A 72089-nucleotide genomic window follows, 5' to 3' on the forward strand; every position below is an offset into this window, starting at 1 on the left:
ATTGTTTCTAACATATTTATCTTTGTTGCTTTGTATGTCCCTCCCCCACAGTATAACCCCTGCTTTCACTGTATTTGATGTTAATATAATTTGTGGAGGGGAAGGGAAAAACAAATCGTTTAAATAGGGATACAGGTGGATCCATTGCAACAATGAGATGGACCTGTTGAATTTCTTTTTAAAGTGAATCTTAAATGAAAAGAATGAAGAAATTTAGATGTTTAATAAAATATTATCAAGAATTTCTTTATTTTTTTCTTAAAAGTTAAAACAAACTGAAAGACTAATAGTCCATTAAGATTATTATATAGTAAGTTTCCTGTCATTTATTTTCCTTTTGTCCCTCCTTTTTGGAGGTGATATAAAATTTTTTTTTTCAGAAAGACAATCTGGTCTTAACCACTACACACAAAATTTATGCTGTCCTAGAATCAGAGAGTAATTTTTAAAATTAAATTAAGATAATAATAGGCTCATTTTATGCTAACACAAAATATAAACACCAATGACATTTTTCACTGAACAACCACTCATAAATAATCATGAAATAATAAACTAAAAATCCATGTAAATTTTTTTTGTCAGTTGTGGGGCTTGAACTGTTGGCCTGGGCACTGTCTCTCAGTTCTTCTGCTCAAGACTACTACTGTATCACTCAGCCACAATGCCAATTCTGGTTTTCAGATGGTTTATGGGAGATAAGTCCCATGGCCTTTTCTGCCCAGGCTGGCTTTGAATCATTAGCCTCAGATCTCAGACTCCTGAGTAGCTAGATCCAAGCCCAGAACCAAGTCCATTTTAAAAAAGCAAGCTTATTGAAATTTCAGGCTTTTTTCCAATAAACAATGTTATTTTCAGCATTAGTTTATAGCTATGAGTTATTTTGAGGTGTAACTTTCATTTTTTTAATATAACCAAATATAATTTTTACTATTTCTCATTTTCTCACAAAATACACTGTAATTGACTTTCCAAAAAGTCAATTATTACATATTATTTTACACCCTATCATTATTACACTGTATATTACATATAGTGTGAAGTGAAAATAGTTTGGCCCATTTCATATAAATGTGTAGATTTCATTTTATTTAATTTTAGCATTATAAATTCACATCTGTCTTTTAAAACTGAGGAAAGAATAATTTGAGTTAAAATCAAATATGAATGTGTAGTGTGTCTCAATTGAACCAAAAATTCTGAGTTCACACAGACAAAATTATTTTCTTTCCACTAAAGACTTTGAAGTAATACCATTGGAAACAGTGAGGCAAGAGGAAGAAGAATTCAAATCATGTCAAACATTGGCTCTGTTATTCTGCTACTCCCTCCATTAAGAAGACCTGCTCATTCTCAGTTGTCACAAAACTTCAAATGTCTTAGAATTCTATTTGGAAAAGATCTGAATCACTGATGCTTTTTGTGCTTTATGTTATATGAAAAAAAATAAAGACACAAAACAATTAAAATAAAATGCACATATGTGTTGAAAAACAACCAACAAAGTAGAACTCCAGCAGCAACAAACCTATGTTGTGCCCCCCTTTTTTGTAAATACTAAAACCTCAAATACATGTTAATTTGAGTAGAGCCATAAATATAACTCTGTCTCAGAAATAAGGTTCTGTTAATTTGTAATTAAATTCATCTAGATGAACCTAATATATCAAATCCCTTGAATGGATCGAATTGTTTAAAACAAATGTAACTATGTGAAGTATGATCTGCACATATTTAGAAGAATAAAATGTAACAATATCAAATCACAAAAATCATGACATACTTAAAAATTCAGAAATTCAATGAATAAGTCCAATAGTATCCATATTGAGAACTAAATACTACTGATTTAAGAACAAAATATCCAAATAATAGAATCTGAGCAGTGTATATGACTGTACATAATTTAAACTACTCCAAATTACATGATTGTAGAAGACTGGATGTGGGTTATGTAAAGGAAAACATCAGCACATTATATAAATGAAATTAAAATTTCAGGAAAGGAGAGAAGTAGTTTCTAGAAAATAATATTTGAAAAAATGGTGGTCAAAATCTTTCTAGTACTGACAATATTGCATACCTATTTAGTTAGATACAAAAAAGACCCAAGTTACATGAGCTGATTTGAACCTTTGGCAAAGTAGCAGGATACAACTGAATCATTATTATGGATATTGACTCTGGCATGGAATTCATTTCCTCTTTGATCTGACAAATGAATATATGAAAGAACATACCTTCTCCAAGTAAATATCAAGACCTAACTAAACGTATAACCAGAAAAGTCATCATAAAAGCCATAGTGCAACTGGGGTAAAAGAAAAATCAGTCATACAGATTCTGTATTTATTTTAAATGTTGATTTTTTCATAAATTATTTCCATTAGCTTGCATTTTAAAAACATTGTATTAAATGATGTGTACCTTGGTAAATTTAGATGGCTCCTTAAATTTTGTTCTGAATATAATGTATCACTTTAGTTCCTAACCCATGAAATGATGTTGATTACAAAACAAATGCTAATAACCAATGTTTATAACGCACAAACTCTCATAAGCATGGTACTAGTAAGCATGGGTTAACTTTGTGATATCATGGTCTCATGACTGATGAGGTCTATCTGCATGAGTATTGTACCTAGATTCCTCAGCCTAAATTTAGCCACTGTTAAATATGTTTATATCTATTTATCTATATATACATATATATAGATATATAGATAGATAGATAGAGAGATAGATAGATATAGATATGTCTGTCACCATCAGATATTAAACCTGATTATAAAGCCTAAGGAAAATGATAAGGTAAAAATTTAGCTTTTCTGGATATATACAAAAATGCATTGGTTTAAAGTCAACCTATTTCTCCAAAACATTTTCAGCATTTCCTTACTATATGTTTTATTCTCAAGAAGGGAATGGGGAATGTGAGAAGAGGACTAAAAAAGCATTGTCTTCAAATATACATAATTTGGATTTACCTCTTTATTTTGTTATAGGCATTTTTGATAAAAATTTTGTATAATCGATTTCCTGGTCAGGTATAATATATCCTAATTGCATACACCAAAGTACATTCAGAAAATGGTATATAGAAATTAAGTAAAGAAAATATATTCAATAAGTATCAAAACGTATATGCCTATAGAGATAATATTTTGAAGATTAAAATGGAAATATTCTAATATAATAATTAATTTGTTTGAACAATTAAATATTGACAGTATTTAACTAGAATACTTTAATGCTACTTGGACAAGATTGTCTTTCTAAATTAGCAAAACCAGTTTCTCCTTTTAATTCATCAGGGAAATATTTGAACAAATGAACTTATAACAACTAGAATGAATTTTTGTGTTTTTATTAGCAAATATTAATTTCTCAAAGTATTTTTATTGTATTATACACATATGTCTACATAATATAGCTTGCTAAATTTTATTCTTTTTATTAATTTTATTATCCTGTTTTTATATGTTTTATTATGTCATCATACTAACTTATACAGTATTTGAACATATTTACTCCACACTATTTCTCTTCATGTCCTCACTCATTTTTTCCCAAACTTAAATAGTTCCATCTTTTACACCTGGCTCAGGCATTTTATTTTCTGGGTCTAGAGTCTGCACATGAGAAATCTAGTATTTGTTTTTCCGGGTATGGCTTATTGCTTTAATGTGAAGTTTTCCAGTTCCTTCTCTTTTGTTGAATATGGTATGATTTCATTATTATGTGTGGCTAAATAATACATCATTGTGTGTATATGTATTTATATATATATATATATATATATATATATATATAACAATTTATTCAGTTGATGATTAAGGAACATGTAGGTGAATTCTGTAGTTATTTAAATTTTTATGGGGAGAAAGAAGGATGTAAATAATGATGCTTGGAAAGAGAAACATGCTCTTTAGGAGGGCACATTAGTATTTCTTCTCAGCAGCTCTTTCATTAGTATTTCAATAATACATTATATTTAAAATATAAATTACATTTGCAAATGTTTTCTTTTTCAGTATCTATAATATTTTTATTACAGTGTTACATTTAGTATGTCATGTGAGTATGGAAATGATGTGAGCATGACTATGTATGCATGTTTGTATATGTAGCTGACTCTAAGAAAACTGAGTGTATGTAAGATACAGGATTCCAATAATAGTTTCAGACCTATACATTGCTAAATTTATGTACATGTCCTGTTCGTGGAGTGTGATTTCAAGATCACATCTTGGTAGGTTTCATACCAAGTAAGTAGATTTTCTAATCCAAAATTATAAGGAATAAAACAACTACTCTGTTTCATAATCATTTAGTCTTAGTACTCAAGACAATGTAATAAGTGTAAAAAATTATTGAAATATGATGGGTCAGTGGTAAGTCTTTAGAAACTCTACATTTTTCCCCAAAATCTTCAGATGTACTCTTTGGATATAAATTACAAATATATTTTGAAACATACAGATACAATGTGAACATATTATATATGTAAATATATGTACATAATGTAAATATATTTTATATTTGGTTATATTTTGAAGGTGAATCATATATATCTATTTATATTTAAATGTAATTCCTCTCGTCATACACACACACACACACACACACACACACACATTGTTTTCTTGTTTTGTTATTTTTTTTGTCAGTTTTGGGCCTTAAACTCTGAGCTTGGGTGCTGTCCCTGTGCTCTTTAGATCAAGGTGAGGGCTCTACCGCTTGAGACATAGCCCCACTTCTGGTTTTCTGATGGTGTATTGGACATAAGAATCTCATGGACTTTCCAGCCAGGGCTGGCACTGAACCGTGATCCTCAGATCTCAGCCTTCTGAGTTGCTGGGATTACAGGCGTGAGCCACCAGCACCTGGCTATATTTATATCTAAGATTTGTCAGTGGAACAAAGGGTACAGAAACTATTATTCTTATCACGAAAGGACTTCATATTGGCAGGTATTATTACAAGAAGACATATGATGAATATTCACAGTGGCACAAAAATCCCTTAGGTGCCTAGCAAGACAGCACCTTTTTCAAGACACTGTATGTAGTATGAGAGGTTTGCAAACTAATCAACTGTAGAAGAAAGTGAACCCTAAGCATAACTGAAAATTGCAGGAACCCAGTCTTCTGTGACAGATTTAGCAAGGCCTCTCTTGGAGATTCTTGTAAGGGACATGTATAGTTTAGTTTTGATTACAGGACTCTTTTACATCTATCACTCAGATATTAACTTAGATATAACTTAGATATTAACTCAGATATAAATTTAATATAGTTCCTTTTGCTCTAACTTATCTTTTCATGGCTCAGGAAAGTGTTTTTGTTTGTGAAAACTTGGTTGTTCACAACATAGGCATGGGTTTTTAATCCTTTTGAAATTACTTTTTGCAGAGTATTCTCTGAGATGAGCTTCTCTTTATCATATCATAGGAATAAACTTACTCTGATTCAAGCTAACTTGTTCTCTCCCATCTGAACAGACTTCTTTACATGTCAACAAACCCTCATTTACTTGCAAAAGTCTGTCAGTGAGTCAAACCTAGCTCACCCAAGTGAGGTGAATTCCTCTCCCATGTTTCCTTTACATTGAAAAATGGTAAGAACTGTTTAGCATTGCTCATACTTTATAATGTGAAGTGTGACTCCTATTTTTCATAAGGTGAATCAAGCAGAGGAATGGATTAATATGTAAAAAAAAAGCCTTTGAAATAGTCTTGAACCTTGAAAATTGTCCTGGGTATGAATTTTTGGAGAAATCTCCCTATTCAAAGATGAACGACTCATTTTTTTTATTGGGCTAGTGCTGAGGTTTTAACTCCAGGCCTTGAGGTCTATCTGGGCTTTAATTCTCAATGTTTGCACTATACCACCAGAGCCACACCTTCACTTCTTCCTTTTTACTACAAGTGTAGAAAAGAATCTCTTAGGTTTATCTACTTCAAATAGCTTCGAATTGCAGTTGTCAAATCTGAACCTAACTAGTAGGTAGGTGTAAGTAACTGGTGCTCTTCTAGAACTCACTTCTTAAGAATAATCTCAAAAAAAGAGAAAAAATTGTTCAATTATTTATGTATTGTCTGATAATCCAAATCACTTGCTACTGAAAGATAAAAAGAGAGAAGTTAGAGATAAATATTGAGGAGAGACACAAAATAAAGGGAGGTATGGGAGGACATATGCGGGAAGGGAAAGGGAGGAGAAGAAAGGTGGGGTGAGCTGAGTGGAATTGCCTATTCCTCACTAAGGTATTGTTGGACAGTCAGTGCCTTTGCATTTATGTAGCCAAAGCTTTATATTTTTTGTAGTAGTAAGTTGAGATATAAAATACCAATTTCCAAGTGCTTCCTCCTGCACCCAGGGCACCACAGTTAGGTTACTGTTACAGGGAAGACAAGAATAATCAGTTTAAATGATTCTAAGAAACAACAATTGACATGCCAGGAATGCTCCCTTGTATGATGAAGTCAAGCATCACTCTTGTTCCCTGCTCCAGTCTTCCTCTCAGCAAGAATAGGAGAAACAGAAGAGGAAGGAGATATCTGAGTAATGATCATGTCTCTGTTTACCCTCTTCCCTTGGACTCTAAAACCATAAATCCAAAGGAGACATAACCTGAACTAGTGGGGGAACGAGGGGGAAAATTCAGTCTAGCTAAACATGAAAATTTTAAAATAATTGGGGCAAGATTTCAAATACTGAAATAAAACTTTTTAAATTATTAATAAAAAGTAACTAAATTTATTAAAAATTTAGAAGACTACAAAGCTTACTATATAATGGAATCTGCATAATTAAACTGAATCCTGCTTCTATCATCTGAAATTAAAACCATTCCTAAAATTCCAATACTAGATAAATTACCCTCGATATTCACTTAAACTCTGTGAATATGATGCAGAAAACATGACTTTAAATTCAGACTGCTGAAATAGTAAGTGATGGAAATTCATGAAGGATAGCATCATGTTGAGAGCATGGAAAAGATTTTCCTTCCATCTTCAGTGTGTAGAGAAGAGAAAAGCTGTATTGGATGGTCCTGAAGGTCCAATTCTGAATTTAGGACAGAAGGTGAATAGTAAAAAATACCTATCTCAGCCACTTAGAGATTAAAAATGTGGAAAAATATACTCATTAATGTAGGTCAAACATAGAAGAGAAAATGTGGCAATACCAAAGCCAAGTGCCAAAGGCAGAGATATTGAACAAAATACCATGAAGTTGAAACAAATCTTAAAAGGGAGATCTGGGCTTAAGGGGAGTAGGACAGAAGAATAGAGAGGGAAATGGTGGATTAATACAGTCATAACACTCAAAGTACATATGCCAGAGTATAAATAGGAAACTTGAAAGGATAGGAAGGAAGAAAAATGGAGTGCTGGACAATGATCCAGATGTATAGTAGTTTGAAATCTACATACACTCTATTCAAAACTGACGTGATGAAGTGAAACCCCTTTGCACAACTATCTAAAGACTACATTTTTTGAAGTTTAAATAGTAAGAGACCAGAAGCACAAACCTTTACAGATAAATAAGAGGACAGCATTGACACATTTTTGAGGATTGTGTTCCTTTCAATATACAAAATTTAATGTGTCAAGTCTGCTGCAAGTGTAAATTTCATTTTGCAAATTCTTTTTGCAAATTGCTTAAAATATACAGAACCATATTCCACTATCAATCACATCAATTCCAATAAAAAATATTATAAACCTTTAGGTTTCTCAGTTGTTTCTAAATATCTTAATGTAATTCATTGGAACTAATTTCATTCTAAATTTAAGTTTAAATTTTAAAATCCTTTTAATGGGACACAGGTATGGCTAGATAACTGATGTTAGCAGAATCAGAATTATTCAGAAGGCTGTAAATGGATGTTTACCTAATTTTCTCTCTTCTGGATCATGGAATACAGATTGCCCTTGTTAGGAAAATGGAGGAGAATGGAAAAGGAATAGGCTGGAGTGGATCATCAACAGGTGAGGACTGTTTATTGAGGAACAGCGAAGGGCAGAACCCTTCCAGTGGGTTTGGAGCTTGGAGCTGGGACACTATCTGGGTTTTTTAAGAAGTCTGAACAAGGAGATAGAGGTTAATGAAAAGCCCCTAGGTCAAGGAAGGTGAGGGCCTTTCAGTTGGGCCCCAAATGGGATGTTTACAGCTGGGCTTAGGTGGATTGCCTTTCCTGCACTTCAAAAGAGTTTACACATAACTGGGATTTTGCCTGCAGTCTGTATGGGCCTGGGACAACAGAGTGGGGGTGAACCCTTCATATTCCACCCTTAGATACATAAAATGAGAGGGCCAAGAAGCGAGGGGGAAGTTCTTATAGGATCTTTGGGTACATAAAAATAATTGGGCTGAGACGGAAGTAGCATGGTGTTAAGAGAACAAAGCAGATTCCCATCATTTGGAACCTTGAAGGAGTATAAAGGAGGAGGGGCCTCGTGGTCTTTTCTGGTTACTTCCTGCTGGCATTGGGATGTGGAGAAGTCAATGGGGTTTGGGTTTTCAGTTCCCGGTCTGTGCTGGGTCCAGGGCAGTGTATGCGAACCCTCTGGTTGCCTGTAGGAATCGGATCGCCTTGGCTTGGTCACAGGTCCTGATTGAGGGCTTTTATCCTGTTAGAGAAAAACTTGTAAATGCTGAGATCAGGCAAAAGGCTGCAAGGTGGCAGGAGTTGTTGATATGAGTGACACAGGAAAACGCAACCTGAGCACAATCCAGAAAATTTCGAATTATGCCATGAGCCCATAACTAGTCAAAAGCTAGGGCTAGATTGCAATAGTTAAGGGCCTGGTGAGAGACCTTGATCATTTCCTATAAATAGCAGGTAACAAAGGCAAGAATATAAATACCTGTCCAGTTCGAAGTTAGACAGATATCGATATTAGATGGACAAGCTTCTCAACTTATTTCTATTGACCTCCTGGCTCTGGTTAAATTTGAAAGGGCAGGCAAAGTGTGGCTGATGTGACATCATCTCCTCTTACTCTTTTCCACCTTTTCCTGGGGGTCTAGGTGCTTGTGCATGGCATATGGGCTTTGAACTCAAGGCCTGAGCACTTTCCCGGAGCACTTCTGCTCGAGGCTAGCGCCCTACCACTTTGAATCATGGGGCCACTTTTAGCATTTGGCTGGTTAATTTTTGAGCCAACTTCCAGCGTGGCTCTTCGGTGGTGGTTAGTTGGGAGATAGAGTCTCAGAGCAATTTTTCTTCCCTGCCTGGCTTTGAACTGCAATCTTTGCCACAAAAACCCTTTATTACATCCAATTAAATCAACAAGGAGATCTATGGGATCAAGAGCGCTTACATGCACCCTATCAAGAATTGATCAAAAATACATTCCAGAACTCATGACAAAACTCAATAGATGGGATGAGAGTTTGAGCACAGCTTGGCTGCCTGGAAAACCTGATAACCAAAATTTGCAGGAGCACTCCTGGCCTACACATGTTTCAATAGCATAACAACATAGCTGACTTATTCAGGTCTAGCTGGGTAAGGTTGACAGAGAGTGTCCCTCAAGAGTCTTAGTTTTTGTAAATCTGAAGAAGTCTTTTACCAAGAATCAGCTGTGTGTGATGGAGTCAAACAGGAGTCCAGTGTACCATGGTGGAGGTAGGATGCTCCCAGGCAGGATCAGGGCTAGACTACATTCCTCAGATGAATTGTCAAATCTCCTGCTTAGTTGCTTACAAGTTTATACACAGACTGGTTAAAGACACTTAAATTTATATGGACATATAGAATTACATGCTAGTTTTAATGTAAATCAGAGCAAACTATTACATAATGACTTACTCAAAAGCTGTCTTTTAAGGCATACTCATATCATCTGCTACATATTCGAACTTTCTGAAGACAGAAACAAATATGTGGAACAAATATTTTAAGACAATTCTTACCTCCTTACTGGTGTTTTTCCTCACAGCTGGCTAGGAGCTGAGCTGGGTCTCGTTCCTTTTACTACTACCTTGATAAAAATGTTTTCTTTTAACAAATGGTACATTTGATAGGAAATATCAGTACTAAGAAATAGAAGAAGATAACTTTTTACACAGTTTTTATGTACTATGAGATTATATTGAACATGCTCACACACACACACACACACACACACACACACACACACACACACTTAAACCAATGTTTTCGTTTAAAAAAAATAAAAATCGGCCATAAGTTTTATGGAATTCCAGAGGCAAAGTGATATTGTTTTGCCCAATATGAAAAAACCACGTGGTCAATGTCAGAAAAGTAGACAATACCAAAAAATGCAGGGTAAATTTTAACAAATAATTTCCACCCTTAAATAAACATTGAAAAAAGCAGAAAATCTTTAAATCAGTTTTGGTGATGAGGCAGATTAGTATATGAATTGAATATATTAACCCTTAAAAGAGTGAAGAGGAGAGAGCAATAAGGCTGATGGAAGAGTGGGGGTTGTAGAAACACCCATCATTTGGCCTTTGTCTCTTCCTAGGTGTCAGCTTCCAGGGCTTGTAGACAGAATTGGGGGAGGGGGTGACTGAACAGGTTTGTAAGGAGAATATGTAGAACTTTTAACCTGAAGACATTTAAAGGAATATGTGGCATCATCATGAAGATATTGAAATGTGTGTTTGAGTAATTGAATAGAGAGAGTTATTGGAAGAAGTGAGAGGGTGGGATTTCTCTTCTGAAGTCTCCTTGAGGAGAAACCAAGAATCTAGATTTTGAACTGAGTTGTCTCAGGAAAGAGAAAAGGATTGGATTATTGTTTAAGTCCCCAAAAGTAAAAGGACTGGTTTGTTCCGATTATGGGATTTCAGAGTGGTAAAGGGAGAGAGGAGTAAAATAGAGAGGCTGTCCTCAGTGTGTTTGCCAGCTAGCCACTGTCAGTGACAATTAGCAAAAGGTCCAGAGTAGAGGACCCATTTAATTAGGGTCTGTAAGGGAAAAATGCGTATTAGCTATAGAAAAGGGTTGAGAAATGTATACGTATGGAGTAGTTTGTTTACAGTGATATTTAACAGGGCTGTTAGCTTGTTTTTTTACCTTTGGAGGCCTAAGCCCACCCCTACCTTGTGTCAGCTACACAGGCATGCAGACAGGCGGGCACAGGGACAGGGATTAACAGAAGGAGCTTGCTTGAAACAGATAGTTTTAGCCTAGAAAATCTGGACCAACTGCAAATAGCAAGAGTGTAGTTAGAAGAGCAAGGAAGGAGATAAAGATCTTTGTTGCTCGAGGTTATCAAAGAAAAGAGATAGAAAAGGAGGGTGTGAGAGAAGTGGGTGAGAGACAGACTGAGCTGCGATAAGATAAGGAGTTACATTTTTAGAGGAGATTATTGGGAGGCTCATGGCAGAGAAGTGCTAGATTAGTAAGGCAGGAGAGCAGGGAGGGGGACCTCTGGAGTAGAGGTCAGAGAAGGACTTGGTGGACAGAACAGAACAAGCAGAGGGCAAGTTTTCTGGAGCAGAGGTAGAGGAGGGCTTATGTTTAGGGTACCTTGGATTCCTCATCATTTCGTTGGAGAATTGTTTAAATCATTAAAATTAAAACCTAAAGTTACAAATTTAGGCCAGTGTTGGCCATGGTAAGAAGACCAGATTTTGGTAGAAAAACAAGTCATTTTTTTAAGCAAAATAATTTTTATTGTGAAATTAACGTACAGAGGCGTTAAAATTAAATGAGAAAGGTAATGAGTATATTTCTTACCTAGCATTGTTGCCTCTTCCTTTTGTTCCCCCTACAATCCCTGACCTCCCAAATCCATGTTTCTCCCCCCTCCTCAAAGTTGTAAAATTCATTTTTTGACATAGCATTTTGTACCTGTCATTGTGCAATGGGTACACATGTATTCTTATTTAAATTTTTTTCCCTTCCCTCCCCAAATTATACCAACATCAAATGCAGTGAAAACAGTGGTTATACCATGGGGGAGGGATATATGAAGCATTTTTTTTACTGTAAATTAGTCAGCCCAGAGTCTTAAACTGCAGGCATGCTAATGAGGTGTCTCTGGGAGACAATTTGGAAAATTTGGTAGGATTTTGGAGCCTATCCCACTTCTCCAGGCATCCTTGGTGTTTTGAGAAGGCAGACGGACAGAACCCAATAATTAATAGAGTGCATGCCCAAAGGTCCTAATTAATGGTGGTCAGTCAGGGGGTCAGGAAAGTGGAGACTCCTGGAGTTACTGAGATCCCCACAGACAGGAAGGAAGGGAGGGACTCCTGGAGTCCTGGAGTCCTTGTCGGGGCCCCTCTTCCACAGACTAGGCTGGTTACCTTGTCCTGAAGGCTTTCAGGTGGTGGGTGAAGTCGGTCAAGTGGCAAAAAGCCTCCTGCCTAGAGATCAGAGTCCAGTGACAGGGTAATGGAGAGAGAATAGGGGGTTTATGCCAGGGTCAATAATACTGCAAGCCACAGCAGAATGGCCCTCCCCTGCTTGCACCACTTCCAAAGGCCATGGCCAAGAGGTCTTTCATGAGGCTGTTTAGCAAAAAGTAAGCTCATAGGGCTGTGAACTCCCAATTCAGAAAGGCCTTGGAAGGAGGAGGAAAATAGCAGAGAATCTCCATTAGAGGTGGCAAAGAGTTGGGTTGCCCCTCTGTAGAGGGCATCCAGTTTATTCCTCGCACTTTTCCATTCCTGGATGTAGGAACCATATGTTAGGAAAATGGAGTAGAATGGAAAAGGAATAGGCCAGACTCGATCATCAACAGGCGAGAACGGTTCATTGACAGACAGCGAGGGGCACAGCCCTTCCTGCAGGATTGAGGTTGTGTGAGGAGCTGGGACAGGATCTGGTTTTTTATAGGAGGTCTGAACAAGAAGGTAGAGTTTAATGAAAAGCTCCTAGGTCAAGGAAGGTGGGGGACTTTCACATGGGCCCTCAATGGGATATTTACAGCTGGGCTTAGGTGGATTGTCCTGCCTGTACTTCAATGGAGTTCACACATACCGGGGATTTTGCCTGGAGTCTGTATGGGCCTGGGAAAATAGGATGGGGGTCAATCTTTCAGTCTTAATTGGAAAAAGATAGTCTTCCCAGCTTTTCTGCATATAAACACTCCATCATCATTTTCTTATTAGAGGATTATTCCAGATTAGCTATATGTTGATTTATAATGACTGAGCCTGACATAAAGGTGAGGGAAACTGCCTACACTTCAGTGAGGTTCTGACTTGTGTTTCACAAAGTGTTATGAAAGCTCTCCATGAGAAATCTAGCAGCATTTCTAAAAAGTCCTTGCGTGCTTATACTTTCTGATAATATCTCAATTCAAGTATTTCTCCTCAGAGTTCCATACCTTTCAATAATGCTGTATTAGATCCCTGTTGTATTTTGCAGACAAATCTTGGTGATGAAATTTGTGCTTTTCAAAATTGCTCTCCCAATTCCATCCACAAAATGCAGACAAAAATTATCTGAAAAAATTTGTATCTGTTGATAGTGCATATAATTTTTAAAAGTATTATTTTATTTTGTTAAATTTTTAATTGTGAAAATACCATACAGAGGGGTTACAATTATATGGGCAAGGTACTGAGTATATTTCTTATCAAGTATTGTTGTCTCCTCCTTTGTTTGACCTTCCCATCCCTATCCATCTCTCCCCCACGCCCTCTCCTACCCCCACCAAATTTGTAAAGTTCATTTTTCATCATAATGACTTGTACATTTCATTACTGCAATGGGTTCACCTCTATCCCTATTTAAACTATTTGTTTTTCCCTTCACCTCCACAAATTATACCAACATCAAATACAGTGAAAACGGGTTATACCATGGGGAGGGACATACAAAGCAACAAATAAATCATCTTATAAATATGTTAGAAACGATTGCAAGAAAGAAAAACCATTTGAATCTTTATCTTGTGGTTCATTTTGCCTAACATCAACTTATCTGACCGTTTCTGCTTATCTCAAACACATACAAGTTATTGCAAATAAGGGAAACCATGGGACCTATATTTCTTTGGACCTGGCTTACTTCACTTAATATAATTTTTTCCAAGTTTTTCCATTTCTATGTAGACAGAAGGGAACCCTCCAGAATTGTTGGTGGGAGTGCATATACTTTTATTTTCCATTACAAACATAGAATGTAGTAAAATTTTTCATAGCAATTACACTGCACTAGGTGCTGGGCATATTCTAATGTAAATAATATACTGTGTTTATGCAGAGATTTTGAGCACCCAAAATTTTAATATGCCTGTGGTCCTAATACCAATACTTTATTGATATTGAGTGACAAATACAACTTCTTATAAGTACAGAAGTTTTCCTTGTATCTTTTTAATATGTATGTCTTTACTGTGAAGATACTATACAGAGGGGTTACAGTTAAGTAAGTTAATGAGTACATTTCTTATTGAGCACTGTTACCCCCTCCTTTGTTTTTCCCTTATCAACCCTTCCACTCACACCTCCCCACCTCTTCCCTCTACCCCTCCTCTGATAGAGTGTTTTGTACATCTCATTGTTACTCATTGTAACAATGAAGAAATGCTGGCTTCTTTCATGCTGATTCTACTTGTGTAGACACACCTAAAGTCACCCACCAAGCCCAAAAGCACATAAATGAAATGCATATCATCTTTTGTCAGTTGGTATAATTGTGTTCTACACATTTATTGACAGGTTGCAAATTATTTCAAACTTTAATGCATTAAAATGTTTTCTGCCGTGGAACGGCTCTGTCGGGACGACGGAGGACACCTAATGGAGGTAACTGGAATAGGTGGGGAGATGGCAAACAGACAACTCACACACAAGAGGAGTGAATGCTGAGTGTGATTTATTGCAGAGGACAACAAGCTTTTATAGAAAAACTCTCCATGAGAAAGGGCAAAAGGTTACACAATCTTGCTGCAAGGCTTTGTTCTGGGGTGGTCACCAGCTGGTTGCCTGATCTTGTTTTTTGGATGATGAGCTATGAAGATAGGCACTTGTTTTCGGCTTTACCTCTATTTTTAAGAAATACAATTGGTTTCGATGTTTATCACCTATTAACCATTAACCAGAGCATATGGGTAAGGTGCTGAACAGAAAGGCATAAACTCTAGTACTTCATAGTTACTTTTGCTTAGTTTTGTACTTTATGCATTTCAAATCTTTTCTAAACAATTTTGCTTCTTTGCCATTCTTTAGAGGGTCCCCAATTTGTGGCCAAAAATCATGATAGTCAGTATATTTAGTTAAATCTGGCCATATATCAAATTCAAGCTCATAGTGTCTTTTCTGTAACCCTTTCACATAATCGTTTACTCTTCTCCATAGAGGCCTTAACTGTCTCATAAGAGCTTTCTTGTTCCTTCTTTGATAGTAAGCACCAAGGAGGCCTAGATCTAGCAAGTCTCTCAGTAAATAAAAGAGTAATAGGAAGTTCTTTCTCCTAAGTAGTTTTCCCAACGTTTGCCATCCTTATCATACACACCTGTAAAAGGCTATGGATCTGGGGGAAGTCTTTGGGGTCCTCTAGATAATGGAGGATCCCACTATTTTCCTCTGATAAGTCATTGCCACCTTCCATCTACCAACATTTTAGGAATCTTATTTAGCTTTTGATCTATATATCCCTCTACATCTTTTTTATCTACAGGATATCTATATGAGTCTATTGTATATGCTTTAGGATTAAAGGGAAGTCTCCAATAGCCATACACTCTTTCTGCTCTAGCCGTGCCTACAGCTTCTTGTAAATCTCTTACAAACAATTCCTTCTGCTGAACTGACGTCATGAAACCCCCAATACGTTTATATTTACATATGACTTGTCTAATAGCCTCCATAAGAGGGGCTTTTAGGGTAGTACTTAACTCTGGTGAGTTAGTCATGTTCTCAGGACACTCATCAGATGTTGGAGTCATCAACACTTCTAAGAAAGAGCCTTGAATAAGGGAACGTTGAGCATGAGTAAGTAGAACAAGCAGCAGGAACAGTAAAAGATTAGTAGGCACTCCTATACAGCAAAGAAAAGAAAAACAGGAACACATCTTTCCCAGGGGCTTGCCAGCCTTTCCAGGAGGTAGGCCTCTTTGAAGCCCCATTCTCAGATCTGAAAGCAGGTTTCCCATGCTAAGCAGACTCCACCGGAGTACGTGTGGCAGTTTTCTTTCTTATTTTCTTGGCCAATAAATCCACAAGACCTCAGTCAGCATTTCTCACATAGGACTTTTCAAATGGGTTGGTTAAATTCTGACCTGAGCCCCAGTCTTCTGAGGACTCACTCATCTGCTTAGGAATTGATGCTGGCTCTTGGAAAAGAGCTCAAGGAAGGATGCCATTTAAAGCCTTATAACGTTATTCTTTACCAGAGTATTCTCCAGCTACTTTGGTTGTTGAGAATGTCTACAAAAGCAAGCATTCTGTTGGAAACAGGGAGACACCCTATGACCATTACTTAATGAGATTTCCGAGTGGCTTGCTATCACTTGTACAGCATTTTGCAAGTTGAATCTGTCAAAACCTATCAGTTTTAAGAGATAAGAGGAGTGGTAAAAGTACTTCTAGAGAAAATTGCATCTTCAACATATTTGGTTCCAAGCATTCCGTCTAAGGCATATTCAACAAGTAGTGAAACTTGTGTTGGCTGTAACTATGTGTCTTTCTCCATGTATACATGTGTGTATGTATGTGTGTATTCATGTGTATAGGAGCATACATGTGTACATATATAAGGGCATATACACATATATATGCAAATATAAAATTATACATACATAATATATGTGTGTATATATCAGCTGTTCAGTGATTTAAGCTATAGTTCCCGCACATTGTCATTCACACAAAGTGTACATGATAAACTGCTCTGAGGATCTTTGCTCTATGATGGTTATCCTTTGTACTCACTTCTGCCACTACTTTGTTTTTCATCCCTGCTACAGGGATGAAAATCTATCCATAGGATAGCTTTATTTTCATTACATGTATTTACTTACTGATAATAAAAGAAACAGGTTATTTATAAAAGAAAAAGATCTTTTAGGTAACAGGATAAAGTATCTTATCCATCCCAATGATTCCTATGAGATAAAATTTATAATAATAGTAAAAGTGAAAAGGAATTTTTAGATCTGTTGTTTTGCCATTTAGCATTGCAAAGAATAATATCACATGACTGCTATAACTCTTAAAGAATGCCATTGTAACTGATGGTCCCTATCATGTTCTCACAAAACCAGTGGATCCTGAAAGATAATAGTACACCAGCAGAAATGCTAAGTAGCAGTCATGGAGCATAAACGAGAAAGCAAGTGAAAGAGATAGAGTGAAAGATAGAGAGAAATATCATAATACTGAAAGTGCATAACAGATAAATAAGAGCTATATGAGAATATTCATACAGCTATTTTTATATTCTACATGTACATTTGAAGGTATTTAATGTACAATAACCCACCAACATAAAATATAAAGTGCTTTTGATAAAAAACTAAAAATGACTCAAGAAATTAGAATTGCAAAAACAATTTTCACAGAAGCAATCTCTCAGAGATATTTCATGACTTTGAGAATAATAAAGTAGCTGAAGTTAATATAAATTAAGTAGTATGATAATTCACAAAAATATAAAAAGATATTCATATATTTCAATATATAACCCAAAGCTAAAACAAATGTTCTTTAGATGATTTTTTTAAAACACAGTTTCTCAAGAACTGGGAAAGTGGCTCAATGGTATATAGTGCTTGCCTTGCATGCATGAGGCCCTGAGTTTGATTCCTCTGCACCACATAAGCAGAAAAAGATGGAAGTGGTGCTGTGACAAAAGTGGTAACGCTAGCCTTGAGATGAATAGCTGAGGGACAGCACACATGCTCCAGATTTCAAGCCTCATGACCAACAAAAACAGAAAGAGAACAAAACACAGTCTCTCATTTTTGTGGCCTCAACTCTGTAATATGTCAGCTTCACCCTAGGGCTAAGATTTTAGGTGTGGAAATTTATCAACACTCCTGATTCAGATTCTACTTGATAAAATTTTTAAGCAATATTTTGTTCTTAAATTTGCTATTTGTAAACTGACATGCACCTATAAAAATGGTTGACCATCCCAGTAACCTTCTCAAAGTACCTCCAAAAGACAACTTACAAAACTGTACTATATTACTACAAGGAAAACAATGCTACAAATAAATAAAACCAACAATTAAATATTCATAATTAATAAAATGAAAAATAAATCAGTTACGTGTTTCCAGTATTTGAAGTATACTACATATTAGATTTTACTATATTCTCATATTCCTGTACATTTAAAACTGGCTAAGATTATGATGTTCAACAAGAGTTTTATAGGCTATGAGTAGTCTTTAAAGTTACCCAGTAAGATTACTATTTATGGCTCATCTCGTCATTTGTATATGGCTTATATCATCACTTGTTCCTCGCTAACATATAAAGTAAGGAAGCTCTAAATTGTAGTTAACAAATTCTTAACTCTTTACTCTGCTTCTTTACACAAAGGCTTTGCAACTTCTCATTAGTAAAGTTTCTATAAACTCTGAAATGTAAATACTTAATAATATATGTCTGCTACCATAAATCTTAACTACTTCATGGAAAATTTTTATGACCTGTGAAACAGTCCTTATTTTGGCATATTTAAGCAAATTCCCAGAATTAAACACATTTAAAGCATTAAAACTTTAACAAACCTTAACCCTTGCTGCAATGTTCATTATGACAGGTGCCTTGTAGAGAATAATTGAACTCCTCCTTCCACACATCTCTGGAACCACAAATATTTGGAATTACTTTGTTTTTGACATATCAATTTTTAGTTTCTTCTTAAATCTGTGCTTATGTAAGAAATACATATTTCATGACCATTCTTTTGTATTTACTTTTTGTTGATTTGTCTAGTTTAAGAAAATCAATTACACTTTATATATAAAAAAATGATCTGTGCTCAATTTGGCAGCACATACCCTAAAACTGGAATGATACAGAGAAGATGAGCATAGCTCCTTCGAAGGATGACACACAAATTCCTGAAGCGTTCAATATTTTTACAAGGACAGATGCTGGAGTGAATGTGGCCAGAAGTAAACACTACTGAATTCTTGGTGAGAGTGTAAACTTGTTCAACCCCTTTGAAAAGCAGAATGGAGGTTCTTCAAAAGATTCCACATAGAGCTCCTCTATGACGCAGCAATCCTTTTTTTGGGCATTCACCCAAATGATCAGAAACAAGACCATACTAAAACTACAAGCACAACTATGTTTATTGCAGCATTATTTACCATAGGTAAGATATGGAACCAACCCAATGCCCCTCAGTACATGAATGGATCAAGAAAATGTGTGTGTGTGTGTGTGTGTGTGTGTGTGTGTGTAACTGTGACCCCTCTGTACAGTACTTTTACAATTAAAAACCTATAAAAATGTTCTGAGATGGAAGAGTTTATTCCCCCAATTTTATCCATATAATATCGTTAACAAAGCAGATTTTTAAATACTAAGTAGAATGTGATATGTATTACAGAAACCATTACATGTAATGAGCAACCAGAAATAATGTTATCAATTGACTATGCACTGCTTCCAAGGAAGCCAGATGGATAATTTCTCATGTTGTAAATCAAACTGTTGATCTTATGTCTTGATAGTGTAAAAATATCAGGGACAGAATAATGAAGGAATGTTGTAGACTGAGGTGAAATCATATGAAAATATACAAACCTGATAAAACATATAAGTATCTGAGCAGTATATTGTGTTTAAATCATTTGTGTTACATTGCAAAGATAATGAAGACCTATTAGAATGAATTATCTTTTTGATATCCTATCGTAGGTCCTTAGAAGGATGGATGAACTCTTTCCTCATTCTTGTAGAGGCTTCATCAGATGAGAGGAACTGTATTTTTTGTTTGCTTCCTTCCATTTATTCTTCACTCTGAAATATGAGCTACATGATACTGAAATACACCAAGGAAAATTAAACACACAGGCTTTGGAAAGATCAATCATTGTAAAATAAATAAAATACGTATAACCTTGTAAAAGGTCTAAATAAATTAATTTATATAATCTCAAGTGTAAAAAGAAAATGATTTAAGCAATGTCATGTAATTGAAAAACGAAAATTTTTAGGCGATACTTAATTTTTTCCTTTCTACTACATTGAATTAATTATTGATTTTGTATAGAGAGATTAAAGATGAGATTAACAAGAAGCTTGGTTAAAACTGGGCATAAATTCTGAATAGACATGTATTCCAAAATCCATGAAAATCGCCAGTGGGTTTACAAAGTTGTGTTTAATGCTACTTCTATGCTGGCTTAAGCTTTGGGAACAAAAGTCATTAGAGAAATGCAATTCAAAATTAATATGATACTCTTTCATAACTATTACAATTCTTATTAAAAAAAAATCAAAGGAACCAGTTGTGGTGGCAGTCAATTTGGTCTAGAAACCCCTCTAAGGAGAGAGCAAGATGAGGCATTGGCTTAAGTGAGCCGCTCAATATCTGCCATCCAAAAAGGAAAAACAGTGGAGTGAGGCTCAAAGCCATATGCCTTTGGGCTTGGGTCCTTCCCTTGATTATAGCATCTGCAAGTTGGTCTGCCTGAGATTATACCTGAGGTGTGCCCTCAGGGGAGTGTGAACCCACTCTAATGGCTCCCCCCTTTGAATTAAAACTGCAGAAATCAATGTAACACCTCCAAACCACCAAAGGGAAATGGGCTCAAAAATAGAATACCTCTTCAGGAAAACTTCATCCAGGGCTTTTTGGAACTGCAAAAATATTGCCCAATGGCTGTCTGTAATTGTAATAACTTCTTGGGGCGTCCTGCCTTTTAGTAGGGCAAATAAAGCACACACTATCTTTAGGGACAGGAACCCATGGAAACAGCCAATTGGTTTCCCCTAAAAGGCTCTGAAGTTGGGATAAGGTCAGAGAGGTTGGAATATCCAGCAAAGGCTTAAGGAGACTGGCCTGAGTCAAGGTAAGGTGGAACCAGAACACCTTAAAAGAAGGTACTTTTGAATTATATTGAGTGCTATGGTGAAGCCCCCCTTTCTTAATATGATGCGAACCTGGGCCAGAAGGCCCTCCAGGTGTCCTAGGTCTTGGTGCCCCACAATTATATCATCCGGGTAGGCAAACACAAGAGAGGTATCTGAACCCAGCACAGGCCCTAAAAGTGTGGCCAAGTATTGTTGGCAAAAGGCCAGGTTATTTGCCATTCCCTGTGGCAGCACCGTCCATTCAAACCTCCAATCAGGCAGGGAAAAATTAAGAGAAGGGATGGAGAAAGCAAACTTTTTACAGTCATCTGGATGCAGGAGGATAGAAAAAAACAATCTTTAATATCAATCACACCAAGGTATATTCTGAAAGTATAGCAGGAGTCCAGGGCATACCTCTTAGGGATGTTCCTACTAGCTCCATCCTTTCATTTACCTTTCATAGATCTTGGAGCTTACACCTAGCCCCAGAGGCCTTTTGAATAACAAATATGGGTGTGTTCCAACGACTCATAGAAGGGCATATGTACCCAAGGTTTATCTCCACCAGAAGGTGGAGGAATACAAGTTCAGGTTTTATCAATGGCCACCACTCCACCCAGGTAGGGCTTCCTATCTAAATCAAACTTGGATCCACAATTCTTTTTCCAATGGTATCCCTTTCTGCCCCTGGGTCAGGGTGTAGGGGGAGGTTAGGCCCCCTAGGGCCAGTTGGCAGGGGATTTTTGTGAACAATCCCTCTTAAAGTGCCCCTCCTGCCCACATTTAAAACAAGTCCCTTTCCCCGATGGTCTTGGGGTTCCTTGGCCCTGGGCTGTCAGTGCTTGAGTAATAGCCACAGTCATTGCAGATGTCTGAACATGTAAAGCTAAAGCTAATGATTGGGACTGGTGCTGTTGCATTCCCACATCCTGTGAGGCCATCACCCATCTTCTCAGAAAAAACTCTCTCAATCCCATGCAGGCCATGTGGTGGTCTGCATTCATCTCTTCCCAGAGCAGCAGCTTTACAAACTGATCTTGGAGGTTCTCTGCTGGCAGCTTGTGGTTAATACTCTGTTGGACTCCATCTACAAACTCAACTAGAGGCTCACCAGGTTTTTGTGTAACTCCTGCTATGAGGGACTCAGTGGGCTCATCATCCAGTTTGTACCACGTGGCAAGTCCTGCCTGAATCACCTGGTCATGGTATGAGCCAGGTATTGCGGCATGTTGGACCCTAGTGGAGTACCATTCCCCATCCCTTTTAACATGGCATAAGTAATAGGTATCACAGATTGAGCCTGCCAGTTATTCTCCGCTCGCACTCTGCATTCCTCCTTAAAGAAAGGCACCATTTAATAAACTGAGAACAAGTGAGGAAGGCTTTGGCCACATCCAGACAGTCCTTAGGGACACATGGGTGATAAGCAATGTCCTGTAATAAGGTCTGGGCCCAAGGAGAGTTTGGGCCATCCTCCTCCACTGCCTTGTGGAGCTCTTTAAGATCTTTAGCTTCCCATGGATACCATTCCAAGGGCCAGATTTACCAGATACACTTGGGGAAGCAAATCCTGTGGCCCAGGGTCCGGGGTCCTGGGTGGCCCTTCCTTTCCAGGGTAGGCCTCCAATTAGGTTATTTCCCCACCCCTCGGCCCCTCCATGGAAGGTTGGTAGGGGTCCGGGTCTTACAGGTCCCTCTCACAGGTTGCGTAGGGCGCCGTACCTCTCCCTCAATCGGAGAAATAGGGTGGGGACCTAGGATCCATCCGGGGCACCCGAGTCAGAGGGGGTAACTTTCACCCTCATTTTGATTTCCACTGTGCATGTTTCAGTGCATTCTTGGATGAATTTGACCCATTCCTTTTCCTTCTCACTTTTCAAGTCCTCCTTTATTCACTCTAGGCCTAATGCTGCCTCCTCCTCCTACTTCTGTGAAATAGCATTACCCATACTAAGGGTTTCACTTACCCTGTGAGACTGCTTAGCCGCCGCTGGTATCTTTTCCTTTCAAGCCCCACGTTGGGCGCCAGATGTTGGGTCTTCGTCCATCCCACAAAAGATGAATGGGGTCCAAGGGAAGGTAAGTGCGGCTGCTCCCCCGTTCCCAGGCCTCCCTTAGCCAGGGAGATAATCAGACACAGCAGGGAGTCAAGTGAAGCAGGAAATTCATTTATTAACTCAGAGCAAGCTCTTTTTTAAAGCAAAAAAAGACCAGGTGTGCATGGGAGGGGAGGAAGAAGAACCTTATCATGCCCCTAAGCTTCCACGGGATGGTTAGTCACGGAACGTAAAGCAAATTGGGCTCTGCCCACACAACTCCCCCTCAGAGCCATCTTTGCTGCCCATGTGCTCCACAATCAAAGACCTCGGAGTCAAATCTGACACACTAAAAACTTCAAAGGATGAAATAAGTGAAACCCTAGGTCTCCTTGTCACAGGCCAAAATTTTCTTAAAAGAGACCCAGAAACACAACAAATTAAACAAAGGTTGGACAAATGGGATTGCATGGAATTGCAGAGGTTCTGCATGGCAAAGGACATAGCTAGCAAGATCACCAGAAAGCCCACTGATTGGGAGAAGATCTTCACTAAACATACAACCGACAAGGGTCTCATATCTACAATATAACTGGAACTCACAAAATTAAATGCCCCAACAACAAATCCTCAAAGAAACAACTGCCCAATAAATAAGTGGGCTATGGACTTACAGAGGAACTTCGCTGAAGAAGAAAGAAGTATGGCCAATAGACACATGAAGAAATGCTCAACTTCCCTAACCATAAGAGAAATGCCAAACAACATTGTGATACCACCTCACTCCAATTAGAATGGCTATAACGAAGAACTCTAATAACAACAGATGCTAGAGGGGATGTGCACAGAAGGGAACCCTACTGCATTGTTGGTGGGAGTGTAAACTTGTTCAGTCACTTTGGATAGTAGTATGGAGGGTCCTCAAAAGACTCCACAAAGTGCTCCCCTATGACCCACCAATCCCACTTTTGGGCATTTACCCAAATGATCACAAACAAGAGCACACTAATGGTACTAGCAAAGCTATGTTTATTGCAGCATTGTTTACCATAGCCAAGATTTGGAACCAAGCCACATGTCCCACCGTAAATGAATGGATCAAGAAAATGTGGTATATATACACAATGGAATTCTATGTCTCCATCAGAAAGAATGGCATTGCCCCATTTGTTAAGAAATGGAAAGACTTGGAAAAATTATATTAAGTGAAGTAAGCAGTGCCCAAACAAACATAGGTACCATGGTTTCCTTTATTTGCATAAACTAGTATGCCTGACACAAGCAGAAAAGGTCAGATAAGTTGATGGTAGGTGAAATGAACTCCAAGATAAGGATTCAAATGGTTTTTCTTTCTTGCAATTGTTTCTAACATACTTATGATATGATTTCTTTGTTGCTTTGTATGTCCCTCCCCCACGGTATAACCCCTGCTTTCATTGTATTTGAGGTTGATATAATTTGTGGAGGGGTAGGGCAAAAACAAACTGTTTATATAGGGATACAGCTGGACCCATTGCAATAATAAGATGTACAAGATGTTACGTCAAAAAATCAACTTTACAATTTGGCTGGGAGGTGGATTAGGAAGGGGGGGGGTGATTTGAAGGGATTCAAAGGGGAAACAAAGGAGCAGGCAACAATGCTTGATAAGAAATATACTCATGAATGTTGAATGAAGACTGCGGAAATGAAGCTGGAGGCTATCAATTTTTCGCATAGATAGCAGTTTAGTGTTCCAGTGAACAGTCCTAGCCTAGAGAATCACACCAAGTGTGCGATCACTGTACAGAGAGTTTGGCCAGAGAGGAAAAATCCAGGCAGACCTGAGCACTTGCTTGCAGCTGTGGCAAGGCGTTGGTGGTGGCGGCCATAGCCACCCTACCTAAACACAGAGAATCCGGGACAAAGGAGCCAGACCCAGGGGCTAGTGGATTCTATTCAACACCAGCAAGAACTGGCAAGGAGCAAATATCTTCATCCTGCAGATCACAGACTAAAGATGGCCAGGGAACCAACAATCCAGCGTGAGTAGAACCCTGACATCCTCACTCCTTCTCAGGAAGCAGAGGGGGGAAGTCCACCTCTCCCCACCCCCAGCACCAGAGATCTCCATTTTTGATACTGAAAAAGGCCCGGCTGAGGAGCTAGCAACAACTCAGGCCTTGGATGAAAACTGGAGTCATTTAGCAGGTCACAGGAAGCTGACCTGACATTCCAGGCTTAGCTCCACCCAAGGGAAAGTCACCAAGCACAAGCAGAGGATCCGTGGCCCCCACAGGTGTGGCTTTCTTCTGGGTAAACAGAGCCAGAGGCTGCCCCTCCCTACAGCAGCCAAGAAAAACAATTGAAATTCAGTATACATAAACCCTGAGAATGGCTCTAGGCTGGGCTTTGTGAGTATATCAGAAGCTATCCCCTCAGGGAAAAGCTACTGTTTGGTGAAAGGCCTCAACTCTACCCAGAACCTAGCCTCATCACACCATCTCCAAACTAGAGGAAACAGCCATCTCCTTCTTTGCCATCTCCTTCTTTTGTGATAATCAAAGCAGATCTCCCTCCCACTGAACTAGAGAGGAGGAGGATCACAAAATCCTGGGTAAAGCAGAGCATTTTTCTGCCTGCTCAAACAAACTGACTTAAGTAACCAATCAAGACAGACCAGACAGTAACCACAAGCAGACCTGAGACTCCACCAAGAGATTGGTTAGGACACAAGGGAGATAAAAGATCTTCCCATGCACGCACCCCCTTTCCCAATCAAAGAACTCTTTTTTATACCTTTTTTTAATTTTTAAAAAATTTTTAAATTATATTTTAAAAATTGTTTTCTATTAATCTTTTTTGTCCTCGCATAATTTTTATTTTAGGTGTGTGTGTGTGTGTGTGTGTGTGTGTGTGTGTGTGTGTGTGTGTGTGTGTCTGTGTGTGTCTGTGTGTGTTTTAATCTCTACTGAGTTTTTGGTCCTTTTTTTCTTTTTTCTTTTTCTCTTCTTTTTTTTTCTTTTTCATTTTTTCCTTCCCTTTCTTCTTTTTGGGTGACTTAATTGCTGTTTTGCTCATCCTCAGATACATACCTGTCATCGATTATTAGACCTTATCTCCCTTGTGTACATATTTAACCCAGAAATTTATTACTCAATTCAAAACCTCTAAGGCTTAAATTCTTTAACAGTAGTATTATCTCCTCCTACCTATATAATTTTAAGAACTTTTATTTTTTAGCTTTTCTTCTCTCAATATCACTTCTTTACCCTTTCATAATTTTTGTGTTTCACTTTTTATACGTAAAGTTTTGTTTTTTCCATTTTCTCTTGTTTTTTTAAGTCTCTCCAATAATTCTTCCCAAGCTATTTCCCTCTCTGAAATTAGGACTTGGCCAAATGCACTCTCTTTTTACCTACCACATCCCTCTAATCCTACTTTCCCCCACATTTCTCCCTAAACCTAATAACTTCTCGTTTGCCAAATTCTTCTTTTCTGTTCTTAGCCCATTAGTACATAGTTGTTTAATGTTGAATAGATTGTATCTGTTGAAGTATGGAGGTTCCTCAAAAGACTTCACATAGAGCTCCCCTATGACCCAGCAATCCCAATTTTTGGCATTTACCCAAATGGTAACAAACAAGACCATACTAAATCTACCAACACAACTGTTTATTGCAGCATTCTTTAAGAGAGCTATGATATGGAACCAATCCAGATGCCCCTCCGCAGATGAATGGATCAAGAAAATGTGGTATAAATACACAATGGAATTCTATGCCTCCATCAGAAAGGATGACATTGACCCATTTGTTAAGAACTGGAAATACTTGGATAAAAGTATATTAAGTGAAGAAAGCCAGGCCCAAAGAAACATAGGTCCCATGGCTTCCCTTATTTACAATAACTAGTGTATGTCTGACACAAGCAGAAAAGGTCAGATAAGTTGATTTTACGTGAAATGAACCCCAATATAAATATTCATATATTTTTTTCCTTCTTGCATTTGTTTCAAACATATTCATAAGATGATTGCTTTTTTGTGTTCTATGTCCCTCCCCATGGTATAACCCCGGCTTTCATTGTATTTGATATTGATATAGTTTGTGGATGGGAAGGGCAAAAGCAAACCTTTTAAATAGGGATACAGGTGGACCCATTGCAGCAATGAGATGTACAAGTCATTATGCTGAAATTCGAACTTTACAACTTCGGGCAGTTCGGGGAGCGGGTGGGGTGTGGTGGAAGATATGAAGGGAAGGGGAAACCAAGGAGGAAGTAATAATGCTGGATAAAATATATACTCATTACCTTTCCTCTGTAATTGTAACAACTCTGTATGGTATTTTCAAAAAAATTTTTAAAAAGGATATAAAATATTTTGATTTTAAAACATTATATATTTGTATATGTATATATATATGTATGTATATATGTATATATATGAATATACATATATATATGTATATATATTCATTACCTTGCCCATTATCCCCTCTGTACGATATTTTCACAATAAATAAATTATCTGAAAAAAATGGTATCAGTCAATAGTGCATATAATTTTATTTTTCACTACAAACATAGAATGTAGTAAAAATTTTCGTAGCAATTACCGTGCACTAGGATGTGGGCAGATTCTATTGGAAATAATATACTGTGTTTACGTAGAGAATTTGAGCATCCAAAATTTTAATATGCTTGTGGTCCTAAAACCAATACCTTGCTGATATTGAGTGACAAATACAACTTCCTATAAGTACAGAAGTTTTCCTTGTATCTTTTCAATTTATATTTTTATTTTAAAGTTCCTGTGCAGATGGGTTACAGTTACATAAGTAAGGTAATGAGTCCATTTCTTATTGAGCATTGTTACCCCCTCCTTTGTCTTTCCCCTACCATTCCACCCCTTCATACCTCCCCAACATGTCACTCCACGCCCCCCCCCCATAGAGTGTCTTGTACATTTCATTGTTACAATGTGGCAACCTGTATCCTTTCCTTGTATTTTAAATGAAGAAATGCTGGCTTGATTTATGCTGATTCTACTGGTGTAGACGCACCTAAAATCACTCGCCAAGTGCAGGAGCACAAAATGAAATGCGTAGCAGAAACATTGGAACATTTCAGAGAAGATTAGCATGGCTCATGCACAAGGATGACAGGCAAATTCCTGAAGCATTCCATACTTTTACAACAGATGCTGGAGGGGATGTGGCCACCAGGGAACCATACTGCATTCTTGGTGGGAGTATAAAACTTGTTCAACCACTTTGGAAAATAGTATGGAGGTTCCTCAAAAAACTCCACATAGAGCTCCCCTATGACCCAGCAATCCCACTTTGGGACATTTACCCAAATGATCACAAACAAGACCATACTAAAGCTACCAACACAACTGTGGTATATATACACAATGGAATTCTATGCCTCCATCAGAAAGAATAATGTTGCCAAATTTGTTAGTAACTGGAAAGTCTTGGTAAAAATTATATTACGTGAAGTAAGCCACGTCCAAATTAACATTGGTCCCATGGTTTCCCTAATTTTCAATAACTAATATTTGTCTGGGTTAAGAAGAATAGGTCAAAAGCTATCTGCATATGACCAGATAGGATGATGTTAAGGGACATGAACCCCAAGATAGGGACACATGTGGTTTTTTTCTTTCTTGCTATTGTTTCTAACGTACATATAATGTGCGGTGTGATTTTTTTTGTTTCTTTATATGTTCCTCCCTCCTGCTATAACTCCTGTTTTCACTGTATTTGAAGTTGGTACACCTACATCTTGTATATACACTCCTCTAATTCGTGGAGGGGAAAGAAAAAAACAAAATGCTTAAATAGGGGTACAGGTTGACACATTGTAACAATGAGATACACAAGACACTATGTTGAAAAATGAACTTTACAATTTAGGTGGGGGAAGAGAGGAGGGTTGTGTACTTGTGGAGGTGGGAGGGAAAGGATGGTAGGGGAAAAATAAAGGAGGAGGTCACAATGTTTTTTAGGAAATGTACTCATTACCTTGCTCACGCAAATGTGACTCCTCTGTACATTATTTAGCTAATAACTAATATTATGAGGCAGACTGAAATGAGACTCCAGAGAAAGAGTCAGAAAGGCTGATCAGAGAGACTAAAATTGGTCACACAAAGATTGGAAAATAGAATTCCTTGTACAACATATAAATCATTGAAAGCCTGCACATGTAAGGACAAGAGAGCAAAGTCCAGAAATGCACATTTTCTTAGAGATCAGCTATTGAAATATCAATGGAAATATTTGTATTCTTAAATACTTGACCACATGTGGGAGAAGGCTGAAGAGAAATAAAATGCCATCACTCTGTTAGGAAGTCCAATATCACACTAGGAAGTAATCAATCACTGATTTGTAATAAAAAGAGAAAACAATTATTCCAAATGAAGGTTTCATTTCTTTTCCTGTAACAGTTCTTGATTTAGATGCTAGCAATTACCATACAATTGATCCAGTACCACAGCTGAAATGATATTGACCGCAGTATTCCCACATGAAGGAAAAGAGAAAATTAACAGATATCTGAAGAAATGACTTGAGGATGAAATGTTCTAATAGTGATATCTGAGGTTTTGACACAGGTGAAGAGGTGGATTTTCTTTTCTAAAAATTCCCCATTTTTAACCTGGTGCCAGTGGCTCACATCTGTAATCCTAGCTACTCAGGAAGCTGAGATCTGAGGACTGCTATTCAAAGCCAGCCTGGGCAGGAAAGTCTGTGAGACTCTTATGTCCATTTAACCACCAGAAAACCAGAAGTGTCACTGTGGCTCAAGAGGTAGAGCACTCACCTTGAGTTGAAGAGCTCAGGGACTGTGCCCAAGCCCAGACTTCAAACCCATCGACCAACAACAACAAAAAATCTCCCTTTTCTTGGACTGCCTACATCTTTTCATATCATTCAACAAAGAAGCCATTTTATCACCCACTAATATCCTAGCTACTGCTAATAGAATGATTTGGTATCGTTTTTTTTTTGTTGTTTGTTTCTTTTTTTGTCCATCCTGCGACTTGAACTCTGGGCTTGGGCTCTGTCGTTGTCATCTACAAGACAAGGCGAGTATTCTCCCGCTTGAGCCACAGTGCCACGTCCGGTTTTCTAGCAGTTTATTGGAGATTAGAGGCTCACAGACATTCCTGAAAACTCTGGCTTTGAACAGTGATTCTCAGATCTTAGTCCCCTGAGTAGCTATGATTACTGGCCTGAGTCACCAGCACCCGGCATGTTTTGGTATCTTATGGCAAATGGTTCATATTTGGGGGGAAAAAAACAACTGTGGTAACATTTTTTCCAGTCCTTAAACTCTGGGCCTGGGCCCTGAACACGGTTATGCTGGTAGCTTTTATGTGAGCTTGTTGGATTACTGCCCATGAGGGGAATTACTGGGTCTTAAAGGAGATCTATGTTTAGTCTTTTCAGGAAACTCAGTACTGCATTCCACAGCATTCTACACCAACAGTGTAATAGAGTTCCCAATTGGCTACATCCATGCCAGCATTTACTATTGATAGCTTCTTGATAAAGGAGATTCTAACTGGGATGAGGAATAATCTGTCTTGTTTACTTGTAGATTTGTGGGCACCTTCTAGCTACTATGAATGAATCCATGAAACCTATATTGCTCAGAGTCTGCATTCCTTTCTCTTTTCTCTTAGTATCATTTTCCCCAACCTTTCATTTTCCTTAAGACTAGTGAAAAGTCATCCTTTCTGATGGATGAATAGAATTCCATTATGTGTGTGTGTGTGTGTGTGTGTGTGTGTGTGTGTGTGTGTGTAAGATGAATATAGGCCCATGAGTTCATTTCTAATACTTCTGTTTCATCTGTAATTTAGTAGTTTCATACTAAAGTTGAATTGTTTTCTCTACAGAATTGAAGAATATTGTTGGGATATGAGTATTGCATTTTCAATTTTGGGGGGGTCAGTATTGCAGTTTTTGCCATGTTAATTTTTTTCAGGCTTCATGATCATATGTATATTATGTTCAGAAAACACACATTTAGAACAAACAGAAGGAAAAGTGTCTGGCAGTAGTTCCAGAAAATTTACCCTCTTAGGCTGCAGGAAGCCTGTCTCCCCCTAGGCTTTTTTAAACTAGAAATATTCTTTTTTATTTAGTTACAAGAGTTTTCAGATTCAATTCTTTTTAAGAATCCTAACAACTAGGTTATGAATAGCCTTTTATAATTACCAAGTCTATTTTTGTCCTTGGCCTAGGCAAGTTCTACATAAGTCATCCAGCCCCCACCTCATCATTACAGAATGAATGATATTTCCAAATGCCTGAGAAGTTTAGCATGCTTTTATTTTCTTACTTTTTAAAATGGGGCTTGAACAAAGGACCAGGGCATTCTCCCTTTGCTTCTTCACTCAAGACTATAATTCTAACACTGGAGTTACACCTCCACTTATGCTTTCTGGTGGTTAATCAGAAATAAGTTTCCTGAATTTTCCTGCCCCAGCTGGCTTCAAACTATGAGCCTCAGATCTCAGGCTTCTGAGTAGCTAAGATTATAGGCATGAACAACTGATGCTCAGCCTTTCTTTTTTGTTGTTTTTCTTTTTATTGTGATTAAGTGATTACATAATTTCCCAAATTTCACACTATTGTGGGATCGTGATGCTCAGTTAAACTCACAAACACATTCTATCTTTCCTGGAGCAAATTGTCTATCATGGTCTATAACATTTATGATTTCTATGAGCTTTGCGATACAGTTATTTCTTCCACATTGGGTGGTATGTACATTTCTTTTGTTTTGCATAGCATCAGCTGTTCCCTCTTTCTCATTTGTTCCCTCCCTCCCATTGCTGCCATTAAGTTGCTTAGCTCATTTTGGTCAATGTCCTGTGCAGCTAATTGGTCCCGTTGTTGTATGTTTTTCCCTGATTCCCTCTAGTTCTGTGTCGTCTTCCTGGATCCCCTCCAGTGTACACATATATACCATACATATGATCAGCAGCATGGAGTTATTTAGTTGTGATTCAACCAGATGAGTGGAAGCTCTTTGTTTCTTAAGTCCTGTTAATTTTGTCATATCACCTAACATTTTGGATTTAACATCCACTTATCAGGGAGACCATGTACCATTTGTCTCTTTGATCTTGGCTTACCTCGCTCAACATGATTTCTTCTAGCTCCATCCATTTCCATGAAAATACCATTATTATTTTGTCCTTTCTAATGTCTGCATAATATTCCATTGTGTATAGATACCACAATTTTTGGATCCATTCATCTGTGGTGGGGCATCTGGGTTGTTTCCATATCCTGGCTATTGTGAACAATGCTGCAATAAACATGGAGGTGCATGTGTCCTTTTATACTGGTTCCTGTTGTTCAGGATAGATGCCTAGAAGTGGTATGACTGGGTCCTATAGGAGGTCAATAATTAGCTTTTTGAGAACCCTCCAGACTGCTTTCCAAGGAGGTTGTATAAGTGTACATTCCCACCAGCAGTGTAATAGGGTTCCTCTTTCTCCATATCTCCTCCAACATTTGTCGTTGGCTGACTTGTGGGCCATTCTGACTGGGGTAAGGTAGTATCTCAGGGTTGTCTTTATTTGCATTTCCTTCACAACCAGGGATGGTGAACATTTCCTCATGGGTTTCTTTGTCATTTTTATCTCTTCATCTGAGAAGTCTCTCTTTAGTTCCCTTGCCCATCTAGTAATTTGTTTGTTAGTCTTGGGAGAGATCAGTTTCTTGAGTTCCCTGTATATACTGGATATTAACCCCTTGTCTGATATATTGCTGGTAAATATTTTATCCCAATTAGTTGGTTGTCTTTCTAGCACGGTTGTGATAGCTTTAGCTGTTTAGAAGCTTTTTATTTTAAGGTAGTCCCATTTGAAGAGTCTCTCTCCAATTTGCTTTGACCCTGGAACTTTGTGCAGGAAGTTCCTTCCTGTGCCTATAAGTTCAAGTCTCCCTCTTACTCTGTCCTGCAGTAGTTTCACAGATTCAGGTTTGATGGTAAGGTCTTTAATACATTTTGAGTTGATGTTGGTGCATGGTAATAGGCTGGGGCCCAATTTTAGTCTTCTGCATGTGGCCGCCCATTTTTCCCAGCACAAGTGGTTGAAGAGGCTGTGTTTCTTCCATTGTATGTCTTTGGTTCCTTTGTCAAATATCAGCTGACTGTACGCATGTAGATTTATTTCTGGATCTTGTATTCTATTCTACTTGTCTTCAGGTCTGTTTTTGTGCCAGTACCATGCAGTCTTTGTTATTATAGTTCTATAGTAGAGTTTGAAGTTCGTCATGGATATCTCTCCCATGTTGTCTTTATTTCCTAGAACTGTTTTAGCTATTCTAGTTCTTTTGTTATTCCATATGAAATTTTGGACTGTTTTCTGTATTTCAGAGAATACATCTTTGGGATTTTAATAGGAATTGCATTGAATTTGCATATAAATTTTTGCAGTATTGCCATTTTCACTATATAAAGTCTGTCTATCCAAGAGCATAGGAAGTCTTTCCATTTCCTAGTGTCTTCTGTAATTTTTTTTCTTTAACTTTTTATACTTTTCATTAAATAGTTCTTTTACATCTTTGGTTAGGTTAATTCCAAAATATTTAATTTTTCGGGAGGTTATGGTGAATGGGGTTGCTTCCTTTATTTCCTTTTCTGCTTGTACATTGTAAGTGGACAGGAAGGCAACTGATTTTTGTGGGTTGATTTTGTCTCCTGCTACTTTGCCGAAGTGATATATGATTTCTAAGAGTTTGGGAATGGAGTTTTTGGGATATTGAAGGTATAGTATCTTGTCATCTGCAAAAAGGGATAGTTGAACTTCTTCTTTCCCTATGCGGATCCCTTTAATGTCTTTTTCTTGTCTTGTTGTCCTGGATAAAGATTCCAGAACTATGTTGAAGAGGAGTGGAGACAGTGGGAATCCTTGACTTTTTCCGGATTTTAAGAGAATTGGTTGTAGCTTTTCCCCATTAAATATAATATTGGCTATTGGTCTGTCATAAATGGATTTTATTGTTTTAAGAAATGTTCCTTCTATTTCTATTTTCTCTGGAACTTTTACCATGAATGAATGTTGAATTTTATCAAAGGCCTTTTCTGCATCTGTGGAGATAATCATGTGATTCTTGACCTTGGCTCTGGTGATGTGTTGGGTACGTGTTTTGATTTTTCCCATGGCATCCTTAATCCTGTTAATATGGGTTTCTTGTCTTCTTTTTTAAATTAAACTTGCCAATGGTCCATCAATTTTATTTATTTTTTTCAAAGAACCAGCTTTTTTGGTTAATTTTGGCTATGATTCTCTGATTCTCTAATTCATTAATCTCTGCTCTTAGTTTGGTTATCTGGCTCCATCTACTAACTTTAGGTTCCATTTTTTCATGTTTTCTAGCTGTTTTAATTGCAACATGAGATTATTTAAGTGGTCTGTCTCTATTTTCTTGATGTGGGCACTGAGGGCAATAAGTTTGCCCCTCAGGACTGCTTTTGCTGTGTCCCAAAAGTTTCTTTTAGAGGTGTTTTCATTTTCATTGAGTTGTAGGAATTTTTTAATTTCTTCTTTAATCTCTTCCATTACCCAGGCATTGTTTAGAACTGTATTGTTCAATTTCCATGTTTTTGAATAATTTTTGCAATATACTTTCTTATTGAGAACTAGCTTGATTCCACTGTGGTTAGATAGGATACAGTGGATTATGTCAATCCACTTGTATTTGCTTAAATTCCTTGCATGAACTATGATATGGTCTATTTTGGAGAAAGTTCCTTGAGCTGCTGAGAAGAATGTGTACTGTGTTTTTTTAGGGTGAAATACTCAGTAGATGTCAGTTAGTTGCACTTGAAGTATGGCCTCATTTAATTCAGTAGCTTCTTTGCCAATCCTCTCGTTGGCAGACCTGTCCTTTGGAGAGAGTGAGGTGTTAATGTGTCCTAGTATTATCGTATTGGGATCTATTTTATACTGTAAGTTTGAGAGTATTTGCCTAACATGTCTGGGTGCACTAATGAAAGTTGATGGTGGTAATATCCACATCTTTGATTGTTCATTGTATTAATATGTAAAGTCTGTCCTTGTCTTTTTGTATTGATTATAATGAAAAGTTTATTTTGTTAGATATTAGGATTGCTACACCTGCTTTCTTCCTGGGGGAATTTGACTGGTAGATCAGTTTCCAACCGTTCACTCTGAATTTGTTTGTACGTTTGGCTGAGAGGTGGGTCTCCTGAAGGTAACAGTTTGTATGTCTGGCTGAGAGGTGTGTCTCCTGAAGGCAACAGATGGATGGATCATGTTTTCTGAGCCAATCTGCAGTTCTTTTTCTTTTGATTGGTGAATTAAGCCCGTTATTATTAAGAGATAGTATAGAGAGATGCATTGTGGTCCCTGTGATTCCCTATTTTCCTAAGGTTTTCTTCATTCCTTTCCTCCTGTGCTTCCTCAGTTAGACTTCTATTGATGCCTGTGTGGGTCCAGGTCCCTGTTCCTGGTTGCTTTCTTCAGGTTGTGTCCCCCCTCTTAGAATTCTTTGTAATGCTGGCTTAATGTTTATGTATTCATTTAGTTTTTCTTTGCTATTAAAATTTTCAGTTCTCCATCGAATGTGAATGCTAGCTTTGCTGGGTATATCAGTCTGGGTTGGCAGTTATTGGCTGTCAGGGCTCGTATGTTACTTTCCCAGGCCTTTCTTGCATTCAGTGTTTCTGTGGAGAGATCTGCAGTGATTCTAATTTTTTTCCCATTGTAGTATAGCTCCTTTTTCATTTTTGTTGCATGCAAGATTGTTTCCTTATTATTCAGATCTACCATTTTTACTATAATGTGTCTAGAAGTGTTTCCCCTGGGATCTTGCTTGCTAGGTGTTCTATAGGCTTCTGTTATGTAGGTAAGATGTTCTTTTTTGAGATGGGGAAAACATTCACTGATTATTTTGTTGAATAGGTGTAACATTCCCTTGCTTTGATATTCCTCACCTTTGTCCATTCCAATTATACAAAGGTTAAATTTCTTGACACTATCTGCTTGCTCTTGAATTTCCCTTTGGCATAATTTAAGTGATTTTTCCACATCTGTCATTTTTTGGTCCAGTTGGTGTATCCTGTCTTCTGTTTCTGACACTCTACATTCCATTTCATTCATTCTGTTAACTGTGGCTTCCATTGTGGTTTGCATGGAAGAAATGGACTCATTTATGAATTCGATGTTCGCTCTCAAAGTACTGATCTCACCTTTTAATGAAGTGTATACTGCCTCTATTTTTGCACTTATATCACTTCTTAGTGAGGTGTGTGCTGCCTCTATTTTTGCGTGTACCTCCTGTTTTAGATCCTGCATCTCTCTTTTTTTTTTTTAAATTTAATTTAATTTTATTTGTGAACATACTGTACAGAGGAGTTACAGTTACATGGGCAGGATAATGCGTACATTTGTTACCAAGCATTGCAGCCTCCTCCTTTGTTTACCCTTCACATCCCTTCCCAGCCTCCCCCCTCCCCCCCTAATCCCAATCCTTCTCCTTCCCCCCCTTCCCCCCCTTGCCCCCCCATCCCCGGCACCAACGTTGTAAAGCTCGTTTTGGACATGACAACTTGTACTTCTCATTGTTGCAACAGGTCCACCTGTATCCTTAAACAACTGGTTTTTCCCCAACTCCTAAACAAGTTATACTGACATCAAATATAGTGAAAGCAGGGGTTATAATGTGGGGGAGGGACATACAAAGCAACAAAGAGATAATCTTATTAATGTGTTAGAAACACATGCATGAAAGAAAAAAACATTAAAATACACATCTAAGGGCTCACATTCCTGACATCACATTATCTGACCTTTTCCGCTTGACTCATACATATACTAGATATTACAAATAAGGGAAACCATGGGAACTACGTTTCTTTGGGCCTGGCTTACTTCACTTAATATAATTTTTTCCAAGTTTTTCCATTTCCTAACAAATGGGGAAATGTCATTCTTTCTGATGGAGGCATAGAATTCCATTGTGTATATATACCACATTTTCTTGATCCATTCATCTATTGAGGGGCATCTGGGTTGGTTCCATATCTTAGCTATAGTAAAGAATGCTGCAATAAACATAGTTGTGCTGGTAGCTTTAGTGTGGTCTTGTTTGTAAACATTAGGGTAAATGCCCAAAAGTGGGATTGCTGGGCCATAGGGGAGCTCTATGTGAAGTCTTTTGAGGAAACTCCATACTGCTTTCCAAAGTGGTTGAACAAGTTTACATTTCCACCAACAATGAAGTAAGGTTCCCTTCTGTCCACATCCCCTCCAGTATGTTGTTGTTAGAGTTCTTGATTTTTACCTTTCTAACTGGAGTGAGGTGATATCTCAATGTTGTTTTGATTTGCATTTCTTTTATGGCTAGGGATGTTGAACATTTCTTCATGTGTCTATTGGCCATCCTTCTTTCTTCTTCAGAGAAGTTTCTCTTTAAGTCTTTAGCCCACTTTTTTATTGGGCAGTTGTTTCTTTGAGGATTTGTTGTTGGGGGGTTTAATTTTTTGAGTTCCAAGTATATTTTAGATATGAGACCCTTGTCCGTTGTATGGCTAGTAAAGATCTTCTCACAATCCGTGGGTTTTCTATTGATCTTGCTAGCTATGTCATTTGCCATGCGGAAGCTCTGCAACTTTATGCAATCCCATTTGTCCAACCTTTCTTTGATTTTTTGTGTTTCCGGGTCTCTATTCAGAAAATTTCAGCCTGAGCCAAGGAGACCTAGGGTTTCTCCTATTCCATCCTGTAATGTTTTCAGAGTGTCTGCTTTGAGTTCAAGGTCTTTGATCCATTTGGAGTTGATTCTGGTGCAGGGTGATATATAAGGAACTAGCTTAATTTTCTACATGCAGTTAACCAATTTTGCCAGCACCATTTACTGAAGAGGTTGTCTTTCTTCCATTCTATTGTTTTAGCTCCCTTATCGAAGATTAGATGGCTATAGGTCTGTAGGTTCATTTCTGGGTTTTCAATTCTATTCCATTGGTCCTGAGGTCTGTTCTTATGCCAATACCAAGCTGTTTTGATTGCTATGGCTTTATAGTAGAGTTTGAAGTTTGGTATTGATATTCCTCCAGCAGTGTTCTTTCCATTGAGGAGCGTTTTTGCTATTCGGGGTCTTTTATTGTTCCATATGAATTTTTGGATTGTCTCTTCTATTTCCTTGAACAATGAGGGTGGAATTTTGATAGGTATTGCGTTGAATTTGTAGATAGCCTTGGGAAGTATTGCCATTTTCACGATGTTAATCTTTCCAATCCAGGAGCATGGGAGGTTTTGCCATTTTTTAAGTTCTGTGTTGATTTACTTTTTCAAGATTTTAAAGTTTTCATCATAGAGGTCCTTCACTTCTTTAGGTAAGTTAATTCCTAAGTATTTTATTTTTTGTGGGGCTATTACAAATGGAGTTGCTTTCCTAATTTCAGCCACACTTTTCTCATTGTTGGCATACAGAAAAGCCATTGATTTTTTGGGGTTAATTTTATAACCTGCTAGTTTGCCAAAGTTTTGAATCAGCTTGAATAATTTGGGAGTGGAGTCTATGGGATTCTTTAAATACAAGATCATGTCATCTGCAAAGAGGGAGAGTTTTATTCCTTCTTTCCCTATTTGGATCCCCTTTATGTCTGCATCTTGTCTTATTGCTGTAGCTAGGCATTCTAATACTAGATTGAAGAGAAGTGGAGAGAGTGGGCATCCTTGTCTTGTTCCTGAGTTAAGAGGAAATGGCTTTAGTTTTTCACCATTGAGTATAATGCTGGCTGTAGGTTTGTCATATACAGCCTTTATTGTATTGAGGAATGTTCCATGGATTCCTAATTTTTCCAAAACCTTCATCATAAAATGGTGTTGGATCTTGTCGAATGCTTTTTCTGCATCTATTGAGATAACCATGTGGTTCTTATTCTTGCTCCTGTTGATGTGATGAATAATATTAATTGATTTGCGTATATTGAACCAGCTTTGCATCCCTGAAATGAATCCTGTTTGATCGTGGTGTATGATTTTTTGGATGAATTGTTGAAGTCGGTTGGCCAAAATTTTGTTGAGAAGTTTTGCATCAATGTTCATCAAAGAAATGGGTCTATAGTTCTCTTTCTTTGATGAGTCCCTGCCTGGTTTTGGGATGAGGGTTATGATGGCTTCATAGAATGTGTTCGGTAGTGAGCTTTCTCTTTCAATTTCATTGAAGAGTTGGAGGAGTATTGGTGTGAGCTCTGCTTTGAAGGCCTTGTAAAATTCCGCTGTGAAACCATCTGGTCCTGGACTTTTCTCAGCTGGGAGGTCTCTTATTGCTGTTTCTATTTCAATGCTAGATATGGGCCTGTTAAGCGGGTTTAACTCATCTTGGTTTAGTTTTGGCATGTCAATATTTGCTAGGAAAAGGTCCATTTCTGTCAAGTTCTCAAACTTATTAGCATAAAGTTTTGAGAAGTATTCCCTTATAATGTTCTGAATCTTGGTTGTTTCCATGGTGATGTTTCCATTCTCATCTCTGAGTTTATTAATTTGGGTGTGTTCTCTTCTTTTTCTGATAAGATTTGCTAAGGGTCTGTCAATTTTGTTAATTTTATCGAAGAACCAACCCTTTGTTTTGATGATTCTTTCTATAGTTTTTTGGATTCTAATTCATTTAATTCTGATTTAATTTTGATTATTTCTTTCCGTCTACTGGATTGGGGTTTATCTTGCTGCTCTTTTTCAAGGAGGTTTAGATGTGTCATTAAATTGCTAGTTTCAGATCTCTCCAATTTGTTGATGTAGGAGCTCAGAGCTATAAACTTGCCTCTGAGTACTGCCTGTGCAGTGTCCCAGAGGAGCTGGTAATTTGTGTGTTCATTTTTGTTGAATAGCATGAACATTTGAATTTCCCTTCTAATCTCTTCCATGAACCACTCATGATTCAGCAGTATGTTGTTCAGCCTCCATGTGATACCGGACTTTCTTTGGTGGCTTTTGGTGTTGAGTTCTAATTTTATTCCCTTGTGGTCAGAGAGAATGCAAGGTATAACTTCAATGTTTCTGAATTTAGACAAGTTTGCTTTGTGGCCTAAAATGTGGTCTATTTTAGAAAACGTTCCATGTGCTGCTGAGAAAAACGTGTATTCTGATGTTGCTGGGTGAAATATTCGGTAGATGACTGTTAAGTCTAGTTGATCTATGCAGCTGTTTAGATCTGCGGTTTCTCTGTTGAGTTTTTGCCAAGTTGATCTACCTAGTGGGGAGAGTGGTGTGTTAAAATCCCCAACAATTAATGTCTTTGGATCTATATGGGATTTGAGGGAAAGTAGTGTTTCTTTGATAAATTTGGGTGCTCCATTGTTTGGCGAATAGATATTTAGAATTGTAATATCCTCCTGAAGGAGAGATCCTTTAATTAGTATGTAGTGACCTTCTTTATCTCTTCTCACGAATTTTAATTTGAAGTCTATTTTATCTGATATTAGGATTGCAACTCCCGCCTGTTTATGGGGTGCGTTTGCTTGGTAGATTTTGTTCCAGCCTTTAACATTGAAAATGTGTTTCTTTTTACGGGCAAGATGTGACTCCTGCAGGCAGCAGATAGAAGGGTCTAGTTTTTTAATCCAACTAGACAGTCTATGTTACTTAATTGGAGAGTTCAGTCCGTTAACGTTAAGAGGTAGGACTGAGAGGTATTTGAGAGTTCTGGCCATGCTATCCACCTTCTTGGGGGCTGCGAAAACTGGGTTCTTCCTATGGTTCTTGAATTCTCAGTTTGGGTGCAGTTTCTGGGCCTTTGTTGCGGTCTTGTTGGTTTTCTATGTGTAGGACATCTTTAAGAATCTTTTGTAGGGTTGGTTTGGTGGAGATGTATTGTTTCAATTTTTCTTTTCTATGGAAGGTTTTTATTTGGCCTTCAGTTATGAAGGAGAGTTTGGCTGGGTACAGTATTCTTGGTTGATAGTTGTTTGTTTTTAGGGCATGGCATACATCGTTCCAGGTTCTTCTTGCTTTGATTGTCTCTGCTGAGAAATCTGAGGTGATTCTAATTGGTTTCCCTTTGTAGGTGATTAACCTTTTCTCCTTGACAGCTTTAAGGATCTTTTCCTTGGTCTGAGTTGATCCTGTGTGGATTATAATGTGACGGTGGGATGTCCTATTCTGGTCTGGTCTATTTGCAGTTCTAAAGGCTTCTTGTATCTGAATAGGCCTATCTTTTTGCATGTTTGGGAAGTTCTCTGCTAGGATCCTGTTAAACAAATTTCCTAGACCATTAACTTCTGTTTCTAGGTGCTCCTCTATACCCATTATCCTTAGATTAGGCCTTCTGATGGTGTCTTCCAGGTGTTGGATAGATCTATTATACTTCTTGGACTTGTCTTGGATGATTGTATGTTCTTTCTCTATAATATCTAGGCTGTCTTCAATCCCTGAGATTCAATCTTCTGCATGGTCTAACCTGCTGTCAAGACTCTCTACTTTGTTTTTTATCTCTTTTCCTTCTAATTGGTCAGCTTTGATGGCTTCAAGTTCTTTGTTGAAGCTCTGTTTTAGGTCTTGTATGAATTTCTTTACTTCCTTAATTTGGTGTTCAGTGTTTGTTCTCAAATCACTTAGTTGATTGGTTATGGTTTCTTTGGACTCCCATTCCTTCTGTTGGGTTCCATTCAGCATTCCCTTTGTGGTCTCCCTGACTTCCTTCAGCTCTTTGTTAATGGATTCCATGAATGCCTTTAGTGATCTTTGTGTGTTCTCTACCTGGTCTCTCAATTCCTGTATTACTCTTTGATTAGCTTCCTCCCGTTTGTGGGATTCCTGCAGTTCTCTTTCCTCCCGTTCGTGGGATTCCTGCAGTTCTCTTTGAGTGTTCTCAGCCTGCTCACGCCATTCCTCCCTTTCTCTTTGAGTATTCTCAAGTTGTTCACGCAAATCCTGTATCAGTTTTTGAGTAGCTTCCTCACGCTTATGATATTCCTTACAAACTTTTATGATGCCTCCTCTCTCTCCCTGTCACGCTCATACAGAGTCCTTTGTAAGTTGTCAACCTTCTCATTTATCATGTTTGCCACCAGTGTTTGTAGAGCTATTTGGGAACTCTCCTCTGGATTGTTCATTATCTGATCTGACCCCTGATTATCAAGATTGGGAATTGAGATACCCGGATTTGCCATTTTTCTTGTGTTTTTCCGGCTTACTCTGCCCATTTGAGATGAAAATAGCACCAGTTTTGTGCTAGAACACTATCTTAAGGCAACCATCAACCAACGTTTGCATTTATACAGTCAATAGTCTACAGATACAATCTAGTTCAACAGGTACATCTATTCAACATCAAACAACTATATGTTAATGGGCTTCGACCCGCAGAGAAGAATTTGGAAAACCAGAAATTTTTAGGGTTAGGGAGAGATGTGGGTAAAAATTAGGAATAGATTGGTGTGTTGAGGCACAGGGAGAGTTAACTATGTCCTAATCTCAATGCAGGAAATAGGTTGGGTAGGATGCAAGTAGAGAGGGAGAGAAAAAGAAGAAAAGGAAAGAGAAATGAAAAGAGACCATTAAAAAAAATAGAAACGTAAAAATTAATATAGTTATGGAGATTGAAAGACCATTTATTTAGAGAGGAATGTGAATATAATGAGAAAACAGGAGGGAGATAGAGGAGATGTGAAAAACTTAAAACATGCTTAAAATATTATATAGGTATAAAGAGGTAGTACTGCTATTAAGGAATTTAAATCTCAGAGGTTTTGGATTGAGTAATAAATTTGTGGATTAAGTGTGTACACAATGGGGGATAGGGTCTACTATTTAACTATGGGTTTATCTGAGGATGTGCAGGACAAGAGTTAAGTCACATACAGAAGAACAAAAGAAATGAAAAGGTGAAAAGGATAAGAAAGGGAGAAAAAAAAGATCAGAAGTTCAGTAGAGCTAGACAAAAAACAAAGAGATAATTAAGAAAGAAAGAAAAAGAGAGAGAAGACAAGAAAAGAAAGGAAAACCTACATTCACGTATTCCTAAAATAAAAATTATAAGAGGGAAAAAAAAGTTACTGGAAAACAATTATTTTTTCAAAAAAGGCAAAAATTAAAGATTAATAAAAGTTTTAGAAAAGGAAAAAAAAATTTTATATATATAAGGTATCAAAAAAAAAAAAAGAAAGAAAAAAGAAAAGAAGAAAAAAAAGTTCTTTGAATTTTTTTTTTGCTTTTTTTGGGAGGGGTGGGAAGAATCCTGTATTTCCCTTTTGTCTGTAACCAGCCTCTGGTTGGAGTCTCTGGTCAGCTTGAGGTCCTGTGGCTTGATTGGTTTCTTAAGTCAGTTTGTTCGAACAGGCAGAAAAATGCTCTGCTTTACCCAAGATTTTGAGATCCCCCTCCCAGGTTAGTTTAATGGGAGGGTGATCTGCTTTGAGAATCACAAAAGAGGGGTGATGAGGCTAGGTTCTGGTAGAGTTGAGGCCTTTCAACACACAGTAGCTTTTCCCTGGGGCTATTTTGTGAAAAATTCACATAGCCCACCTTGGAGCCATTCTCAGGGTTTCTGTTTTTCAATTGATTGTGGAGGCTGTTAGAGTGAGGGGCAGCCTCTGGCTCTGGTTACCCCGTGAGGAAAGCCACTCCAATGGCTGGTGCCTGAGCTGGGTGACTTTTCCCTGGATGGAGCTGAGTCTGTGAGGTCACTTCGCCGTTAAGTTCTTGTGACCTGTTAAATGACTCGTTTTATTCCAAGGCCTGAATTGGAGCTAGCAGCTCCTCCAAGCTTTGTCGGTATCCAAGATGGAGATCACCGGTGCTGGGGGGGGAGGGGTGGCCTTCCCTCCTCTGCTCCCTGAGAAGGAGTGAGAACATCGGGCTTCTACTCACGCCGAGTCTTGGATCCTGGGTCGTCTCTGGTCTGCAAACTGCAGGATGAAGATGTCCACTCCTTGTCGGTTCTTGCTGGTGTTGAGTAGAATCCTCTCACCCGCTGCTCTGGCTCCTTCGTCCCGGACTCTCTGTGTGAGCGCTCAGCTATGGCCACGGCTGCGGTCGCCGCTGCGACCCTGCCACCGCCGCTGTGGCTGCTGGCAGGCGCTCAGATGTGTCTCCTTGTCTTGGCTTTCCCTCTCTTGTCTAACTCTCTGTCCTGTGATGGCAGACTTGGTGTGATTCTCTGGCTTAGGACTGTTCACTGGAACTCTAAAACTGCTTTCTATGCGAGAGCTTGTTCAAATTCCAGCTTCACCTCCGCCATCTTCCCCCCTGCATCTCTTTTGATAGTTCATCCCTGTGATCTTTATTTTTCTGGTCTATTTCTCACTTTATTTCCTGAGTCATTGCCTCCAGAATATTTTGGATGTAGCTTTTGTCTTCCATTCCTGCTTTGCTCCCACTGGGGCTCTCCCCTGGGTGGCTGCTGGCTTTTGGGGATAGCTTGTTATCCTGGGTGTTGATAATCCTTGTAATTTTTCTCTGATTTTCGCATGGGGATTCAGGGAGTATTGGAGACTAATCTGAAAATTTGTTTTGGTCAATAGGTGTCTGTCTTTGCTTGGTTGCTGTTTCTCTGCTGTTGGAGAGGATCTGTACCTGATCTCGGTTCTGTTGGGGGCCGGCCTCCAGCTGCTGGTCTGACCCATATAGGGTTCTCAGTTCTCTGTTCTAGATCACTGGCAATTCCTGCCTTTGGAAGAGTTGAGCAGCCCAGATTGCTCCCGTTTGCTCCTACAGGTGCTCTTGGCGAGTTTGGATGTGCTGGATGCACTGTCCCAGATGCTGGAGTTTGTATGGGCTCCTGATATTTTGTTTTGGCGGGTTGTGGGCTTGAACTCTGGGCTTGGGCACTGTCTCTCAGCTCTTCAGCTCAAGGCTGATACCCTACCATTTGAGCCAAAGCACTTCTGGCCCTTTCTGCTTATGTGGTGCTGAAGAATCAGATCCAGGGCCTCATGCACCCAAGACAACTACTATACTGCTGAGCCACCTTACCAGCAGAGCTCCTGACTATTATCAGGTGCTGGTGGCTTGTGTTGTCCAATTTCCAGCCTAGAATATATGGGTCGGCTTCTGGTAGGGTTTAGGCTTCTCCTGTCCTGAACCCCCAGGTCTTTGCTGTCACAGATGTGCTTCCCAGGGGATGCAGTTCGCTGTATTTCTCCCCTGTACTTAGGCATATGCACCTTCTTACTTCAGTTGAGAGGAGTTGGTTGTGTTGCCCAGGCACCGGATCCCCAGGCCTGGTGCCAGCCCCCGGCCTGGGACATACCCGTTGGACCTATGCTGCTGTGTATCCTGCCTAGTTTATGCAGCCTGGGGTACTCAAATTTCTTCCACTGTTGGGTTTCTTGACCCAGGGGTGCTGTTCCTGGCTTGGGCATTTAAGCTACCTTCCAGGGGTGCTCTTGCTCTAGCCTGGTGAGCTGAGTGTGCTCCATGGTCTGGTGGAGCTCTAGAACATTTCCCAGTTTTAGTGGGTCCTGTGGTCCAGGTGTTGGGATAGGGTGTCTGAGTCAGGGTCTCAGGATTCCCACCAGCTCTGTTCTCTCTTAAGGCATACACTGTCTCCTGTGGGATACTCACCCATGTGCTAATTGTTCTTTCTGTGTGATGTACGTCATTGGTTGCCATTGAAATCAAGAGTTCAGTTGAGGTGGTTGTGGGCTGGGCTGGGCAGTGGTGGCTCTGTGAGTTTCTTTTTTGTCTCTGCCTCGATTGATGCTGTTAGGGTCCAAGCTGCAGGATGGGCCTCTGTCCTCAACCCGAGGGATGGGGGAAGGGCCTCCATGTAGGTTCTGAGTGCTGGGGTTTGTCTCTGTTTGTGTTCTCTGGATCAGCATCAGTTCTTTGCAGGTCTTCTGCCTGGTTTTCTGTGGGCATCCCATGTAGCTCTGGGGCTCCCGCCATGAGGCTGAGTTCCTGGCTCAGAGGTTTCTCTGTTCATTGCGGTCGGCGGGTCTGACACCAGTACATCAGACCTGCGCAGGTGATCTGCAGGTACTGAGCACTGCGGTTTGTCTCCAGTTGCGTTCTCTGGATCACCACCATTTCCTTGTAGGAGTCTGCTCTGGTGTTCTGTGGCTCTGTGTAGCTCTGGAATTCTTTCAGTGGGGCAGAGTCGCTTTGGCAGGATGGAGCCTCTCTTCTAGGATAGAGAGTGAGGGGTGGGGTTGGAATCTTTGGGCAAGCTCTGGGCTTGGAGGTTTCTCCGTTCGTCGTGATCAGCTGGTCTGACACCGGTACCTCAGGCTGCTTCTGTGCGGGTGATCTGCAGACAACCCCCTGTGTCTCAGGGAGTCTGGCAGCCCCTGTCGGGCTGGCTGGCTGTGGTTTGGCGCATTGCTGCATGGCCAGTAGAGATTGGGGAAGGGGTCTTCTCTGTTCTGAAATTCTTTTTCTCTCTTTTTTTTTCTGCCTCCTGTTTTTCTCTCTGTGTTCATCTTTTTGTTCTTGTCGGTTTCTTGGGGAGATTAAGCGTTGGAACACGACTCTCTTTTTGGTTGGGGAGAGCTGTGGCATTTCCCTACTGCCCCTTGCCATCTTGCTCACCCATCCAATTTTTATATTTTTAAAAATCTATTTCATTATAAAGATCCTATACAGAGCAGTTACATTTACATGAGTAAGTTACAGTTCTAATTGAACATTGTTACGTACTGCAGTTTTTTTTTTCTCCCTCTGACTCTTCCCTCCATTTCTCCCACACACATTACATCTAAAGTTAATTTCTGCCATAGTGTCCTGTGAGTATCATTGTTGCAATGGGTCACCTTTTGTACTTCTTTCAGTATTTTGTTATTTCGCTTCCCTTCCCCCAATCAGATAAATGCATATACAGGATGCAGAGTCCAGAATCAAAGACGGGAATTGCCATGGATAAAACCAATAGGAAAAGAAAAATGATATAAAGTAAGAAGAAAGAACTAGCTACAGTATATTGGCTACATCAAGGTTGACAACTAAACAAAAGAAGACCTGCTGTTTCTTTGTCTTCATTTCAGTTAGCATCATTTTGTATGGTCACATATACATTCATACCTCCTGAGCTATAATGATCCACTTTCAGGAGTAACAGGCTAATGTTAATAATTTCAAATGAGAGAAATCATAGAGCTCAAGTCGTTTTGCATGTGCTAGGAATTGATACAATGCACAAAAATTACATGCTTTAATAACTACAATGCCAGTTTATCAGTGCAGTATTAGGTGCTCCTTGGCTGGAATCCCTCCTGAGGAAACCTAAGATAGTTGGTGCACCTGTCTTCTGGGCTGGACTGAGGGCCTTGCTGGGCAAACAGTATTTTGATATCCATTCCTGGATTCCACTTACAACTTTTTTTAGTAGACTCCCTACAAATCTCTCTCATCCCAGTAACAGCCTTCTGGCTGTCAAGTGAGGTTATCTTTGATATCTCTTAGAGCTCTCCACACCTTTGTCTAGAAGAGCTCTGTTCCAGGGCCCACATTCAGCAGCTTGTTTTGAGAAGAGTAGTAGCTATTTTGCTAGCCAAATATATTCTCTGCCATCTCCTCATCAAATTAGTATTTGGTGTCAGTATGAGTCTGCTCAGAGGGTAGAGCCAGCCTGGGATGGCTTTGAACCATGATCCCCAGAACTAAGTCTCCTGAATAGCTGGGATAACAGGCGTGAGCCACCTGCACCTGGACATCATTTCTTTCTTCCAGGAACATTTCAGGGGGATGGAATAGCACAGCAACCACATACATTTGTTAGCAACTGCCCCAGGGTGAGCCAGATGCTCAGACCAAAACCACTGACCTTGATATTGCCTTTGGTGTCCAACAGTATGTTGTTGGACTTAAGGTCGTCGTGTGTGATTCTGTTTTAGTGTAGGTAGTGAGCAGCACTTAGAATTTGTGTGATGAGCCTCCTGGCTTCATCCTTATAAAGGCGGCATGATATTCAGATCCACCCCAGGAGGTATCCCCTAGTGGCCAGTTCCACGATGAGACATACATACTCTTCCTTCTCCAACACCTGGTACAACCTGATGATGTGTTTGTGCCATACCGTCTTAAAAATGTCCACCTCATTCTTTATCTAATGATGATGACTCTCACTTCCAGGCTATTTTAAATGCCACGTCCTTTTCTGTGACATGGGGATGGGCCACCTTCACTTGTCCATAGGTTACTTTGTCGATGAGCTCATTCACCTGGTATTTTTTGATGATCTCCTCCTTCAAGAAGATTGAGGATGAATCTTTGTGTTCTTCCATTCTTCCACTATGATGGCAGGTAGCAAGTTTACCTAAAATAAATTTAATAAAATAATGGAAAACCAGAAATAGTAAAAAGAAATACCAAAATCCAAACAACAACCAGTCCCCACAACCAAAAATTCACTTAGCCTTGAATCAGTCCAGAGGGTCATCAGGCAAGAGCTCCCAGCTCTGTTAACTGATATAGGTTGGAGCACAGTGGCTTCCTATATATCCTGCATGGCCTCACACAATGGAGCAATCACAACCAGGCATAGTAATCTCATGGAGGAAATGGACCAATGAGAGTCTGGGCCAGTGAAGTCAAAGAAAAAGTGGACCAATCACAGCCTGCCAGCATTGACATTCTAGCTCAGAGGCCTCAACGACTGTTACTAAGGACTCCAGGTGGGCTTGAGGTTGCTCTGGTCATTATCATGGCATTTTTGAAACCACTAGGACAGTGGTCAATATCCTCTGTTTTTCTAGAGGACCACTGCATCTTATAAATTGCTTCTCTACCTAATAGCCTCCATTGTTGATGGTCAACTTGTTGTCTGGTTCCAACAATGGCACTGCACAAAGGCCTCCCTCCTTCTCAAGGACAGTTATGTCCTACAACTTCCTCTTGAGAGGACAAGCTGGCTTTGAGCCACAATCCTCACAATTCACCTTCCTGAGTAGTTAGGATTTTAGTTCTGAGCCATTGGTAGGTATTTAGCTCGTCTCTTACATTTGGAGACAGTATATTTGTTAGAACGGTAGATTTCGATATGTCCTTTTAGCACTTTAAATTTCTTGCCCTTGCTGTCTAATAGATAATTTAGTTTATGATGAGAAATTAGTCATAATATCATTGAAGATCACTTGGGTGTGATGAATTGTATCTCTGCGTTTTGGGAGGATTTCTGTCTTTGTTTAATTCGAATGTGTCTTAGTGTGGTTTTAGGTAATTATGTTAATTTTTTGACCTGCTAGATCCCTGCATAGAAGGGTTCATGCTTTCAATCAAAACTGGGAAGCTATTGGTTATTACTTCTTCAAATACTATGTATTTCTTTTTTTTCCTCTGTACGTTATACATATATACATTATACATACATATTCAAATTGTATATGTGAATATACATATATATATACCTACATATTTGTATTATATATGCCTTTATATACATATATTTATTTTCACATAGCTTCCACTTTTGTGGTTGTTTATGGTAGGAAGGTTAGATTGATCCTAGCTACTCCATAGAAGTTTTCCTCTATATTTCTTGATAAAAATATGCATTTCTTGGCAAAGATATTGAAACACATAAAAAGCACAGCTAGCCCCTCGTCTCCATATCTCTCTAATTTCTTGCCTCTGTCAGGTCTCTGAGCACAGCACCATTACTTATCGGGTTCTTCTAGTGTGTGGGGTGATCTTTTGCAATGTCATGTGCTGCTTCAAAGGCCAACAGGTCTGCACCTGGAAGAGGAGCTGCTCCAAAGTCAGCCTGCATGGGTGTACCTGACTGCCTCTGTCTTGGTGTCAGAGCCCCCGCAGATACTGGGGTGACCTTAGCAGATGTGCGTGTGCCAGGATTGCAGATTGGTGACTGTGGAAGGCACAAGCACAGCCTCTTTTTTACCTATCAGAGGTCTACGGTGGAACCTGGGGGTGTTCCTCTGTTGGAAGCTATGCTTGGAGCACGGCTGGACGCTGCAGAAGCCTCACTTTGGCCTCACATTTGGGGTACAACAGATGCCAAGGATTTTTCTGGGCTTTTTTAAGAATATATGGGCAGGTTCAAGAGCAGAAGTTGCGTTCAGGGAACCCCTAAACACAGGTTGGACAATGGAGCTGGGAGGGGCAAGGCAGTCCAGGTTGGCAGGGGTCAGATGATGAGCCTATATTAGTAGTCTGCTGGCTTCCAAATGAAAAGCTAGACTTGCTTGCTACACAGAAATATCCCTCTAATAATGGTTGCACCAGAGAGTCCCATGCTGGTCGGGGGAAACTGCTAAAGACTGCAGTAGATGGACCAGGAGCACTTGGTGTTCTCTGTGGGCAATTCAATGCTGGCTCTGGCTGGAGGGATCTTAAGGTTCCTTAACACTGCAGATCCAGGGAAGCCAGAGCCCAAGCAGACACCAGGGTTTGCCAGCTGGGCACTGGGCAGGTTGGTAGGTGAAACTTTGCTGGATGGCTTTGCAGAGTCCTCAACCTGGCCCACCTGCCAGCACAATTTCCTGCCTAGGATCTCCTCAACTGCAGAACTTGGAGGCAGCAGTTCTTCCAAATTGGACATGCAGTGTCCAGCTTTCTAGAGGCTGATGTGGTCAGGGCCAGTCTGGAGGAGTGGCAGGCCTCCTGCTGGGGGAAACAGATGTCCCTTCCAAGGCATCTTGGGAAAGGGATGCCCCTGGAAGTGGACTCATGGAAAGGCTGGTCTGTCCTGCTCAAAGAGAACACCTCCAGTTTGTTTGAATGTTTGATTGGGTTGGGGGGTCTCCCCTTGGCGGCAGTGATATTAGGAGACTGTATTGTTGAGATTATCTCAAAATTAAACCAACTGTTGATCAAGCAAAAGAGTAAGGCTTGCTTAACTGCCCGTGGTTGGTGGAGTTGAGGTCATGGCTGCTTTTGCCTTGAATGTCCTCAAGGATTTGTCACCAGAAGAAAAATGACTGGATGCTGGCATGAAATCCAATGGTTTTAGGAAATTTATCAGAGAGCCCTACTTGGCTTGTATGTCATTCAATAGGGCTAACACTGGGTGCGGAGTTTGAGCTTTAAAGCTAGGCATCACAGCTTGATCTTTTTGGAGGACTATGGACACCTTCTGGATGGAGTTGGACCTTTAAGGGGTCTCAGTACATTTTGAGATTAGGTGAGATCCTCTGAGCTTCATCCTTGGTTTGTGACAGGGCTGAGTTCTCCCTCCCTGCTATCCTGATGTCTTTAGGGTGTGGGCTGGTTTCTGGCAAGTAGAAAAGTTTAATGTGTCTTCTATTCCCTGAGCCTCAATAGGAAGGGCCGTTGTTGGCAAGGAGGATTGTGTAATTGGGAGGTCTTTGTCTTCTTTGAATAAGGGAACCAGAGCACATCTTGGCTTTCTTTTTTAATGTTTAGTTTCTGTGGAAGTCTAAAGACCTAAGAGTTTAAGGCTCCAGAGGCGTTCTAGTTTTCCAAACATATCCAGGTTTTTTTTTTTTTTTCATCATCTTACAAAGACACTTCTAACTTCCTCCCTTAGTCATACTCTACTGAGCCTTTTGGCTATGGCATAAATGAGGAAAGACAGACAGGGCTGTCCTGTTGCTAAGGAAGGCAGTCAGGGCTGCCTTGTTGCTGAGAAAAAGCAGGCAGGCCTGTCTTGTTACATAGTTTCATTTTATTCCCCAGTGTTGGTAAATAAAGCCTCCAGATTGGAATTCAGGGGCTACCCATGATCATTGCTCATTCCTTTTCCCTGCTCTTACCATACTGACTTTCCATTTAAATTCATTTTTACTTTTCATTTTTTGTCAGAAGTAAACAGGTGATGAAAAATCTATATGTAATACTAGTTTTTATTCTTGAATTACTAAAATACATGAAGAACATATCAATTCAAGAAGCATAAGATGGGAAGGTGGCTCACTAGTAGAGTGCTTGCCTTGCATGCATGAGGCCCAGGGATCTATTCCTCAGCACCACATAAGCAAAAAGAAAAAAGCCGGAAGTGGTGCTGTGGCTTAAGTGATAGAGTGCTAGCCTTGAGCTGACAAGCTGAGGGACAGCGGCCAGGCCCAGAGTTCAGGCCCCACGACTGGACCAAAAAAAATAAAAATTAAAAATAAAATAAAATGGCAGATGGCATGAGTTTGATCTCTGTCCCTCTACTGTGACTCTCTTCCTCTACTCTGGGGTGATCACTGCCACTAGTTAGATGTTTATCCTTGCATTCAAACCAAATGTGCACAAAGGAGAGGCTATTAAAAAGGGGCTTGTCCACAGCTACCCAAGGTACGCAAAACCTATCTTAGTCAGAGGACAAATTCCCAATTCACACTATGGAGATTCAAACTTCTATATTCAGGTTCACAGACCTTAGCCAAGTCTGTGCTGGAACCACATGACTGAAGATGGTAGCTCATTGCTCACTAAAAAAAGAAGTCTGCAATAGCTGTAAATCTCCCCCCTGCCTTTCTCCCTAAGTAACAGTATGATGTATAAGGACTAAGGAGTTACACAGGCCTTTTAGAGGTTACTAGACTTTGGGTTTTAACTTTTGTATTTCCAAGTTTCGCTTCAGATCAAATATTGGGTCTGTAAAGCAGCAGCCCAAGAGGAAGTGATGTTCAGAACTTGTTTAAGTGTCTTAGACTATTTGAATTTGTTTTTACTGAATTATCTTTTTTCCTACAATCCACACCTGTGGCCAAATGGGGGCTTTCTTACAGCTAGCGGACCGAAGGCCCAACACTGCATCTATTTATGCCTTGTTCTGCAGCCTTGTTCTGGTATATAGCTGTTGCAATCTTAGATTTAGAACTCCTGTCTTTCTTCCCCTCTCTTTCTCTTCCCTCTCTGTCCTTCAGTAAACAATTCCAAAATATTTGTTGAAAATAAAGCTTGGAAAATTGTCATAACATTAAACAGTAGTGTCCACCTTTCAAGCCTGACAATTTTGTTAACACAGGTAGAGAACAAGCAAGATAAAATGTATATGCAATATACAGATGCACACACCCACACCAAGGGAATATTTTTCAATAAACATGTGATTGTATTCAGTGAGTATAATAATATCCTGAACAATTATAATCTTTAACCACAATCTCAATTTGAACTAATAAATGCTAGAACAACTTCTTGTAGCATTTAAATGATTTACTTTTCAAATATTCTCTGAGTTGTTTCCATAGTGCTACTAGCCACTTCCAGGGTAACTATTAGTCAAAAATTCATTTAATCTTTATCGTATTGATATCATACCTATTGATATTATTGGCTGTAAAGTTCTCCAAACTATAAACTTTTAAGCTTCCCAAGCCAAATTTCTTCCTGTGCCTTAACAGATTGTTTCCTCCACGTTTTATAGACCTTTAATTCTCTGTGGGAAAAGAAGAGATCTATGTATCTAATGTATTTTTAGGTAGTATATATGTAAGTATGTGTGTCAGTTTTCTTAAACAAAACATAAATGAATAGGTCTTCCATTTCCTAGACAGAAATGATTAATGTTACAAAAAAAATACAGGTGGATCAGGCCATCATGGGTACTGAGTATTAACAGATATGGGAATTCCCCAGGCAACAGTGTGGAATGTGGGATGTGTGTGTGACAGTGTGTGCGGGAAAGTCCGTGAGATTCTTATCTCCAATAAACCACTAGAAAACCAGAAGTGATGCTGTGGTTCAAGCGATAGAGCACTCACCTTGAGCTGACTAGCTCAGGGACAGCGCCCAGGCCCAGAGTTTAAGCCCCTCAGATGACAATAATAATAATAATAATAACTATTATTATTATAAAGGAAATTAGACAAAGTCCACAACTTAATTGTACAGCAATACAAAATAATGCATAATACATTAGCAATAAGTACCATAAAAATTAGATCAAATAATTACAAATGTCGTATTTATATGTATATAAATTTTTCAGAAGGATTTAAGAGTGGAAACGGTGACATTGATCAATATCAATGGACTCATAAACTGACATATTGAATTAAAAAAATGAAAAGCCTGCTTCAGAAAATAATATATAAATAAATAAAACCAATATTCAATCATTCAGAAAAATTATATATATATACTTATTCAAATGTTTATGTGTTCCCATATATATTATATACGTTTTCTAGTGTCATATTTGACTACATGTGGCTTATATAATTATTTTTAAATATTTTCTTTTGTTGATCAGAAAGCGAATATCTAGCTTTCAAATTATATGGCATTCTTTTTTTATTTTTGATATACTTTCTTTTAGGAGAAAATTTGAACCTATTACAGACCATTTTAACTTTTGGAAAGGCTGTACTCATACTGGATTAGCAGGAAAACTGTGCTCTGTTCATCTGTAATGTCCTACGAGAAAACCATTCCCATAGTCTAAATCAAAAAGTTAGTTGCTACCTACTGAAGACTAGCTTGTTGTCTTTGTTTTTCTAGTTGTGTGTGTGTGTGTGTGTGTGTGTGTGTGTGTGTGTGTGCATGCACGTGCATACGTAGGCCTATCTTGGGGACATGAACTCAGGACCTGGGTGCTGTCTCTGAGCTTTTTTTTTCAATATTGTCACTTATGCCACAGATCTACTTCCAGCTTTTTGCTGATTAATTGGAGATTACAGTTTTGTGGAGTTTCCTGCTGGCTTTACCTCAGATCTCAATCTCTTGAGTAGCTAGTATTACTGGTGTGAGCCACCAGAGCTCAGATAGAAAGCTATTTTTTCTACGATTAGGGATTATAATTGTCTTCATGCTAGCCTACCCTTCTCCCTAAGGTATCACCAAATCATGATGTGCTCTTTCTTATATCATATTTCCTTTCTTTCCCTGAGTTCTTGCCTTTTCTCCCGGCTTCCATCTAACAATACTGGGCACATATAGAAATCATGTTAGCCAAGTGAACTATCTTCACATTTTATTTCTATTGTTTTCATTTTCCTGGCTAAGTATGTTGCATTCCTTATAACTAACTCCTCACCATAATCATGTTCTTTGAATTTTTTTTCTTGAATAGCATGTATAATAACTTTTGATTCATTTAAGTGTTTTCTGATTTAGAACATGTGGCTACTGACAAATAAGAAGATACAGGAATATATGAGACCAAAACTAGGAACCAGTACATACCTTTCTTCTCTTCCTCCTCCTCCTCCTCCTCCTCCTCCTCCTCCTCCTCCTCCTCCTGCTCCTCCTCCTCCTCCTCCTCCTCCTCCTCCTCCTCCTCCTCTTCCTCTTCCTTCCTTCCCTTCCTCCTCCTCCTTCTTCTTTTCCTCCTCTTCTTTATTCTCTCCTTTTTCTCCTCCTCCTCTTATTTTAATATGGTTTAAATCATAAGTTTTCTTCAACAAATGCGCTCCCCAAATCCATGACACTTCCTCTAAGTTTCAATAACCTTTGCTTCCCTCTTATTTTTATTTGGATCAATTGTTTGTCTTGAACAAGGGAGTTTCAGAGTGACATGTACAGATATCATTCATCTGGGCTCTGACTTGGTTCAACCTAAACCATGCTACGGGTTTCATCGACTTTGAGATTACAATTTCATGGATGTACATACAAAATCAAAGGTTTTCACCCTGTTCTCTTCAACTTTGAAAAAATGACTCATTGAAGGGAATATTATCCTCCACATTTATTTTACCTTAAAGCAAGTGAATAATAGGAAACATTTTGCTGTGGAAAAGTGAAAAGGAAATCAACAAAGTTGAAATAGTCTATTTATGCTTGAGAACTCTTGCATACTTCACATACATGCTCTTTTTATTATGACTATTTGATATTTTGACTTTCCATTCATTGATTGACTTCATTACTTGATAGGAAATTTACGTAGTCCAAGATGTATCTCAAGGTATTCTGCAGCAGTTATCTGGGAATTTCAGCCATGGAAGACAAGAAGCACATACCTCACAGTAAGCTGGAAATATAATAGAGTTCATTCTTTCTTAATATAGTATTTCAGTGTTTATAATATAATATAGTATTTCAGTGTTTATACTGAAAATGAAGAAGTTTAATTGCAACAAACATGTTAAAGGATTGATAGGTATTCTCTGTATATTTTGCATGTATATTTATGTGTGTGTATATATATATATATATATATATATATATATATATACATAATTTTAAAGCATGACTCAGTTTCCAAAAACTTCTGGATAAAATTTTAGGTGTAAAAGCACCAGTAGGTGCCTATGCACTTACAGCTCAGAAGGAAACCAAATTAGTGCCAGGGGGACTTTTGTTCTTCTAAATGAAGAGGAGCATTACTGTTGGAGAGATCAATCTGAGACTAACTTTTAAAAGATAAAAAAAGTAAAGCATTTCAGATTGTATTTCTGTGATATAAAAAGATATTATCTTGAATAAAATGTATCTATTATATGGATTCCTTTTAGAAAAGGGCAGGAAGATCTGCCTGGAAACTACATTATGTTTTTTCTCTCTTCTTAAAATGAGGAAAGAAATGCATGCCACAATTACCTCTTCTACACTTTGTACCATGGAACAGTAACTAGATAGCACATTGATTTTTAGTGCACTTTTCACTTGAAACAACAGCTTCTACTTTAAACTGATTAGTGATTCTTCAAAGATTAGTGAGCAATCAAAACATATAATAATCACATTGCTACAAGTATGGCTATGTATGCAACATAGTCAGAGATCATGGAAGACTGTACTAATGATATAAATCAGGTTAAATGGTCAATTTAACTTTGGAGGTAAGGAACATGCCTTTGAAAAATAACCAGTTTTGCCAGACACCGGTGACTCACACCTGTAATCCTTGTTACTCAGGAGGCTGAGATCTGAGAATAGTAGTTCAAAGCCAGCAGGGGAAGCAAAGTCCCTGAGATACTTATCTCCAAGTAACTAGCAAAAAGTCTGGAAATGTAGTTCAAATGGGAGAGCACCAGCCTTGGGCAAAAGAAGCCCAGTGACTGTGTCCCAGTCTTGAATTAAGCTGCAGGACCAACACACACACACACACACACACACACACACACACACACACACACACACACATAGAGCGTTCAATCCACATTTTCAGAATTTGTTTGCAAACTTATTTTAGTAAAGTATTTAAGTCTTTCCATTTCCTAACAAATGGGGCAATATCATTCTTTCTGATGGAAGCATAGAATTCCATTGTGTTTATATACATTTTCTTGATCCATTCATCTAATGAGGGGCATTTGGGTTGGTGCCATATCTTAGCTATGGTAAATAATGCTGCAATAAACATAGTCGTGCTGGTAGCATTAGTGTGGTCTTGTTTGTGAACATTTGTTTAAATGCCCAAAAGTGGGATTGCTGGGTCATTGGTGAGCTGTATGTGGAGTGTTTGGAGGAACCCCCATACTACTTTCCTAAGTGAAGTAAGCCAGGCCCAAAGAAACTTAGGTCCTATGGTTTCCCTCATTTGCGATAACTAGTATATTTCTGAGACAAACACTACCAGATAACTTGATGTTAGGCAAAAAGAACCCCAAGATAAGGACCCAAGTGGTTTTCTTTCTTGCTATTGTTTCTAACATATTTATAAGGTGATTCTTTTTATTTATTTTATTTTATTTGTGAACATACTGTACAGAGGAGTTACAATTACATGGGCAGGATAATGCGAACATTTCTTACCAAGCATTGCAGCCTCCTCCTTTGTTTACTCTTCACATCCCTTCCCAGCCTCCCCCCTCCCCCGCCCAGTCCCAATCCTTCTACCTCCCCCCCCCCCCCGCCCTCCCCCCCCCCCCCGCGGCACAGACGTTGTAAAGTTCGTTTTGGACATGACAACTTGTACTTCTCATTGTTGCAACAGGTCCACCTGTATCCTTAAACGACTTGTTTTTCCCCATCTCCTCCACCAGTTATACTGACATCAAATATAGTGAAAGCAGGGGTTATACTGTGGGGGAGGGACATACAAAGCAACAAAGAAATAATCTTATAAATGCGTTAGAAACACATGCATGAAAGAAAAAAACATTAAAATACATATCTAAGGGTTCATTTTCCTAATAACACATTATCTGACCTTTTCCACTTGACTCATACATATACTAGATATTGCAAATAAGTGAAACCATGGGGCCTATGTTTCTTTGGGCCTGGCTTACTTCGCTTAATATAATTTTTTCCAAGTCTTTCCATTTCCTAACAAATGGGGCAATGTCATTCTTTCTGATGGAGGCATAGAATTCCGTTGTGTATATATACCACATTTTCTTGATCCATTCACTTACTGAGGGGCATCTGGGCTATTTCCATATCTTAGCTATGGTAAATAATGCTGCAATAAACATAGTTGTGCTGGTAGCTTTAGTGTGGTCTTTTTTGTAAACATTAGGGTAAATGCCCAAAAGTGGGATTGCTGGGTCATAGGGGAGTTCTATGTGAAGTCTTTTGAGGAACCTCCATACTGCTTTCCAAAGTGGTTGAACAAGTTTACATTCCCACCAACAATGAAGTAAGGTTCCCTTCTGTCCACATCCCCTCCAGCATCTGTTGTTGTTAGAGTTCTTGATTTTTGCAATTCTAACTGGAGTGAAGTGGTATCTGAATGTTGTTTTGATTTGCATTTCTTTTATGGCTAGGGATGTTGAGCATTTCTTCATGTGTCTATTGGCCATCCTTCTTTCTTCTTCAGAGAAGTTTCTCTTTAAGTATTTCGCCCAGTTGTTTATTTGAGGATTTGTTGTTGGGGGATTTAATTTTTTTGAGTTCCAAGTATATTTTTGATATGAGACCCTTGTCCGTTGTATGGCTAGTAAAGATCTTCTCACAATCCGTGGGTTTTCTATTGATCTTGCTAGCTATGTCCTTTGCGATGCAGAAGCTCTGCAACTTTATGCAATCCCATTTGTCTAACCTTTCTTTGATTTGTTGTGTTTCCGGGTCTCTATTCAGAAAATTTCGGACTGAGCCAAGGAGACCCAGGGTTTCTCCTATTCCATCCTGTAATGTTTTCAGAGTGTCTGCTTTGACTTCAACGTCTTTGATCCATTTGGAGTTGATTCTGGTGCAGGGTGATATATAAAGATCTAGCTTTAGTTTTCTACAAGTAGTTAACCAATTTTGCCAGCACCATTTACTGAAGAAGCTGTCTTTCTTCCATTCTATTGTTTTAGCTCCCTTATCGAAGATTAGATGGCTATAGGTCTGTAGGTTCATTTCTGGGATTTCAACTCTATTCCATTGGTCCTGAGGTCTGTTCTTATGCCAAAACCAAGCTGTTTTGATTACTATGGCTTTATAGTAGAGTTTGAAATTTGGTATTGATATTCCTCCAGCAGTGTTCTTTCCTTTGAAGAGCGTTTTTGCTATTCGGGGTCTTTTATTGTTCCATGTGAATTTTTGGATTGCCTCTTCTATTTCCTTGAACAATGAGGGTGGAATTTTGATAGGTATCACGTTGAATTTGTAGATAGCCTTGGGAAGTATTGCCATTTTCACGGTGTTAATCTTTCCAATCCAGGAGCATGGGAGGTTTTGTCATTTTTTAAGTTCTGTGTTGATTTCCTTTTTCAAGATTTTAAAGTTTTCATCATAGAGGTCCTTCACTTCTTTAGGTAAGTTAATTCCTAAGTATTTTATTTTTTGTGGGGCTATTACAAATGGAGTTGCTTTCCTAATTTCAGCCCCACTTTTCTCATTGTTGGCATACAGAAAAGCCATTGATTTTGGGGGGTTAATTTTATACCCTGCTACTTTGCCAAAGTTTTGAATCAGCTTGAGTAATTTGGGAGTGGAGTCTGTGGGATTCTTTAAATACAAGATCATGTCGTCTACAAAGAGGGAGAGTTTTATTCCTTCTTTCCCTATTTGGATCCCCTTTATGTCTGCATCTTGTCTTGTTGCTGTAGCTAGGCATTCTAATACTATATAGAAGAGAAGTGGAGAGAGTGGGCATCCTTGTTTTGTTCCTGAGTTAAGAGGAAATGGCTTTAGTTTTTCATACAAGGTGATTTTTTTATTGCTTTGTATGCTCCTCCCCCACGGTATAACCCCTGTTTTAACTGTATTTGATGTTGGTATAATTTGGGGAGGGGAAGGGAAAACAAAATAAATTGTTTAAACAGGTGAACCCATTGTAACAATGCAATGTACAAGATGCTATGTTGAGAACCGAACTTTACAACTTTGGTAGGGGTGGGGACATGGGTGGGGGGTTGGGTGGGAGTGTAGTTGTGGAGATGGGAGGACAGGGATGGTAAGGACAATCAAAGAAGGTGGCTATAATGCTTAATAAGAAATGTACTCATTACCTTGCTCAAGTAATTTTAACCCCTCTGTACGGTATTTTGACAAAAAATTAATTAAAAAAGAAAAGTATTTAATATATATGGATATACATCTGTGTGTATATAAGTGTAAACCAATTTAATAGATGCTGCACTATAACTTGAAAAACAAAATATATTGTAACCCCACATATCAACTCCATAGATCTAGTAATAATGTGAGTCTATGTTTAAAATATTTATTAACCTAGACTTTTAAACTAACCTAAGTATATCATGATAAAAAATTTATCAAGTAGAAGCAATATATAGAATTGTTATGGGAGAAACTTTTTTGGAGGTTGGGAGAGAAGGATTACTGCAGAATGAATCTCGGGTTCTTGAGCTTTCTAGGCAAGTATTCTCCCACTTGAGCCATGCCTTCAGCCTAAATATATGCAACCAGTTTTTAAAAACTGAAATAAGAATAAACAAACATATCTATTATTGTTGGTTATATTGATAATGGCCATTCTTACTGGGGTAAGTTGGAATCTCAATATTGTCTTGATTTGCTTTTCTTTTATGGCCAGAGATGTTGAACCGTTCTTCATGTGTTTACTGGCCATTCTTATTTCTTCTTGGAGAAGCCTAACTTTAAGTCTTCACTACACTTATTAATTGCTGTTTCTGTAAGAATTTGTTTTGGGGAGGTTTACTTTTTTGAGCTCTAAGTATATTTTAGATAAGAGAACCTTGTTGGATGCAAAGTTAGATCATCTCCCTTGCTGTGGGCTTTCTATTTATCTTGTTAGCTATGTCCTTTGCCATGCAGAAAATCGTTTGATGCAATTCCAATTATCCAGGCTTTCTTTGATTTATTGTGGTTCTGGATCTTAGGAAGCTTCTTTTTTTTTTTTGGGTCCGGTCATGGGGCCTGAACTCTGGGCCTGGGCACTCTCCCTCAGCTCTGCAGCTCAAGGCTAGTGCTCTACCACTTGAGCCACAGTGCCACTTCCGGCTTTTTTCTTTTTGCTTATGTGGTGCTGAGGAATTGAACCCAGGGCCTCAGGCATGCAAGGCAAACGCTCTACCACTGAGCCAACTTCCCAGCCCAGGAAGCTTCTTTTTATATATTTGTTATTTTTGCAGAAGTGATATATGGGGGATTTACAATTACATGAATCAGGTAATGAGTACAATTCTTTTTGAACCATGTCTCTTTTCGTTTGTCCACTCCCAGTTTTTCCTTCCTATTCTCATCCACAGATGTATATTTCATTTTCCACATAGTGTGTAGTGAGTACCACTGTCATATTTGTTCACTTTTTATTCCATCTTTTCTGTGCCTATTCCATCCATGCCCTAGTGCCCTAGTGTATTCTCTACCTCCTCCTGCTGTCTGGGATGTGGTCAAAAGGCAATGCTACTACACCATTGGTGGGAATGTAAACTTACTCAACCACTCTGGAAAGTAGTTTGGAGGTTTCTCAAAAGAATAAACATAGAGCTCTCCTATGATCCAGCAATCCCACTCCTGGGCATTTATCCAATTGACCATAAACTAGGCCCCACTAAAGCTATCAGCACAAGCTTGTTCATTTCAGTTTTTGTTTTTTACAAAAGCCAATATATAGAATCAAACAAGTTGCCCCTCAGTGGATGAATGGATCAAGAAAATGTGGTATGTATATATAATGGAATTCTATGCTTCCACCAGAAAAAATGATATTGCACCATTCATAAGGAAATTGAAACACTTGGGGAAATTATATTAATTGACGTAAGCAGCCACACCCAAAGAAATACAGGTTGCATAGTTTTCCTCATTTGTGGTAACTAGAATGTGCCTATAATTTTAAAAGTAAACACAATAGCTGGTAAAAGAAAAACTAATAGAAGAAAGAAGTTGGGAAGGAAAAACAGAAAATGAGGAAAGAGGTGACACTGTTCAAAAAAGATACTCAGTACCTAACCTATGTAACTCTAACCCCTGTGTAAATCACCTACACAATAAAAATTTTAAAAAAGAAACAAAAAGAATACACAAACACAAATATTACAATAGAGTAGTAGAATGGAGGAAAATGATGAAAAGAGTTTCTGATCAAGAAACATCAGATATTAAGTGCTTAAATTGTAACCCCTTTGTACAACCATTTGAAGTTTAGAAAGAATAAGTGAATTTTTTTAAAAACTCAATAATTTGTTTTGTGAATCTATATTTATTACTTGTAGATATACATAATCACTAATTTTATGTATTGAAATATTTATGTCTTCTCTTTTCTTTTTTCTTTTTTTTGAGGGGGGGAGGTCCAGTCGTAGGGCCTGAACTCTGGGCCTGGGCGCTGTCCTTTAGCAGCTTTTCAGCTCAAGGCTAGTATTCTACCACTTGATCCAAAGCACCACTTCTGTTTTTTTTTCTATTTATATGGTGTTGCAGAATCGAACCCAGTGCCTCATGCATGCAAGGTCAGCGCTCTACCACTGAGCCACCTTCCCAGCCCTTCTTTTACATTTTTTAAATATCTTTTACTTCTGTATTAATAATAACAATTATGGCAATTTAGGATAATTTATTTCTTCCAAAATTTTAATATTAAAGTTTTTTGATTTAGTACTACATGTGTTTTCTCAGTGTTTTTAAAATCAGATCTACATAACTTTCCAATACACTTACTAATATTTAGTCACATACAATGTTTAATATATCTCATTCATAACTTAATTCTAGCATACATCAATTGGGATGCATTAGAGATATTTTATTGATAATTTTCTTAGTTTGCAAACTACTACTTACTTTTGCGTTGTCTCAAACCCTAAATGCCAAGTAATTAGAAGGCAACTTTCACATTTTGAACATACGTATTTATTTTTATATTGTTAATTTTTTCCTTATCTCAATCTTTTGCCTCATGTCACTTTATTTTCTTGTGAGGAATAGGGTTAGCATATTCCTTCAGAGAGAGAATTTTGGTGTGAAATGTTCTCAATTTTAATTCTTTACATATTAATTCTTTACATATTTTACTTTTTGTCTTCCTTTTTCATTGTCAAGGTAATGTACAGAGAGGTTAGTTATGTAAATAAGAAAATAAGTATATTTCTTGTCAACTTGTTACCCCTTCCCTCATTTTTTTCCTACATCCCACCTCAAGCCTTCCCCCTGAAGTTGTATAGATCATTGTTTACATATTTTAAATCTTTGTATTTGTACGGCAGTTTAATAAGAAAAACCCAGATTTGGGTTGATGGTTGATAAGCATTTTAAACATATTGCTTTATTGTCATTGAAAAAAATTCTTCCTGTGCCAAGCATTCATCTCAGGGTCTTATACATGCTGGGCTTCTCTGGCTGCTGCTCTCCTACTTAAATCATGCCTCCAGTCAAGCCGTTTGATGGTTTCTTGGAGAAGACTACTTACAGCATTTTTTGTGTCCTTGCTGGCTTCAAACTCTGATCTTCTAGATTCCAGATTCTTGCTCCACTTGGATTACAGGTCAGAGCCTCTGGTGTTGCATGTGTCTAGCATCTTATAGATGTTCCTTTATTGTTGAAAAGTTGGTGGCTTATTATTCTAAACTTCTTTTTTTTTTTTTTTTGGTCCGGTCATGGGGCCTGAACTCTGGGCCTGGGCGCTATCCCTCAGCTCTTCAGCTCAAGGCTAGCGCTCTACCACTTGAGCCACAGCGCCACTTCTGGCTTTTTTCTTTTTTCTTATGTGGTGCTGAGGAATCGAACCCAGGGCCTCGAGCATGCAAGGCAAGTGCTCTACCACTGAGCCACCTTCCCAGCTCTATTCTAAACTTCTGTATTCATCTTATTACAGGTAATGTCAAGAAGTTAGAAATTATGCATGTTATGTTTTTTTCTTAATAAACTAATACTGGTACCATACCATCCATTATTCCTTTATTTTTGCTTTCTTTATTTCTTCTGCATATTTGAACGTATACAAATCCATTCCCTTCAATTTCCTACAGTAAGCTCTTTCTACATTTTATTTTTACAACATTTTTACTTTATTGTTAGCATTTAAACGTTTTGTGAATTTTTATTTCAATATTTTCCCTATATTTTAAATTAATTTTAGTTGGAGTGTTTTTGAAATACTAACCTTCACATTACTAGAAACCCAGTTACAGATAAACCTATATATAAAACATGCTCTTAGTGTTGTCTTTATATAGTTAAGATTTTTGTAATGGGTATTTGAGGCTCTAATAAAGACATTAAATGTTGAAATAAACTGGGAGGAATATAAAATGCTATTTAATGAAGTTTCTGTCTTGCCTCTATCAGTGACTAATATGTTTTTTCTAAATAAACTCCCACAAGGTATAACCCCTGTTTTCATGGTATTTGATGTTGTTATAATTTGGCGAGAGGAAGGGGAAAAACAAAATGTTTAAATAGGGAAACAGGTTGACCCATTGTAACAATGAGACGTAGAAGACACTATGTTGAAAAACGAACTTCACAATTTAGGTTTGGGGTGGGTTGCTGTAGATATGGGGTGGGAGGGAAGGGATGATAGGGGAAAACAAAGGAGGAGGGAACAATTCTTGATAAGAAATGTACTCATTACCTTGCTCATGTAACTGTAACCCCTCTGTACAGTATTTTCACAATAAAAAAATTAAGAAAAAGCATTGTAAGTTTTACGTTCCTTTGCTAAGGCTTTCAAATGAAATACCACACACAAGGTGAACTATAACAGAATTATCTATTTATTCTCACACTTAGAGGCTAGAAGTCAAGCTGGTGCTGGTGTTGGAAGCATCCTCCACTCTATTCCATGGGGGTACTATCTCCTCCCTTGCACTTGTTTTCTTGCTACTGTTCTTCTTTAGGGTTATTTCTCTATTACATTTCCTTGTCAAAAGAGGATCATAGTTCATTTTCACTGTGCTATCCAATAATGGCCTCATTTTAACTTTTTCCTTGGTGCAAAATCTATATTTAAAGTATCATATTCCTGGGCATGAGGGATGAGGGCTGAAAAAGTAAAATTGGGGGAGGGGCACACTTCAGCCCAGGCACAGATATAGGTTTCTTTGGATGCCATCACTTGCATTCATAAACTTACTCTTACAGTAACTTTCATGGGATCTCACATACTTGAATTTGTATTTATTCCACTGTAATTTAATTGATAGCTATCTGTGTGATGTCACTTCATAAAAATACAGTGATTAGTGTAAAAATGTAGAGGGTAAGAAAGGAAAAAAATGTAAGAAAGAGAAAACAAAATTTCCCTGGCTAAGGATACAAATGTTTCACATAATGTATCAATGTCACAACCATTGACTCTTGTCAGTACTTGCAAGTTTTGTTGTTTGTGTGCTGATTGTAAAAGAAATCTTCCACGTTTTGAACTTTTTAAAAATCATTTAGGGCAATTAAACCCACCAAAACCCAGAAACAAGGCCAAAATATGAAGTACTTTATTTGCATATCAAGATTTCCAATTACATGCCTAGTAATATGCAAATAAACCTTACTTCCTCTTGAATAAGAATTTGATGGTTGCAATCCATCTCCCCAAATTATATGCCTAATGATTTTTTGAATTTTTGAGAACTACTGTGAGATCCCAAATGCTCATATGAAACTATACTGGAATCAAGAAATATTTGCTCATTGTCATCCAACAACCTTACTTTGCTATATTTATGCATGCACATGCATGAACATATAGGCACATGTGTGAATGATCATTCTCATAATACCTAGATAGTACATAAACATGTTATCACAAAATCTAGATAATTCAAAGTACAATTCATTTAGAAATAATGGTTAGTATGCTGACAAATTATGTGATTATGACTTGAATTATTGTACCTTGTACTCAAATACTATAAGAAGAAAAGATAATGTGTCTGATAGATATTTCCTATTCAATTGTTCTTTAGTAGAACATAAAATTTATTTGCAAACTATTAGAAATTTGTTACTTTTATCCTTCTAGGCACTGGTGGCTCACATCTATAATCATAGATACTCAAGAGATTGAGAGCTCACAAAGAAGTTCTAAGCCAGCCCAGGCAGACAAATCCAAGTGACTCTTGTTTCCAAATAATAAACAAAATTCAGGAGTGGAGTCCTGACTTAACTGGTGTAGCATAAGTTGTGAGTGGTAAAATACAAGTGAGACTGGAATCCTGAGTTCAAGTCCAGTAATAATTTTTATTACTATCATACCTAACAACCATTATTTACATAAATGTATAGACTAGTTTATTAATTTTTATGTCCAAGATCAGGACTGTCATTGGCTGGAGCTTTAATAATTGAGCCACCTCTCTAAAGCCCAGTGTATTAATTTTGGTAAACATTTTAAAAGGTGTTTTGTTGTCTGTGCATTGATTGGAAAAGAAATTTTCTGTGTTTTCAACCTTTTAAAATCTTTCAGGGCAATTAAACCCACCAAACCCCAGAAATGTCACCAAAACATGGAGTGCTTTATTTGCATATCCAAATTTCCAATCATGTACCTAGTAATATGCAAATAAGCCTTACTTCCTCTTGAATAAGAATTTGATGGCTGCAATCCTTCACCCCAAATTATGAACCTTATGATTTTTGTATTTTTGAATAAGATTTTTTTATTCTCATGTGTCAATACTCTAATGTTTTGCACTAATTTCCTATTGGACAATTTCATTTATGAAGTGTGTGGCTAAGGATTACTGTTTTATCCTAACTTGACATAATGTGGCAAAATTATAATGACATACAAAACACACATACTGAAAAGCTCATTAGGGCTGGGTAATTATAGCTACTTAAGGGCTGAGGTCTGCAGGGTGGTGATTTAAATGCAACTAAACAGAAATCCTCCAAAAAGCGACAAAATATCATCTAATATAATCTACTACATGCTGAATATATTTGTCTATGTGAACACAAATGTTATCCTTTATACTCTTTTAATAAGTAATAGTATTCCCATTAAAAAATAATGCTTGCCAAAGAGAATTAAGTTCCCCATTAAATCAGTGTATAAATAAATGACAGACCAGAAAGTCATCAGATTTGAGACCCATTGTTGGCATTTCAAAGCACAAAACTATTCAGTGGACTTTATGGTTCCATTAATGTAGTTGGATACTGAGTTTGAAATATTTCGATGGATGCTCTTTTCCTCCCATTAATAATCAAAATGGCTGTACAGCACTTTCAATTAGTAACCAGAGGATTTCACTCCGTGCTGTGAGGTCCATTCATTGCTTAGTCACTTTTGTAATTTAAAAATATTTTGACTGTGTAGTCATATTATTGGAATATATGTAATTGACCTGTAATGAATAAATATATATCTCTATAAATAACAATGTTGATTTTGTATTTTTTAAAGCTTGAGTGAATGCATTTCAAAAATGTATGGATGACAATGAAATGGCTCAATTGTAGATGGAGATTTAAAAGTCTTATAATAATAAAATACTCAGATAAATGTGACATTGAGAGAAATATTGTGGATTCCAGAACAACAGCACATAAGTTACAGCAGAGATGTGTCTTGGGAAACCATAGCAGATTCATATACAATGAATTTATTGACTGCAAATATAAACAAAAAGGGATAATGGCATAAAAAGTACTTTTTATATGTTATACAGTTGACTAATTCTGTTGGATTCAATGAATATTTCTAGGAGACTAATTAGTTGTTTTGCTTTGTTGTGGTGTCTGCCAGTATTGAGACTTGAATTCAGAAACTCATGTTGTATATTGTTACTCATGCAGGTGCTCTACCTCGAGTTATAAACTTTCAGCTCTTTGGTAAGAATATTTCTTGGATTTTTCTACTCAGACTGGCTTCAAACCAAGATCCTAAAATCTGAGCCTCCTCAGTATCCAGGCTTAGAGGCAGCATGAGCCCTTGACACCTGGCTTTGGAATTTAAAAAATTAAAATAGAAATAAGGTTTTGCATTCATTGTTTGCACTCATTGGATTCATAGTGACAATATCCTACTTGAATTCAGTTCAACCAGTATGTAGTACATATTAACCTGAAAAATGTGAGTAATTCAAAGCCAGGAAAAATTATTTAAGGACATAAAACTTTTGCTAATTTCATACTGTAAAGAGACAGAAATACTGCAAGCACTATGATTTAATAAGCTATGCTATACACTGGGATTGCTAACTGATGATCACAAACCAACTGGTAGGTGTAGATAGACTTCCTGGATAGAATTCATTTTCCAGAAATGAGAGACCAGATGCAGGAAATATATTGTTTAAACAAGACAGAGAAATTTTACTTTTATGAAATTATATTGAATTTTTTTCTGGCATTTTGTACAAATTATTAACTTATAGTTGAGGAATTTAGTACTGGAACATTATAAGAAATGTCCATTAGAAGATTCTATTAGAGAAATGCTATTGTGAGTCTGTGGGCATCAGCTTATAGTCACTTTTGTTTCAGAAGACCTATTAAATTAAATTTTGAATGATTTAACTAAAGGCAAGCAATACTTTATATAGCTCAACTGGAACACAAATGCTCACATAAGCTGAATTTTTGGATGACCTGTATAACTCCTTGCTAGAATAAACAATTGTTACTGGGTTAGTGAAGAGAAACACTATATATTTCTGGCAAATTAATAAAGATAAGGCATTTTTTTATTGTATGTAAGTAGTTGTACAAAAGCAGTTCAACTCAACATGTCAGTCTATGAGTATAATACATCTTGATTAATGTCACTCCTTCCATCATTCCCACTCCCATCTCTCCCAAATCTACCCACTCCTCAGATTATATGATTTCGTTTTCATATATGTGCATTGAATATAATGACTATATCCATTCACCCTTCCTCTTTCCACTTATCTGCCACTGCCTTTGACTAATTCCTCCAGACACCCTACAAAACTGGTTTCTAGGCTTTCTGGTTTTCACTTTGTGAAAGTGTTTGCTAGTCTTCCAAGCAGTTACATCACTACAATCCTCCCCAAGGATTCTTTGCTTTAGACAATTTGTTTGGGTTTATGTTACATGACTCCTACATGTTTTTGAATATGTTTATAAGTTAATTTATGAACACATGAGAAAAAGCATTCGCTCCTTGGTTGTCTGAGCTGGTTTTACTTTGCTTAACATGATGTTTTTCAGATTCAATCATTTCTTTCCAGTAGATGACAAAATTCCATTGAAACAATGCACCACAGTTTTTTGCTTCCACTCATCCATTTAAAGACATTTGTGCTATTTGCATAACTTGGCTATAGTGAATAATGAGTAATGAATATGGTTGTATGTAGCTTGGCTGTGTACTGGCTTGTAATAATCTGGGTAGATGACCAAGAGTAGTATAGCTGGATTGTAGGGGGAGCCCATGTTTCTTTCTTTTTCTTTTTTGTTTTTTGAAGAATCTCCAAAAGTGCTTTCCAAAGTGGTTTTGCTAATTTACATTCTTCACAACAGTGTATTAGTCTTCAAGCTCTCACATGGCCTTTCAATCAAAGCCACCAAAGCCACACTTCCTCTTCCATCTTAGTTAATTATAACTAAGAGACCCATGCATATTTTGCCTGACTTTGAACCTATTTCCTCAGATCTCAGCCTTCTGAATAGCTATAATTATAGGAATCAACCCCAGCACCTGACTAATATCCATTTATTTTCACCATAGTACTCAATATTTACTAAATACACATGCATCATATGACTGTAGAAAAATCTATTTTCAAAATAACAGCAGTATCTACAGTGTAATTTAAAATTTTATAAACCAAATGCTAACCATATGTTCTATAAACAATAAACAGTTACAAAGTGAAGAAATATTACTTTAAACAATTTACTTAATTCTTTCATTTTTACAAGAAAATACACTATATCTTCTTAAGTTGTTCGTTAACATAATACATCATTGCAAATGTTTATTCAGAAATGACTTATCCTAGTCAACATTATTGATACTGCTTAAATTAATTGGACATGCTTTCCTGTATGATGAGATTGCATGTTTTAAATATATTAGATGTCAAACAAAAGACAAACTGAAGATTGGAAAAATTTAAGTAACCATAATAAATTTTGTGAATATTATTGGGAAACCAGAATGTGCCTTACATACTAGTTTTCAGCTCTTATTTTGGAAGAAGAAATCTTGTACCTGAGTGAATCTATGTTAAATGGAATCTGTTTGTCAGTGGAGAACCAAAGCTTCTGGTTGAAATATATGAAGGAGACAATAATCAAAGGAAAAATTAAAAGAGAACTTTTTAGAATATGAAGATTTAAGGAAAGTCGATACTTTAAATAAACACATCCTCTAATATTTCGAAATTTTATTTATTTTGACATCTTTTACTAGCATAGATGAATAGTTAAATGTAATATAATTGTCAGGATTCTGCAGGTGAGTGTGGATATTGTGGTTTGAACAAATTAATAAAAGTTATCATCTATTCTCTTCATTTTAAACATTAACACTGTAGATATTCCACCATCTAAAATAGAATATGCTCAAAGTACATCTAAACTAAGTTTGCTTGTCAAATTAGTATCTAAGAGAAATCTAACAGCAATCTCATTAAGGAGATCATTTAGGACATGATTAAGAAATGTGTTAAGAATGGAGCTGGAATGTAGTTCAGTGGCAAAGTGTTTGCCTAACAAGGGCAATGTCCTGGGTTCAATCCCCAGTAAAAAAAAAGAAAAAGCCAAAAAATATATAGCTAGCCAGGTGCTGGTGGCTCATTCCTGTAATCCTAACTCTTCAGGAGGCTGAGATATGAGAATTCAATTCAAAGCCAGACCACACAAGAAAAGTCCAGGAGACTCATAATTCCAATTAACCACCAGAATCAGAGCTGTGGCTCAAAGTCATAGAGATGTAGCCTTGAGCAAAATTGGTCAGGGACAGTGCCCAGTCCTGAGTTCAAGTCCCACAACCAAAAGAAAAAAAAGTTTGGAGAATATTCTTCATAAAGCAACTCACTCAAAGTGTAGCTCTACACATTGTATGTTTACTTGTACATCACATACATTGATCTGCATTAACTTCAGAAACAAAGATTGAGAATGTGATTAAAGTATAAAGATTATTGGTATTCAAACCTGCTCTTTGCAGTTTGACCATTGACAGCTGGTTCCCTTGGCTTTGCTTCTAATTTAAGCTATTCAGGAGTCTGAAATCCATACAATCATAGTTCAAACCAGTCTTGAGAGGAAAGTCCATGATACTCTGTCACCAAAAGAACCAACAAAAAAACCCAGGCTAGCGTGTGATTTAAGTGGTAAGGTACAATGTACAAATAAGCCAAGACATTAAGAAGCATTGAGCTCAAACATCAATATAAATAACACTCCCCCCACATGTAATACTAATAGTAATAATTAATATATGACACTGACATGCTGTAGTACAGGGTCCTTACACTTATATCCAGTGTCCCTGCTGATTAACAGTCTCCAGTACAGTCTTATCCCAAGCACCTCAACATAGATAAGTAAACAAAAAATAAATAAAACTCCAGTACTTAATATAAATCTAACAGGTTGATTTTCTAAGAGATTATATATTCCAGAAGCAATATATCCACAGCAAAATAGTACATTGTAACACTCAGGCAAAAATTATGGGAAAACAATGCAACAAGAGCCGAATGAATTATGAGGATAAGCTATAAAACACAAACAATTGAATGTGCACAAAAACAACAGAGAGGGTGATTAAAGGTGAGAATCACAGGGAAAACATCTGAAAAGTTTTCAAATTTGGTCAGAGACGTTAAGTCTCACCTGGAAAAACTAACTACAAATACCATAAAATAAAATATATTAAAGCTATAGTTTGTTTTTCATAATCTAATCACTAATTTGCAAAGACAAATAGGGCATCCTAAAATGGTCAGTTTGAGGTGCACATTTATTTCAAAGGATAAAGACCATAACATCTCAAAGCACTTT

General features: G+C 38.0%; 2 non-coding genes across 2 annotated transcripts; both read left to right on the forward strand.

Moving 5' to 3' along the window:
- The first annotated feature begins 18938 nt into the window (after positions 1-18938).
- On the forward strand, positions 18939-19044 carry LOC122096915. The gene has a single exon (XR_006145429.1). It is a non-coding gene; the product is annotated as a U6 spliceosomal RNA (small nuclear RNA).
- A 9053-nt stretch (positions 19045-28097) lies between these two features.
- Positions 28098-28201, forward strand: LOC122096917. The gene has a single exon (XR_006145431.1). It is a non-coding gene; the product is annotated as a U6 spliceosomal RNA (small nuclear RNA).
- Positions 28202-72089: the final 43888 nt, after the last annotated feature.

This window comes from Dipodomys spectabilis, unplaced genomic scaffold (genome assembly GCF_019054845.1).
Source record: "Dipodomys spectabilis isolate Male_0828 unplaced genomic scaffold, ASM1905484v1 ptg000402l, whole genome shotgun sequence".
Lineage (NCBI taxonomy): Eukaryota > Metazoa > Chordata > Mammalia > Rodentia > Heteromyidae > Dipodomys > Dipodomys spectabilis.